General features: G+C 36.1%; 4 protein-coding genes across 6 annotated transcripts in view; 1 reads left to right on the top strand and 3 right to left on the bottom strand.

Annotated features, from left to right (window-relative positions):
- Positions 1-290: 290 nt before the first annotated feature.
- Positions 291-8,832, bottom strand: LOC127977706 (uncharacterized). The gene is made up of 2 exons (XM_052582719.1): positions 8,609-8,832; positions 291-2,048 (listed from the first exon to the last, which is right to left on the bottom strand). Exons 1-2 carry the CDS (start codon positions 8,640-8,642, stop codon positions 610-612), a joined length of 1,473 nt encoding a protein of 490 aa, XP_052438679.1. The 5' UTR covers positions 8,643-8,832; the 3' UTR covers positions 291-609.
- Positions 8,833-15,957: 7,125 nt separating this feature from the next.
- On the bottom strand, positions 15,958-18,592 carry LOC127977926 (mRNA decay activator protein ZFP36L1-like). Its single transcript, XM_052583157.1, has 2 exons — positions 18,437-18,592; positions 15,958-17,912 (listed from the first exon to the last, which is right to left on the bottom strand). The coding sequence occupies exons 1-2, from the start codon at positions 18,488-18,490 to the stop codon at positions 16,911-16,913; spliced, it is 1,056 nt and encodes a 351-aa protein (XP_052439117.1). The 5' UTR covers positions 18,491-18,592; the 3' UTR covers positions 15,958-16,910.
- A 3,029-nt stretch (positions 18,593-21,621) lies between these two features.
- On the top strand, positions 21,622-26,817 carry LOC127977891 (sterile alpha motif domain-containing protein 3-like). The gene is made up of 5 exons (XM_052583100.1): positions 21,622-21,763; positions 22,877-22,981; positions 23,815-23,908; positions 25,595-26,581; positions 26,678-26,817. The coding sequence occupies exons 3-4, from the start codon at positions 23,906-23,908 to the stop codon at positions 26,525-26,527; spliced, it is 936 nt and encodes a 311-aa protein (XP_052439060.1). The 5' UTR covers positions 21,622-21,763; positions 22,877-22,981; positions 23,815-23,905; the 3' UTR covers positions 26,528-26,581; positions 26,678-26,817.
- Positions 26,818-60,113: 33,296 nt separating this feature from the next.
- The window catches only part of LOC127977796 (leucine-rich repeat and fibronectin type III domain-containing protein 1-like protein), a 148,622-nt gene continuing 147,787 nt past the window's right edge, over positions 60,114-60,948 (bottom strand). For all 3 annotated transcript variants that reach the window (XM_052582930.1, XM_052582931.1, XM_052582932.1), the window contains exon 5: positions 60,114-60,948. This exon is cut by the window's right edge. The gene's annotated coding sequence lies outside the window, so the exon portion shown is untranslated.

The following is a 60,948-nucleotide window of genomic DNA, read 5'->3' as shown; positions in this document are numbered from 1 at the left end:
GTATTATAAATTCGGGCTTCATAGAAAGGGTTACCAAAATTGCCTTTCAGTAGAGAAATTATTTTGTTGGTAAACAAGCTACATTTTCCCAAGCATTTCTGAAGCTCAAATCGGAAAATAGTTGCTACGATCATTGATCCTGGATCAGTAAGTGATGCTTCCACCATACCCGGACCTGTGAAGCTGACAGAAGTACTTCCCTATGACAGTAGGGCTGCCAACTTCAGAAAATAAAGGGCATTCAAGTTTACATAGAAAAATAACAGATACGTCTTCTTCAGCTATGTTTTATTGCACGGCTTTATGTTGGACTAATGAAAAATAATCACATTGTTTGCATTGATCAAGGACAAAGACTAGACAAATATATAAAAATACAAAAGGGACTTTGTAAAAAATCTAATTGATTAATGATAGCAAAAAGCGAATCGCTTTTTAATGCATTTGAGATGTTGTGTTTTCCTCAATGCATGACTGACATGCAAACTGGTGTGTATTATTTATCATATCACTTTATTCTTTATTATAAACCCTTAATCCCTGAGACTAGTGACACACAGTCCTTTATCACAATCATTTGAGCATAGAAATGTTATGAGTCTTTACAGTCTAGGCCTCAATGAGTCCAGAGGCCTGTAGAACTTTAGAAACAGCTGGTATAAGATCTTTGGCATAGTCCCAGAGATGATCATCGCTTACAAGGTTTGTGTTGGGTGGGTATGTAAAGTGTTTATAGTGGTACATGCGAGCGATGGAGTTTTTCACCCGAACTGTAGGCCTCCCGTTCACACTGGTCAGCAAGCCATGGACAGTAGCCTTCAAAACCAGCCGAGGATTTACTATAATCTTGAAATTGTTGAAAGTGTTAGGGAGGTTGGGTACTCGATCGATATAGTTTAAAATATTCACTCCCTGTATGTTATTCCAGGAGTCTTGATCATAATCTGCATGAGACTTTGCTTCGAATGGGAAATGGTTATTCTCAAACTCAAAGCCCACATCAGAACTGTACTCGATCTCAAGCTCAGGTAACAGCTCCGTCCAGGTCTTCACTTTGAGAGGCAGAATGAGCTCATCCATGTCATGTAGAGCCACATAGTGACTTTGGTACATGTAAGGATAAACACAGTCATTAAGCGCAGGGATTTGCCCAAAGTAGTGCAGCTGACCTGGCGACTTATTCATCTCCCAGCCACGAGACACATTAATGTGTTTTTTAATCGTCCAAGGAATGATCTCCACAAAACCTTTTTTCTCATAATAGTCCAGAATCTTCTGAGTGTCTGAATCGCAGTTGGTTTTATAAATCACTACCTTCTGAGCACCAAGCAGTCTGAACATCTCCATGGACTGGACTAGATTCAGCACAGTCTTGTAGTCGTACATGGCCGAGATGCAGATTGTGAACTCATATGGGAAGGTTGTGGGAGTTTTTCTGTTTCTAATAGGTTGAAAGGATGTTACGTTCCCTGATACGCCCCTTGCTGTGATTGCAACATGCGTCGGTGTCAAACACGTGCTTTCGATTGGGCACATGATAGTAGCAGTGCCGTATTCAAAGTTAAAGTGGTCAGAATGAATTGAGTATTCAGCTGGTAACTTCACGGTCGTCCCATTGCAGCACATCACACAATTTAACGTCACTTGCTCACTTCGAAGAAAAATGGCAATCGTCTTTATTTGTTTTTCACCAAAACGATGCTCCATGTAAGAGCCGATCACGTATGTGTTAAGATGGCCGACTTTAATCACAGGCCCGTCCTTCACTTGAACACCACATGCCTTTGCAGACGGAGGACTGGTGGATGTGTTGGTGTGTGGTGTTTGGAGAATTGGTAAATCATGGAAGGAGGGATGAGTTTGAAGGTCAGGGTCTTCAGGTTTGTCATAATGTGCGTTAGAGGAGTCTTGCATATAAATGAAGATAATAATGAAAAATGCAAATAATAAGCAAAACAAATAAAAGATCTGCAGTGCACAGGTCCTCTTCTTAAAAGGCTTTGCTTCTGATTCACTCTCTAGTCGTTCATATTTCACATCGCATTTCCCTAAAGAAAATAAAGAAAACAAATGGTATAGTTGTTTCTATTAAAGCAACACAACTGAACATTTGATCACATTTATTTTCATTACATTCACACAGAACACCTGAGAAGAGATGATGCCAACCCCTCAGAGGACCTCAGATGATGCTAACCTTGAAACAACACACAGAACTAACAATATTGCTACTTACTATGCAATCACATTTTAGATGCTGTTAATGGTGTTAATCGTCTGGTTGACTATGTCTTGTATAAATTTTTCAGAAAATTTCTGTCATTTGCACATAAACTGATCACCAATTATAAGCTACTACCAAATATTGTACAAGCTTAGTTTTCTGTGAAGTAGCTTTGCAATGATTTGTATCGTAAAAAGCGATATACAAATACACTTGAATTTAATTGAATTCAATCCACTTTCACGTGTGAAGGTTTACTTAAAAATCATTCATACACTACCAACACAAAATAATCATTTAATTGCCAAAAAAAAAAAAAAAAAAAAAAAAAAAAAAAAAAAAAAAAACAATAGAAACCATCACAGACATTCTAATGGTTTCCACTACAAATACCATTACAAACATTAAAAACCATAATTTTTATCCATTAAAACCATTAAAAAAATTGTATTCTGTAGTGCGTTTTAGGACATATTCCAGTTGTATTTAGAGACTTTAACAAGCCTCCAATATAAGGTGACCAATTGCCAGAATAACACAAAAACATTTTAAAAGCACTAAAATGTATGCACCTTTCGCTCTCTCTCTGGCAACTAATAAAGTTATTATTATGTATCATGACTTGTTCTTGTGGCACTGAATTAAAAAAATAACTCAAACCACATATTTCTATTACTATTTAACTTACGTATTAGGGCTATATTTTTATATTTAATTTAAATAAACTATTTTATTATTTCCCCTTTCGTGTATCACTTTACCTAATTAATATTCTGTATAATTATGCTTATATTTGCTACCATATATTTTGAAAATACTGCAAATGCCTGACAATTATGCCAATACTTTATGATTGTAGGTTATTTATACTTGTGTGTGATGATAAATGTGCGTGTTGTGTTTTTCTTAAATTAACGAAAAATAAAGCCTCAACAAGTGTTGACATTTCCCAACATCACAGCAGTAATGACTTTATGAACTACTTTACTTCTAAAATCGATACTATTAGAGATAAAATTGCAACCATTCAGCCGTCAGCTACATTATCACATCAGACAGTGCACTATAGACCCCCTGAGGAACAGTTCCACTCATTCTCTACTATAGGAGAGCAAGAATTGTATAAACTTGTTAAATCATCTAAACCAACAACATGTATGTTAGACCATATACCATCTAAGTTCCTAAAAGTGGTGCTTCCAGAAGTCATAGGTCCTCTTCTGACTATTATTAATTCCTCATTGTCATTAGGATATTTCCCCAAAACCTTCAAACTGGCTGTTATTAAGCCTCTCATAAAAAAAACGCAACTTGGCCCCAAAGAACTAGTTAATTATAGACCGATCTCAAATCTCCCTTTTCTGTCCAAGATACTAGAAAAGGTGGTATCCTCACAATTATATTCTTTCTTAGAGAAAAATGTTATCTGTAAGGATTTCCAGTCAGGATTTAGACCGTATCATAGTACTGAGACTGCTCTCCTTAGAGTTACAAATGAACTGCTCTTATCATCTGATCGTTGGTGTATCTCTCTATTAGATTTATTGGATCTTAGTGCTGCGTTTGACACAATTGACCACAACATTCTTTTGCATAGACTTGAACACTTTGTTGGCATTAATGGAAGTGCATTAGCATGGTTTAAATCGTACTTATATGACCGTAATCAGTTTGTAGCAGTGAATGAAGAGGTATCATATCGATCACAAGTGCAGTATGGAGAACCTCAAGGCTCAGTACTAGGACCGCTACTCTTCACGCTTTATATGTTACCCTTGGGAGATATCATCAGGAAACATGGTGTCAGCTTTCACTGTTATGCTGATGATAGTCAGCTCTATATTTCATTGCGGCCCAGTGAAACACACCAATTTGAAAAACTAATGGAATGCATAGTCGATATCAAAATCTGGATGACGAGTAATTTCTTATTGCTAAATTCTGAAAAAAAAACAAAAAAACTGAGGTGTTAATTATAAGACCTAAAAACTTCACTGCATGTAATAACCTAGAACACTGTCTAAGACTTCATGGCTGCTCTGCCAATTCTTCGTCATCAGTTAGGATCCTAGGTGTGCTATTTGGCTATTTTAATTGCAGTCTTTCCTTAGAAAGCCAAGTTTCTAGCATTTGTAAAACTGCATTTTTCCATCTCAAAAATATATCTAAATTACAGCCTATGCTCTCAATGTCAAATGCAGAAATGTTAATCCATGCATTTATGACCTCAAGGTTAGATTATTGTAATGCTTTATTGGGTGGTTTTTCTGCACACTTAATAAACAAACTACAGCTGGTCCAAAATGCAGCAGCAAGAGTTCTTACTAGAACCAGGAAGTATGACCATATTAGCCCAGTCCTGTCATCGCTGCACTGGCTCCCTATCAAACATCGTATAGATTAAAAAAAAAATGCTTATTACTTATAAAGCCCTGAATGGTTTAGCACCTCAGTATTTGAATGAGCTCCTTTTACATTATAATCATCTACGTTCGCTACGTTCTCAAAACTTAGGCAATTTGATAATACCTAGAATATCAAAATCAACTGCGGGCGGCAGATCCTTTTCCTTTTTGGTGCCTAAACTCTGGAATAACCTACCTAACATTGTTCGGGAGGCAGACACACTCTTGCAGTTTAAATCTAGATTAAAGACCCCATCTCTTTAACCTGGCTTACACATAACATACTAATATGCTTTTAATATCCAAATCCGTTAAAGGATTTTTAGGCTGCATTAATTAGGTAAACCGGAACCGGGAACACTTCCCATAACACCCTATGTACTTTCTACATCATTAGAAGAATGGCATCTACGCTGTCTGTTTCTCTCTTGTTCCGAGGTCACCGTAGCCACCAGATCCAGTCTGTATCCAGATCAGAGGGTCACTGCAGTCACCCGGATCCAGTACGTATCCAGACCAGATGGTGGATCAGCACCTAGAAAGGACCTCTACATCCCTGAAAGACAGCGGAGACCAGGACAACTAGAGCCCAGATACAGATCCCCTGTAAAGACCTTGTCTCAGAGGAGCACCAGGACAAGACCACAGGAAACAGATGATTCTTCTGCACAATCTGACTTTGCTGCAGCCTGGAATTGAACTACTGGTTCCGTCTGGTCAGAGGAGAACTGGCCCCCCAACTGAGCCTGGTTTCTCCCAAGGTTTTTTTCTCCATTCTGTCACCGATGGAGTTTCGGTTCCTTGCCGCTGTCGCCTCTGGCTTGCTTAGTTGGGGTCACTTCATCTACAGTGATATCATTGACTTGATTGCAAATAAATGCACAGACACTATTTAAACTGAACAGAGATGACATCACTGAATTCAATGATGAACTGTCTTTAACTGTTTTCCTAATGAATGTTGTTCAGTTGCTTTGACGCAATGTATTTTGTTTAAAGCACTATATAAATAAAGGTGACTTGACTTAATCAGTCTGTATGAAATCCTGTGCTGACCAGCTAGCCCCCATCGTCACACAGATCTTCCTCAGATCACTGGAGCTATGCAAAGTACCTACATGCTTCAAACGCTCCTCCATCATCCTAATCCCAAATAAATAAAAAATTACAGGACTAACCTGAAGGACATTACTGGACCTCTGTTGTATCCTCTTCAGTTTGCCTACAGAGCAAACAGTTCTGTGGCACTGTGAGCAAATTGTGGCCAAGACAAAACTAAGAGAACAGAAGATGTCACCTTCAAGTCACCCTACATTACAAACACATTGGGGAAGTCATGGCCTAGTGGTTTGAATGTTTGACTCTTAACCCTTGGTCTTGGTCTAACAATACCACAACTGAGATGCCTTTGAGCGAGGCACTGAACCTGCAACTGCACATTGGTGTGTGATCACTGAATAAATGCACCAACTCAATTACTGTTGTTTTAATAGAGAAGTTGACTATTGCAATTAGTAGAATTTCACTGTTATAAAATTTGTATAAAAATGTAATAAAATTTTGTTTGTTTGAGCTGTTTTCATAATGTAGACAGAGAGATTGTATTATTCTTCGGGGTTGATTTATATAATAAAAAGCCTATAATACATCAGTACACTAGATGAGTTAAAAAACACCATGTGTCCACATTCTATTGACTTTTTTTTTCTTACTGGAGAAAGTGCAATATCTGAAATGCAAAAGTAAATTCCTCAAATGGAAACAATCATTACGATTATAATTTTGAGAGAGAAAAAATAAAAATAAAATAAAATAACAATTTATAGTAAAGCATATAGTATTGTGCAATAAATAAAGATTTCACTAAAATAAAACTTGACTAAAATGCTCATACATTTCAACACAAACAGGGCAAGTTTGTCTAAATATGATAAATTATCGACGATAACTAAAATCTACATTTGAGTAAGACTAAGACTAAATAAAAAATGGCTTCCAAAATTAATACTGCTGTAGAGTTAATTAATCGTATTGCTAAAATGTCAGGGCCCGTATTCATAAAGATTCTAAGAATCCTCTCAGAAAACTCTTAATTTAGCTTAAAAACTTTTACGTAGGAGTCTTAGCTTAAGAGCGATTCAGGACCGATCTGAGAGCAACTCTGAGTAAGAAAAGACAAAAACTTGCATCTTAGTGAGGAGGCGGGGTTGACCCTGTTGCTATGTATGACACAATCTTTTGAAGACTGTGATTGGTTGGTTGTCCAAGAAGGGAAAAAAAGAGTGATTTTAAGTATAGGGTCTATTCTAATTCTCACTTTGAATTTACATGCGCAATTTTTCCTATTTGACCGTTCTCTCTCTCTCTCACACACACACACACACACAAACACACATATATGTGTGTATCTAAATCCTTTTTTTTATTTACCATGCTTTAATTTCCTATAAGGTATTCGTTTGGCTTAGAATGATACAAATTGTTCCACTCTTTCCAGTCACAGTGATTGCTGTCCTATTTAAGTGCAGTTTGAATGTTGGTTTTAATGTATCAAACATGGAATCAAAACGAAGAAGGGTGAGAACGCCAAACTGGACAGAGGAACAGTGTTTACTGTTAGCCCAGTTAGTGGATGAACACAAGGCCATTCTTAAAGGAACATTCGGGTCCGGTGTCACAGCAAGGGACAAGAAGCAGACATGGGAGCATATAGCACAAACTATTAACGGTTCATTCCCTGCTTGTGTGCACCTATAAGCCTGCTATATTCATAAATGCAGTTTTTTGAGCCTGCAAGGTGGGAATATCCAGTGGAAACGAAATAAACTGCGACACAATAAGATGTTCTGAAAGTGCTGTAATTGTTTGTGTGATCACTCTGCTTATAGAACGTTGTGACAGACCCAAATCATCACTATTGCATTGTTGCATTTTCCCAGTTGCCAAATATCGTAATTTAGTGATTACTTTAATTCATATATTAAATTATACATTATTATATAATCTATACCGTCTTATTAACTCACTGTCATCCATTGTCTGCAACACATTTCTTCTGTCTCTTCGTTTCTCTGCCATTTTCTCCTCCGCTAAAGAAACTCTTAAGCCTCTTAAAAGTCCTCGTCTGTGCTCCTAACAAGTTTGACCCTAAGACCTCTTTTAAGGGTTAAGATGCTTTCTGAATTACTTTTTTCTTTACTAGGATTTTTTCTTTAATTTTAAGAGTAAACGCCCACATTTCAAATAATTTTTTTAGAATTTTGTCCCTAGGAGCTACTTTTTGCATTAAGATTCTTTATGAATACGGGCCCAGGTCTTCATTGACTAAAACTAGACTAAACTGTTAAAACTTTTAGTCAACTATAACCTGACTAAAACTGAATTAGATAAAGTAGACTAAATATGAAAAAAAAAGGACATTTTAACACGGAAACTAAGACTAAAATGAAAATAGCTGACAAAATAACACTAGTGTTCCTGTAATCTCATAATTTTACAGCCACCCTTCCTCCCCTTCCTCTTTGAACGGGGTCCCCCACCAAGCCTAAACATTGTTTTACATTTAAAAAACAAACACAGGATAACCAAAATGGCAAAGCTAAAAAAAAGTCCCACATTCAAACAAATGAAAATGTCTAGATAAAGAAACTGTTAATAAAACGTCACCAACTTTCACCCAATTCAATCAAAATCAACCCTAAAGTAAATCCTTACGAATTACATAAAAATAAATGTATGCGAGCAGTGCCTTTAAGCCAGCTGTAAGTTTCACATGAACGCATACACTTACATGTTCTGTAATGTATTATTAATGTAAGAATCGGTGTTAAAACAATAAGCAAATAAAATAAAAAAAGAATGAAATAAAAGTGAAAATAGGCTATAGTTGGCTATAGCTAATAATATCCTACAACAGGACATTTAGGATGAAAAGGAAATGCCAGACAAAAGATAACAAAGAAAAGTTTGCAGTACCGACCTCTCGAAAACATTCCGACAGAAGAGAGAAGCATGCATCAAAAAAAAAAACAAAAAAAACAATGCTCATAATCCGTGAAGCTGTTCAGCATGACTGTTTCGAGCTGATGCATCTCTCAAATTATCCTGCATAAGTTTATAAACAGTTTCATATGCCATAAGTTTCATTTTCAGTTTTGAGAGTTATTTAATGGTCTCGCCGGGTTGAGAAACGCTGCTTCAGTGTGTCTGCTATATGTGCTCATGTGTTGGCTGAGCTGGGCTGTGTTACACAGGTCAATGGCCACACAAATATTTTCAAAGATAGAAAATGTACAGAAGCCTAGTGGACAAAGGCTTCAGGGCTGTCATGCATGTCTTCACCAAACATACTGAGAGAGTTGCTGATTTGAGCTAGATTAAGTGTCTTAATAAAATTATTTATGCTTATTATGCAACCATAAATAGAGACCCCATGTCCCAATTAGCCTGAATTTACCCTATTACTTTTACAGAAAAAATAAAATAAAATATATGCATACAGTTTACTTTAGTGACTCTTCCTAAAAAGTTGTAAAAAACAATTTGTGTAAGCAATAATAAACAGCAACTTTAAATATTATTTTTTTCCTTGACCTTTTCATTTTTAAATATCTGTCTGCAGGTTAGGCTACAAACGAATGTCTTTATGAGTGAGCCATTGAATCACTCATTAAAACGATTTGTTTAATTAAGAACAAGTGAGTAAGTCATTAAACAAAACGCCACGGTTTAACTACATGGCGGGAACTATTTCATTGGCGCAACAAAAACAGACAAACTGGCAACAATGTGTCTAAAATGCAAGTTTAATATTAGATTCTTGTTCATTTAATTATATAAAATCAGTAACACGGCTAGCTACGTCACATTATATTCATACTGTTTTTCAATATTTGGTGCATGTCTGTTCTTGTCTGTGATCTAAGGTGACCAGACGTTCCTGATTTCCGGTACAGTTCTGGTTTTTGGTGTCCTGTCCCCGACTGGAGTTGTCCCCGGAAATGTCCCTGCTTTACAGCACGTTCAAAAAAACCCGACCAATTTAGCCAGCTGGCTATCATATGATTGGTATTATTTTGGTGAGCTGATTACCTGGTCACAAGCCGCTACTGTAGCCAAGAAAACTTGGATGAAAGCAGAGCGCTATTATCATCAATTATTAACAAACTAATAGTGTTTGTGAGCAGTGTATTACAAGACATGTAGGTTGTGTGATTGTTTTGCACATAATAAACATATGATATGAATAATAATAATGATAAAATAATATAATAATCAGTTACACTTGCACAATCACATTTGCAGAAAGCACTTACTTTGTAGTCAATGTGAGCCTAAAATGCTAAATATTAACCCTGATTAGGGATAGAAAAGATCAGTTTCCAGAAGCATATGTTTATAAACATAACATTTGAAAGGTTGTATGTATGAGCACACAGCTGTGAAAGTGTTAAATACAAATACAAAATAACATGTTTGTTGTTTTATTTTAATGTGTTTTGTAAAGCCATCATTTTGTTATAATATGAGCCTACTGTTTTGAGATGTTTGCAGGGGTGTAAAATACTAGTAATTTTACTTTTTTAGGGTATTTGTACTTTATTCATGTAAAATGTAAACAGATTATTTGTAATTTAACTTGATTACAATTCTGAAGAAAAAAACTGTACTTTTTAAACCATGGGGAACACCATTAGGTGCTTCAGATTTCTGACTGTCGCTTACTAAACACGGTGTAGCTCTCGTGGTTATAGGAAAAAATAAACTTTTTGTTATGAGTATGCAGGGTGTAGCTCACTTAAAGATATCATAACCACTCTGCATCCTCTAAATAAGTTCAGAACTGACCAGTTTGTGTCCGTGGGTGGATCCTTACAGTGGTAGGTTTTATAGTAATTTTAGGGGTTGATTTATATAATAAAAAGACACAAATGCTTTGTAATGTACTACAACTATTAGCCAAGGGTCTCCCTCATATAGGTCACACAATCACTATTCAATTCATACATTAATCTAAGTTCTTGTTAAAATTATAGAGTTAACTAAATGACAAAACAGAAAAAAACTCTTTTTTTTTAAAGAGAGATAGAGAGGGAGGCTTATATCCAGGGGTTCCAATGCAATGCACTTGTAAGTAATGATTAGGGATTTGGGATTATTTTCATAGTCGATTAATCTGTTGAATATTTTCTCAATTAATCGATTAGTTGTTTGGTCTTTAATATGTCAGAAAGATGTGGATCAGTGTTTCCCCAAAAGCCCAGGAATGGTCCTCAAATGGCTATTCAGTTGACTGTCACAGAGGAGAGAAGACACTAGAACATATGTTTTTAATGTAGGATATCATCACACTAACCACAACTAAAGTGTAGCTACAAGTGTGCTCATGCTTCATTTCATATCAGAGGATGATATCTCTAAAATTATGCATTTTATAATTGTAAGACCATATCATGGGAGGCTTTGGAGAAGTCTGATAAGATGCTTTCATATATTTTATCAATGACACAGACAGCGTCATTGCAGAAGGACAGTCTTTAGGTCACGTGGTTCAGATGATTGACAGCTTTACAAACTAATGATATCGCACTGATGTCATAGTATCAATCAGATCAAAAATCAATAAGAGGTGAGACATTGCTAGCTTTGTTAGCTGTTTGAGCTCTTCGGATCGCATAAATAAGTGCAAAATGTTTCTCCAAATGTGCGCACCATTGGACTATATGGCCCTGGCGGATCGTGGGAATTGTATGTATATGAACACAAATAAACCGGAGTATTGTGGTATAATATTATATTATAACACAATACTGACAAGCCAGCTGCACAGGATGGCAAATACTCTTTTTATAGACTAAGCCCTTCTCATTTTATACAAAATGAATGTGTTTTTAATGTTAGTTAATAGTGAAGAGAAGTTACTATATATATATATATATATATATATATATATATATATATATATATATATATATATATATATATATATATATATATATATATATGAAATAAATAAATACCATGGAAGTCAGTGGTCACCGTCTCCTGATTGATTAGCAAACCTTCTTTAGAATATTTTATTTTGTGTTCAACAGAAGAAAAACTCATACAGGTTTTGGACAACATGAGTGGGGAGTAAATGATGACAGAAATTTCATTTTTGGTTGAACTATCCCTTAAAGAAACGGACATTAATTACATATTACTTACAAATCCATCTCCCTTTCCTTTAATCCGACCATGCAAAGATGTGAAGGTAAGGTAGTCACAAAAACAAGCTTTTCAGCACTTGATGAATAACTGAAAACAGAGCATGTACTATATTAAAACACTTAAGAGTCAACTACGACCTGACTCTTAGTGGCATAGTTTTCACTTCTTGTTAGTCATATAATGGCCTTGATGTGACAGATAGTCATATCTTCACTTATACATGTGATTCCCATTAATGCTCACACATATTTACAGTATTGTTCAAAATAATAGCAGTACAATGTGACTAACCAGAATAATCAAGGTTTTTCGTATATTTTTTTATTGCTACGTGGCAAACAAGTTACCAGTAGGTTCAGTAGATTCTCAGAAAACAAATGAGACCCAGCATTCATGATATGCACGCTCTTAAGGCTGTGCAATTGGGCAATTAGTTGAATTAGTTGAAAGGGATGTGTTCAAAAAAATAGCAGTGTGGCATTCAATCACTGAGGTCATCAATTTTGTGAAGAAACAGGTGTGAATCAGGTGGCCCCTATTGAAGGATGAAGCCAACACTTGTTGAACATGCATTTGAAAGCTGAGGAAAATGGGTCGTTCAAGACATTGTTCAGAAGAACAGCGTACTTTGATTAAAAAGTTGATTAGAGAGGGGAAAACCTATAAAGAGGTGCAAAAAATGATAGGCTGTTCAGCTAAAATGATCTCCAATGCCTTAAAATGGAGAGCAAAACCAGAGAGACGTGGAAGAAAACGGAAGACAACCATCAAAATGGATAGAAGAATAACCAGAATGGCAAAGGCTCAGCCAATGATCACCTCCAGGATGATCAAAGAGAGTCTGGAGTTACCTGTAAGTACTGTGACAGTTAGAAGACGTCTGTGTGAAGCTAATCTATTTTCAAGAATCCCCCGCAAAGTCCCTCTGTTAAAAAAAAGGCATGTGCAGAAGAGGTTACAATTTGCCAAAGAACACATCAACTGGACTAAAGAGAAATGGAGGAACATTTTGTGGACTGATGAGAGTAAAATTGTTCTTTTTGGGTCCAAGGGCCACAGGCAGTTTGTGAGACGACCCCCAAACTCTGAATTCAAGCCACAGTACACAGTGAAGACAGTGAAGCATGGAGGTGCAAGCATCATGATATGGGCATGTTTCTCCTACTATGGTGTTGGGCCTATTTATCGCATACCAGGGATCATGGATCAGTTTGCATATGTTAAAATACTTGAAGAGGTCATGTTGCCCTATGCTGAAGAGGACATGCCCTTGAAATGGTTGTTTCAGCAAGACAATGACCCAAAACACACTAGTAAACGGGCAAAGTCTTGGTTCCAAACCAACAAAATTAATGTTATGGAGTGGCCAGCCCAATCTCCAGACCTTAATCCAATTGAGAACTTGTGGGGTGATATCAAAAATGCTGTTTCTGAAGCAAAACCAAGAAATGTGAATGAATTGTGGAATGTTGTTAAAGAATCATGGAGTGGAATAACAGCTGAGAGGTGCCACAAGTTGGTTGACTCCATGCCACACAGATGTCAAGCAGTTTTAAAAAACTGTGGTCGTACAACTAAATATTAGTTTAGTGATTCACAGGATTGCTAAATCCCAGAAAAAAAAAATGTTTGTACAAAATAGTTTTGAGTTTGTACAGTCAAAGGTAGACACTGCTATTTTTTTGAACACACCCCTTTCAACTAATTGCCCAATTGCACAGCCTTAAGAGCGTGCATATCATGAATGCTGGGTCTTGTTTGTTTTCTGAGAATCTACTGAACCTACTGGTAACTTGTTTGCCACGTAGCAATAAAAAATATACTAAAAACCTTGATTATTCTGGTTAGTCACATTGTACTGCTATTATTTTGAACAATACTGTATATCAAAAGAAATCAAATAAGTCATGTAAACATTATCAATAAGTCCTCATTTAACATCCTCTGATCGTCATACCTCTGCACGTCATTATCCAGCCGTAATCATTATCTTTATGGATTAAACATTGTCTTACTGCATCAAATAATGTAATATTTATTCAGTCATGCTTCCGGTGCCAGAGCTGGAAATGCTCCCCACGCGGTCAGTGGTTTTATTTTCCATTACAGCTGATTTTGGCAGGAACACTTTTGGATAAAGCTGCTTTGAAAACATTTTATGAAAAGCATTATGCTAATGAAATGCACAACACCCATACACCATATGCATTAACATACATATTTTACTTAATGCATGTTGAATTGAGAGTCCTTTAGTAGCTCCCAGTGGAATATCAGTGAAATTAACGAACTGCTCCGATTTAAATGGATATATTCCTTTTAAATTTTTAGTGAAATCACTGAAATCTTCTTAATGACTGAGCCCCAGAGGAAGACAGATCTAATCTGGCGGGAAACTGTCATCAGCCAGCAGCCAGCAGCTTGTTAAACCAGTGAAAATCTGCTGACCTCGTGTGGCCGGAAATGAGAACTGCATCATTTGAATGATGTAAGGTGTCCCAAGTACTGCGGAGACGTTATTATTATTATTATTATTATTATTATTATTATTATTATTATTATTATTATTATTATTATTATTATTATTATTATTTGTTTAATAGACCTTCTTTTGTAAAACAGTAATTTGTTAATTAAATTCAATTAAAACATTTAAATGACCAACCGGTGAATACGTATATTTTTTTACTCCAGCTGATCACAGTACATTAAGACAGTTGTTTTGTATTACACATTTTCTTTAAATATGCATTGTATAATTAAAATAAATATGCAAATATGCATTTATTCACAAACATTTCTAGATCAAAAGTCTTATTTAATTTTGTTGACATATATTAAATAATAATAATAATAATAATAATAATAATAATAATAATAATAATAATAATAAAGGTTTTTGCAGAGAGGATGTTGGATCTCAATTTTTTTTATAGAATTTTTATCACTCCAAAAAAAAAAAAAAAAAAAAAAAAAAATATAATAATAATAATAATAATAATAATAATAATAATAATAATAATAATAATAAAAAGAAAAACAAAGAAAAGATAACTTCTTCAGCAGCCAAATAAATAAATAAATAGATAAACCATGTTTTTGGGGGGAGAAATTAAATGTACATCTGAACAAACCTTTCCATTATATATATGAACTGATTTAGAAAAAAAAAATACCTTTAGATGTATGTATTGTGAGTGAAATCTACAGAGCGAAGACTTAAATGTGTATCTCGGATCTTTAATTTCCACTAGTCTGAAAGAAGACAAATTATGAAATCATATTATCCCTAAACTGACCAATGCATGGAGATAAAGAGTCTGTAATGTCTTGCCTTAACTGAGCTTAAAAAATAATTGTATTACTTTCCAACCTTTTGCATTTCCGAGCCTTTTTTTGTATATTGACCACAAGGTGGCAGTAGCTCCAAACTAAGTCTGTGGCATGAGTTGCAATGAGTGGATATTACACCTTAAAAAAAAACACACACAAGGACTAAAAGCAACCGCCAGAGTGTTTTTTTTTTTTTTTTTTTTGGTGTTGAAATGGAGGGATTTCAGCAGTGGTTGTCAGACTGTGGTGATCTGAACTAAGAGCATACACAGATTCAAGCGTCTTGACGAATATCCCCACCTTCCCAGGTTTCTCAGCCGTGTGTGTGTGGAGACAGCAGTGTCTGGGAAGCTGCTCGAAGACCTGACTTGCAAATCACTTCACCCTTCTGCCACTGCATTAGCATACAGATGTTGTTAAGAAAAGGAGAGTAGCCTCACAAAGGAGCCCTGATGTGAGAAATGCCCCTGCATTTCATTTACTGCCCAGCCTTGCTTTAATAAAAGGCAGCGAGGCCTTTGGCTATTGTCTATGACCGTGTGTGACACTGGGATGTTTCTTAGTTGCTGGAACAATGAGCAAAGCAACACACAAAAGCCTTCATCTGTTCACTTGTCCGTTGTGTGTGTTTTCAGCTTGAATAATTAAAAGAGCTGTCAAGTGTGCATTTTTCTTTCTTTCTAGAAGGCAGATGGAAAGAGTAGCATTCAACCGTGTTTGTGTGGTGTTTAAAATTAAATCACATGCAACTACTTGTGACATTCAGTAAGAGAAGCAAAGGAATGAGGCAAAGGATCTTTTTTTGTCCCCCTTCAAACTTTATTTTCACACAATATATTATAATGAAAATGGGCATTGCCATCCCATGGAATGTAAACAGTTCATTTAAATTAGATATAAACAAAGATGAAACGAAAGCACAACACAATACACTGGTTTCCCACTTCGAGAAACAAAATAAATACGTTTTAAGTTAACAAAAGGCAAAAGCGTGTCTTGTCACAAGGCAACCACCACAATAATACACAACCTACAGTTCATGTTGTTATTCGCAAATGACAAGTTTCGACTCTTCGAGTGCAAAAGACAAAGGCCGTGGCGTAACTTGACTTCTTTCTGGTACATTGTCACTTTCACATTCACGATGGCTTGCATATGAACATCTCTGACTCTTCCTCGTGGATATCTCTGACTGATATTACTTACAAAGAACGTGGAGTGTGTGTCGATAGCACTTTAAAAGGGTCCTGAGATGCCAACTTTGAGACTCTGTGCAGCTGGGCTTCAGTAATTAAAGCTGAGAGATATAGCTCGTGCAAAGCAGACAAACGGGCTCAAAGAAACAAACAAAAAAAGCCTTATCTACATTGTTCCTTCTTTGAAATGCGTATAAAATGAAAACAACCAATGCATATTAAAACAAAAGCAATAAATAGGGTTTTAAAGCAATAAACATGCCTTAACTAAAGGCTACAGTATGTTCATGGAGCGGGTTAGATGTTACACTAGATGTATATACTCTAAGTTGCTCAGCTTTGGTTAGACTACAGATGGACGGCTTGGGAAGGTTCATCCTACAGACAAATCACCGCAGAACAATTCCCCGAAACACGTAAACCTGAAGTGAAGTTCCCTCTGCAGCTGCAGACTGGTATACAACAGTATACATCACGTTCATCACATCTGCAGAGAAACGACTGTTTGGGTGAGCATGCAATATGCACAGGTAATGGTTTCTAGTCGTCTGAGACGGACAGGCGGCTGAAGATGGGCAGTCGCCGGCCCTCGATGCCAGGAGAGTCGCAGCCGCTCAGACTGCTGGAGCTGGTGTAGCCGTCCTGATCGGAGAGAGAGTCTGTGGACGCGCTCCGCTGCAGGCCCTGGAGCGCACACGCCAGGTTCGGCTCGCTCTCAGAGTCGCTGATGGTGTAGAAACTCCCTCTGCAACCCAGATCTGAGAAAGGATGGCTGTGCTTCAAGTTCCCCAGAGGGGACAGCAGGTCGGGACTCCCGGTGGACGGCGGCGGAGACACAGAAGAAGATCTGGAGAAGGCCAGCACGTCGTGGAAACCGCCGAGGGTTTGTGAGGAGAAGCCGCTGAAGCTGACGCTCTGGCGGAGCTGCGGTCGCGCTCGGATGCTCTTGGTGTTCTCTGGAAGCCCGTTCTGCTCGTCTGCGTTGTGTATGAAGTGACACCGAGCGCCGTAGGGGCAGAAGCCGATGGTGTGAAAGGTGCGGCACGGCTCGGTCTTGTACTTCGGGTGTCTGTTGAGGTCTCTCAGCTCCAACATCCCGTGAGCGAACTGGCACTTGGCGCCGTATTTGCAGGTGCCGCTTTCCTCGTAGGTGCGGCAGAGCTCGGTCTTGTAGCGGGTGGACATCGGCGCTGTAGAGGTCAGGCCGAGTGCCTTCGGGCAGGTTAAGGAGCTGTTGCTGATGCTGAGACCCGGCGGAGGAGGAAGAGGGCTGGATGTCAGGCTCTCGCTGGCCACATGACCCTCGATCATGCTCACAGACCGGTCGACTCTGAAGGGGATCTGGCTCAGGGAGGAGCGCGGCAGCTGCGGCTGCTTCTCGTGGCTCCAGAGCTGGGTGGGGGCCGGCAGAGGCCAGGGGCTGGTGTCATTACTGTTGAATTTAGAGTTGGGAAGCGTCACGGGGCACAGGGAGTGCCTGCGCTGGAAGCCCACCACACGCTGCTTCTGCGTGGCTTCGGTCAGATCAATACCTCGGAAACTCTGGGAACGGAGAAAGACAGAGACCTCAGTATAATGTGTGGTGTGCAAGTTTCAATGAAGCAAGAAAGCAACCATGCATGTGAAACACAAATACACTCTTAACAAATAAAGGTTTTTTATTGGCTTCGTTGAACCTCTGTGGAACCGTGGAAATGCAGAACATGTTCTTTAGGTTTTTTTTTTTTTTTTTTGCTTTTTTAAACGTTATTCAAATGGTTCTTTTAGGAACTGTTCATTGAGAACAAAGAACAAACTTCTGAAGCCTTTACTTTTAAGAGTGTAGTTCACACACAAGTGGGATCCAAAACTACAGTTTATTTGGACTCCATTGGCATACACTGCATGTACAAAAAAATAACATTTAAAGAAATTCACAGAAAGATCTGAACACTATTGCCTGATTATTGAATCAATATTGAAAATTTTTTCGAGTGAGCTGTTCCTTAACATTGATTTGATTCTTGTTTAAATGCAGGAGCAGGGTGCATGCACAAGTTTCAAAAAAACAAAACTCATATTCTTACCTTGCAGAATTCATCATCCAACTCCAGGAAGGGCGTGAGGAAATTTGAAGGCATTTTCACGATGCCTGGCTGTGATTCTTTATGTGCTGTGAAGGATGTGTTGACTGCTCAACAACTGATCAAGCTCTGCTTCTGTGACAACTGTTGCAATCTCACCCTATAAGCAGAAACTTCTAGCCCCGCCCACCTTAACACAGGAGGCGTGTCTAGTGCCTGTGTCACACCCCTTCAAGAGTGAGGAAAGTTTGCTCGTGTCCCGTCTAGGGTTTCACAGAGAACAAGCACAAACTTTAATACAACTTGGATCATCTCAGATGAACTCTAATAGCTAAATTAAGAAAGTCTATTTCTAAAATAGCTCTATTTAAAGGGCTAAGTCCAAGTCTGTGTGTGTATTTTTTAAAGGTTTACAGTAAAACAAACTTATTTTTGCTTAAATAAATGAAATAATGATCTGTATCAATATAAAAAGATGAATAAAGATGACCAAAGCACTACAAAATTACAAAAAAATATAAAAACTAAAACAAATAAAAAATATTAATAATAACTATACTGTGTTTTACTGATACAAAAGTAACATTAGCAAGTTATATTTATTTTTTCGACTTATATAACCATTCGTATCAGATATAGTTTAGAGAAGATCATGCTTTATCAGTCTTGAATGAACCCAGCCCTCACAAAACTTCAACATTTGTGCAAATAGTTTACCTCATACAATGGTAAATCTTGTAAATACGATGAATATTATTCAATGCAGTTATCTCTCCTCTGTTGGTGGTATTCATCTGTAAATTACTCCTAACCTGAGGCCATTTTCACTTCCCTAATTATGTCATTGTGAGAAACCTCAGCAGACTTGATGGAGCAATGAAGCCCAAATCACCCTCACAGGATCCCGAGTCCCTGGGAAACCCCCGAGAGGAACGGAAACGGGGCAGTATCGTAATCAATTACAGAGATTCAAGAGCGTTCAGATGCATTAAACAGATCTGTACATAACGGTCCATTATCACCGATTTTGAGTCAGTGGTTTACAGTAGCAAGGTTTAGTTGTAGATCATACTTGAATCCGTTGGATTTTTTTTGGTTTATTTGAAGCAGATTATAAATCTGATCCTGGCATCAGAAGATGATTTAGTTTTTATTTTGAAAGTCACTGGGGTCCATTGCTGCATCAGTCCCCAGTAACTTTCATTGCGAGGACAAAGGCAGTAAACATTTAGCTGTCCAGTCTAGTATTGTGTGCTTAGTTGGACATGTTCATGTGGCTTTACCTTCTTCATCATTCTTACATTTACACTGGAGCATGCAAAAAAACCAACAGCGGTTCTCACCACATCAGCTCAGCTGTGAAACAAGACACTTCAAAAATGAGCAAAACACCACTGTCCCTTTAACACACAATGAAGTCTTATCACAGAGTGGAGCGTCAACACCTCATACAATCCAGCTATGAGAATGATAGCGCAATGCAAACAGGCCGCTATCCCTGAGAGCACTTGTTCTTTTGTGTCTGATAAAGACTGGAGAAGTTAAATTTGGGCAGGGAGAAGCACAACTGTTTTATTTGTTTGCGACAGAGTGCAAGAGAGCCAGATTAAAGCAGGAGAGGCCTATTGTCTTTGTACGTAAAAGTAGTGTGACAATGATGGCATGGACTGTTATAGACACCAGACACTAATGCAACACAATCTCTTGTGTTTTTTATTTTAAATCAAACTGATTTAATTGCAGGTATTGTGCACAGCAGGCCTGAATAACTTCTTTTGAGACTCAAGTCAAAAGTAAAAAAAAAAAAAGAGAAGATGGAGGAGATTGCACAACGATGGGCTTGGTGTTGGGAAAAAAGACTTATAAAAGTACAATTACACAACATATAGGCCTCCTGGAGACCTGGGATGGGTGATGTGTTCTTTCTTGGGTCAGCATGGAGATCATGCATATATGAATACAGATAGATGTATAAACTGATAGACTACCATTCAAAAGTTTGGATTAAAAAAAATAAATAAATTTGAGAGAAGGTCTTGTGTTCATAATGCCTGCATTTATTTGATTAAAAATACAATAAATTCAGTAAAAATTCTAAATATTTTTACGATTTAAAATAAGTGTTCTCTATGGGAATATATAGTAAAATATAATTTGTTCCTGTGATCGAAGCGGTATTTTTCAGCATCATTATTCCAGTCTTCAGTGTCACATGATTCTTCAGAAATCAAGAAGGATGTAACATATTAAAATGCTTTCTCAATCATGTGGGTCCTGAAGTCTTATATTTACACATGGCAACAGCTCCTATTTTATTTCCTTTTAATTAGTTGTTATCTTATAGCTATTAACGAGGCTTAAGTGAATTAAAGACAGCGTCTGTGAAGTCCTGAACTCCTGCCAGACGCAAGGGTGAAATCTGCTCAGTTTTTTCTCCTTAGACAGGAAGTCACTGGGCTACTTATAGACGCCTTACATAAGGCAGAAAAACAAGTGTGTTATCGCCGCCACCCTCCAGCCGTTTGGGAGGTTAAACTGTAGCTGTGAGGTTTTGACCAGCTCTCTTTCACTGTTTGATATGGAAAGCTGCTTCTCTGAGCCCCATTGACGCTAAACGATTCTGAGAACAGACGCACAAAGTCATCGTGATAATTGTCTGTGGATGAGAACAGATAATGGCCCTCTCAGAAATAACATGTTTTAGCATCTCAGTCTTGTAAACATGTCCACTGAGCTCTTCAGAAACCATTAAATGATCATTTAGTAATTCAGAAACTATATGCTACAGGGAGACAGGGCTGTTTGTCACACATTCTCTCCAGTGAATATTTATCAAGGTGGAGCTGTTTTTTAGACACCTTAAAGTCTGAGAATTATTTTTTACAGTGGGGTAAGTTGTCACAGTGGAATAGTTTGAAACAAATATTGCATATCGTAAACACACACACATATATATATATATATATATATATATATATATATATATATATATATATATATATATATATATATATATATACACTGTAAAAAATTACTGATGCAAAAAGTTGTACAAATGAGGAAATACACGTTGGCTCAACATAATGGTTGTGTCAAAAAAGAAAAATATGTTTGGTCAATGAATGCATGATTTCCATGACTGTACTAAAAAATGTTCATCAAGAGAAAATAAATAATTGTGTTGGCAGAACTTTTAACGTTGCACAAAAAATATTATGTTGGCCGAGCAAGAGGGAGCGTCAATCGTCTGAGCATGCGCAAAGGAGTTCTACCAGGCGCCTCCTGGAATTTCCCCCACCACCACGAGTCACGACTCACGACATTGCAGCGGTGAGTGCTTTTTGCTGCGAGGTAATGAGCAAATTTAGGTTAAGAATACATCAATTGTCTATCAACAAAGTTTGAAATCGCTTTATTGTGAGTACCTACAGTGATTAGCAGTCCTGGAAAATCACGTTTAACTCATAAAGCTTAGCGTTCCTTTCCAACTGGCATGTGATTTTAACGTTGACCCTGACGGTTAAGCATGACATGTTCCCATTTAATATTTTTAATTGTCTATTTTCAAATTCCATTTGCATTTTTGGCTTATGATATGTATGATAATTGACTGTAACAGACAGTTAGTCCTGACAACTTGCGCTTTTGCTATTACAGAGTGACTGATAAGTTAGTTAGGCTGACGTTAGTTCTAACAGTTAGTCGGCATTCAAAGCACGTGTGCCTTCGTATTAGCAGGTAGTACTTTGCACAAAGCTTCCTTTTGCAAGAGTGAAATATTTCAGTCCTATAAAAATAAATACAAAGTTGTGCTAACACGAAAACGAATAGCTGCTAATGTTACCGGAGTTGTAAGCTGTTTAACGTTATCAGTTTGCCAACGGTTAACGTTAAGCATTAATTACATATTTCCGTTTAATATTTTTAATGGTCAGTATTTTCAAATTCCATTTGCATTTTGGCTTATGATATATATGATAATAGACTGTAACAGACAGCTAGTCTTGACAACTTGTGCATTTGCTATCACAGATAGCACAAATTAGGCTAGTTTTAACAGTTAGTTGGCATTCAAAGCACGTGTTCCCTTATGTTAGCAGCTAACGTGTTACTTTGCACAAAGCCTCCTTTTGCAAGAGTGAAATAACATTTTAGTCTGATAAAAAAAAAAAAAAAAACAGTTTACACTGTTAAACAGTGTTAACATGAAAAAAAAAAATAGTTGTTAACCTCACCAGAGTTGTAAGCTGTTAAACCTTATCAGTTTGCCTCACCAAACCCCGTTAGCCTGGTACTCAGCTATATTTAGCCTACATTTGCTATATATTTAGCTATATTTGCGCCATTGTTAGGTTTAAGAAAAGCCTAAAAAATACTTAAGTATGGTCGTTCTGTGTATAGAACTATGAGTTATTTATGCACTTGTCTTTGTTTGTATTTCAGGTATTTTTTTCAGGCTTAAAGCTATGCAGTGCCGCTATTGTAAATTTTCACATCTGCATCAAGACATTCTCCTTAAGCACTACAGGCTTCATCATTGGCAAGCAGGTAAAGGTTCTTTCCCCTGCATTCATCCAAACTGTGTTTGTATTTTTACAACAACAGGGGCCTTAAAAACCCATTTATGGAGAGCACACCCTAAAATAGACAGGCCCACTCAGACAGATACTGACCATGCCAGTTTTCGGTGTGAATTATGTGAATTCTCAGATATTTGCTCACTTACTCAATTTCTGAAACATTTAGGAAGACATTTGCAAAACCATGAGCGAGTTCACTGTCCATTCTCCAACTGTGATTTTAGCAGCAACAACGACACAACTTTCAGAGCTCACAAGTCCAAGAAACACAGAAAACAAACCTTGAATGACCTCTGCACATCTGTTTGTACAGTAGAGAGTGCAGGCAATGAGTTTGACACAGTCTCAGTTTCAAGTCCATCAGATCAAGCTGATGACATGCAGGCAGATTCTCATATTTCAGATTCAAACCTTGAGGAATGTCAGCCAGTACTTGAACACAAACTTGCTGCCTTATTCTTGTGTATGCAGTCACAGTTGCATGTGTCCCAAAGTGCCTCTCAACAGATTATTGATAATGTAAATGACATTCTGTCAATTGCTAATTCGAATACACTGTGTGCAATTCAGAATATTCTGCTGAAGCACAATTGCAATGTTAATGAGTCAGTTGTTGCTGACATTACTGACACATTACAAAAAACAAACCCGTTTCTGAGTGCCACCACTGACAAAGGTCCCCTTTCAACTAATCACAAGCGGAACATCTACTTCAAAAACAATTTTGGCATAATTGAACCTGTTGAATATGTGTTCAATAGGGTACAGAATCACTCATTTGTTTATGTTCCTCTTTTGAAGACTTTGAAGTCTTTGTTGGAGAGACCTGACGTACTTGAGAAGACATTTCCCATAAAGCAGGGTACACCAGGATTTTACACCTCACCTTTTGATGGTCAGTATTTCAAAATAAACAAGCTTGTTAATGATCAAGATTTCAGACTTTCACTTGGGTTTTATATTGATGATTTTGAAATTGCCAATCCATTGGGAACTTCTAGAAAGAAGCATAAAATTACAGCAGTCTATTGGGTCATTTTGAATTGGGAATCACAGTACAGATCGAGTCTCCACTCTATCCAATTGGCACTGCTTGGGAAAAGTTCTGAAGTGAGACTGTATGGTTTTGAATCATTTTTTGAACCACTTTTATGTGACTTAAGGAGCCTAGAACAGGAAGGCTTGTATGTTGAACAGATAGGTGAGAATGTCAGGGGAACTGTGCTTAATGTGTCTGCAGACAATCTTGGTGCGCATGGACTTGCAGGTTTTCAGGAAAGTTTTCGTGTGGAAAAATTCTGCAGATTTTGCTTGGCATCTTTGAAAGACATTCAGACCAGAGAAGTTAAGCAGGGACTCTTTCCACTCAGGAGCACGGAGCAACATGATCAATGCATTGCTGAGTTGAAGAGCAATGAGTTTGTAACAAATGTGCATGGTGTGAAAGCTGAATGTGTTCTTCAGAAACACCTATCCTTCTTTCATGTCATCACTGGTTTTCCTCCAGATGTTTTGCATGATCTGTTTGAAGGGGTTATACCTAGGGAATTGGCTCTGTGTCTGCAGAAACTGATTGGTGCCAAGTACTTTACATTTGATCAGCTCAATAACATTATCCAAACATTTCAATATTCATATTCAGATAAAGTGAATCGTCCTCAAAGAATTCCAAAGACCTTTCACTTGAAAAAAACAGTTGGAGGAAATGCACATGAAAATTGGGCCTTAATTAGACTGCTCCCTCTCATGGTAGGTGGTATGGTGTCTGAGGATGAAAAAGCATGGCAACTTTTAATGGACTTAAAAGACATTGTGGAATTAGTGGTTAGTCCAAAGCTATCAGAAGAAGCTCTCTGTTATCTAGAGAGTAAAATTTCTGATCATCGCCAGTTGTTCATTGATGTTTTTCCCAATGAAAGCTTGCTACCTAAACACCATTACCTTGAGCATTATCCAAAGCTGATCCGCTGTTTTGGCCCTTTGGCTGATTTGTGGACAATGCGGTATGAAGCGAAGCATAGCTTTTTCAAGAGGGTAGTACACGACACCCGCAATTTCAAAAATCCCCTCAAAATGTTGGCAAGTAGGCATCAATCAATGATTGCTTTTGCTTTGGACGCCCAAAATTTCTTCAAAGCACCATTACATGTTGAAAAATTGAAAGTGGTCAAATTGTCAGCTGTTGAACCGCGGCTGCGGATAGCTGTTGAAAACAAATATCCAAATCTGAGTTCCTTGTCCCTGGCAACAAATGCAACATTGCTTGGGACTTTGTATAGTAAAGGAATGATTCTTCCAGTTGGACTTAGTGATGGCTTTCCAGAGTTTGGTCGAATTCACAGCATTCTGGTTGTTGGCACAGAGGTCTCATTCATAGTGGAACAACTGTCTTCATGGTACTTCGAACATTTTAGAGCATATGAAATTGTTGGAAGTACTTACTGCAATGTAGCCATTGTCAACCCACAAGATCTCATTGATTTCTACCCTCTGGCATCATACAACGTAGGTGGAAAGACTATGGTGTCTGCTAAGAGATTTTTACTTTGCTAAAATTGAATCTCTTCATTTTCTTTCCCAGGAAACAATGTTACTTCGAGTCATTCTCTCACCTGACAACATCAGGAAGTTATCAATACCCACACCATCATCAATTGAAGAACTCTCTGCAGTTCTCTGTGAAAAAATGCAGATAATGGGACATTTTGTTATCCAGTATGAAGACCCTGACTTCAACAATGAACTTTGTACTTTACATGACATCACAGAGCTTCCAAAAGACAAGGCTACTTTGAGGATCCACTGGGAAGTAGTTGTAAGCCCAGTGGTGGACGATGTTCACATTTCAGATTTCACTGTGGATACAGCAAGCATGACATCCACTCAGTCATCAGCTTTATCACCCCAATCAGTTTCTCCTCTATCTACATCCAGATCTGAGCAGTGGCCAAGCATGTTTCCAGTGCCTTCATTTTCATATGATGTGGAGTTGAGGCTGAAAAAAGCTAATGAGGATCTTCAAGCAAATGGAACAGCCCTGATTGTTTCAAGAGACATGAAAATGCATATCTTGGAGAAATTGGCTGAAACTGTGTACTCTTACAAAGCCTACCCCAAAGACTCTGAAATAGAGAAAGTTGCATCTGCTCTGGTAGAAAAACACCCCAGTCTCAAAGACCCAGGATCTGGCACAAGTGGATGTGAAGCATGGAAAATTAGCCTGAAGTTTAAAATGGCTAATTATCGTCAGAAACTCCGCAATGCAGGATGCAGTGAGATGATTGTAAATACCCACTCTAGACAAGGTTCATCTCGAGGATCTCTCAAGAGACCCAGAAGATCTGAACTAAACTTTCTTCCCGACCATCCTGTTGGTTTGGATGAAGAAGAATTGGAGAAGGAAAGGTCATTGGTGGAGAAAGAAGTGAAAAAGAGAAATTTGAGCTTGACCGTTTTGAATGCAAAAATGGAGACAACATTTTCCTTGAGGAGAAAGGAAATTGTGCAGGATTAGCCGCTGGTGTCAACAATCAAGCAAAGATGGCCAGGACTGTTTTTTGAGGAGGAGGTTAGTAATTTTTTCCTGTCACCATTGGAATTGAATGTCTTGAAATCATTTGCTTTGCTTTTAATTGTTTGCTTCTGAATCTTTAATTACCCACAGGTTTGTGCTGAATTCTTCCGCATCAACCGTATTGACCTGAAGTCAACATTCCTGACATCGCTGGACAATCACACCCAGGGGTTGCTAAAGATGTACAGAGCCAAAGCAAGACAGGGAAGGTGGAACAACTTGGATGAACTTCTGGAACAATTGGATGCCCAGGTATGTTATTCATTTCTTTGTATAAAATATAACAGTGTTCAACAGTGTAACATAATTTACTGATACCTGTGTAAGAGAAGAAACTGCCTACAGCTCACTGCTCCACAAAAACCTAACTGCAAAACTCAACATTTTAATTTCAAGGTCTTTGTCAGTTGAGTTGATACTTTGTCTTATGACATTTATCCATTGCTCATAATGTGAGCAATAGAATTACATTTATATGATCAGAATTTGGCAAAAATGTTCCATGTATACTTGATGTTGATGATCTACAATACATGTAAAAATCCCGCAAATACATAATATAATCTATGCCATAAATGTTCAGAGATGATGGCTTATTTTTTGTATGTGGGATGTCACATGTATTGTTTGTTATCTTATTTACATAGGGTGTACATGGAACCTCAGTGAGATTTTGATTATGGTGCTATTTTGTTTCAATTGGTATGGATAACAAAATAGGCAAAGCAGCCAGCTTCCCTGATTTAGACCTTGAGATCAACATGGATGCATTAGAGAGAAATATTTTGGTGTAGTATTAAGCTGTTTTTCTTCTATCATATAGCTCCATTTGACCAGCACCTACATACTGTGCAAAATTGACCAATTTCACCATTGGTTAATCTTCACCAACCTCATGAAAGTCACCTGACATGCTTGTGGTCAATATGACTGAACAAAAAACAGCCAACGAGCGCACAGCATGTTTGAAATCTGTTTTAGGACTGTTAGAAAAACCACTCTCAGTATCTAACCAAAGTAGACTCTGTGAAAGTTATTCCAACAGTCTTAAAGGGATACCCCACCGAAAAATGAAAATTGTCATCATATACTCACCCTCATGTCGTTTCAAACCTGTATGAATTTATTTCTTCTGCTGAACAGAAGAAAGAAATTCATACAGGTTTGAAACGACATGAGGGTGAGTATATGACGACAATTTTCATTTTTCGGTGGAGTCTCTCTTTAAGGGATCTGTAGACTTGCTGCCCTTGTTAGCCGATTATCCCTCGCAGATTGTAATCTTAATGTATTTCAGGTAACTATTTCATGGAGTTGGTTGTAATGAAGCCCAATGGTGAAAAGAGTAGGTGATCCTAAACTGTTGGTAAAATAGATGTGTAACCTCTTTGTTAATTAAGTGACTTAATAATGTCTTATTAATGACCTGTCTTTTTGGCAGACAACAGATCTAACTACTCATAGAAGGTCTGCTGTTCTTCGTGGTCTTCCCCTGTACTTGAGAGAGCCAGCTTCAATTTCAAAGACTATTAAGGTAATTAATTTGAATATCTTTATTATGGTCTTACTGTTTGTGATGCAGTAGTGATTGCATAAGACCATTATGCTTTCAGTCTGACACTAAAAATCATTTATTTTGTTTCACAGGATACTGAGGCACTGGGGCCACACACAAAGGCCATGAAAATGGGGATCCTGGAAGTGACTGACAGTTCTACCAACTCAGGACCATATCCCACAGTAGTCAATGTGGCTGTAGTACTGGAGGAGGAAGTTGTCATGGACAATCTGGGAGACTTCACAAATGCCCTCATGATGCTCTTTGGTCTGCTGTATGCTGTAAATATGGAGTACCCTAAGGACTTAAGGTACACATTCGAGGCAGTCCAGAAGATTTTCTTAAATCTGGGAAAAGAGTGCACAGCAAGGATACAGTCCTTGAAAAACAAGTTATTACAGGGGTAATGGTCATGACCTGTCAGTCATTAAGGTATTTTGAGGTATCAAAAGTTTCATGCAAAAGTTTCTGTAAATGCCAGTGACTTTTTTTGTTGTTGAATTTTTGTAACTGCTCAGGAACTTGATTACTTTTCCCCCCCACAGTTTATTTGTGGGTAAATAGAATTTCAGTTCAAAAGTTTGTTTCAGCAATACCTGAGTGTATGCTGATATTTTATTTGTAAAGCAGTCATCCCTGAGAAATCGCAGAATATTTAATTTAAGCAGAGATTATTATTTTTTTTTGCCAATAGAATTGTTAAATAGTGACCATTGTAACCTGACAGTAGTGGGCAGTTCTGTGTATTTTATTTTTATTTATTTTTTTACATGTAATTGCACTTAGTCTTAGACTAACAGACAAAAAATTTCAAATGTTTACAGGCAAAGCCGTTGTCATGTTTTACATAGTTTCATTTTGTAAAGCAGATTTTTTTTTTTTTTTTTTTTTTCCAGTACAGCAATTGACTAAAAGTGATATGTCATGCTTTCTTGAACTCTCAGATCTTGTTTCGGCACTGGTTGAATATTGTGTAATATTTTACTTGAGCCTAACAGGCAATTTCATATGTATTTAAATAAATGCATAAAATGTTCTTTATCAAAGCAAAGTGTGTAATTTATTTGAAATAATGAAAAATAGACTATTTTGACCAACGTTAATTAAAAATAGACTTATTGGCCAACATTAAATATTTCATACAACATTTTATTTCAATTTGAGTCTGCTTGTTGGCCCAAAAAGCTATGTTTAGTCAACAGAAAATATTTAATTGACACAACATTCTATTTCAAGTTCCGTCTACATGCAGGGGTTGTCAGCCCAACACAAAAAAGTTGGTTTCCGCAACTTAAATTGGGCCAACTAAAAATTTTAGGTGCAACGGGTCACTAGAAATTTTTATGTTGGAGAGGCATATTTTTTTTTACAGTGTATATATATATATATATATATTTGTAACTTTATTTTAGTCTAATAAAATGTAACTAAAGAGATTTAAAGCTCGACACTTTCATGACTGTTTCTTAATACACTTAAGAAGACTTTTTCAGGGGTATTAGACGGTTAAAGTTTCACATTAAAGTACTTTTTGCATTATTATATTTAAAGGGGTCATAAAATGCATTTTTTTAAAGATGATTATTTTGTGTATTTGGTGTAACAGAATATGTTGACATGCTTTAATGTTTAAAAAACATATTATTTTTCAAATACTGTACATTATTGTAGGTCATCTGTGCCCCGTCTGCTCTGATTGGCCAACTGACTCGGTGCATTGTGATTGGCTGAACACCGCAAGCACTCGTCGGAAATGTAACACTCCTTTCCATAATCGTGAGCTTCATCTTTCAAAATAAATGTAGACAATTAATAATGTCCTTAGTTTTACCATCAGTTCAAGCCAGACACCGACAGACACAGTGATGAAGTAAAAAGGCCGTTTAAGTGACTTAATGAGAGACACATTCATGACCAAGTCACTTAGGTATGCTTTTAAAATATGCACTTTGTAATAGTGTTAAAATAAAAATAGTTATATTAAAAAGAATTTTTTTAATCATTAAAAAAAAAGTTTAAATATGTTGTCATGTTTAAAGTAGTACACTTATTTTGATGTGTTGAGTAACATACTAAAGCACATGTAAAGTATTTGATTATAATTTTAACTATGTAGGTAGGTATATTTAAATTTAATTGTAAATAGCATGGAATTACGTGTCACAGTTCAGTTCATACTTTAGCATATTATTTGAAAGTACTGATTTTCATAATAATAAGTGCAATTCTTTTTCACGAGGGATGTTGGGACTTTTCAGTGAAAATGTGCATCTTGTGACAACTTGCCCCGATCTCCACAATAACAAACTGCTATTTAAAATGCACATGCATGACTGCTACATATGCAAAACAGCTTGTTCCCAAACGTCTGCATCTCAGCAGTATCTCAAAGTTTCCCTCACGCATATCTGAACACGCATGAAAGCACATTTTTAAAACTTGCTTGCTCATCCACGCATGTGCAGCAGATCTCTTTGATTGATATTCTGATGTTCGGATAACTGGTGTCAGCACGTGTTCCCGTCAGAAGGGAAGTCTCCTTCCCCCTCAAACTATCATCTGGGCTCTGACTTCACCCCCTCTGGAAATGGACCGGTCTGCTTTGTGTTTTCTCCACAAGGGCCCTTTTGTTGCAGGGCTCCATATGCCAGACAAGGGACTCAAAGACGTGTAGCCCCGGCTCTGGCCGTAAACACGTCTGGCCTGGAGCGGGGGGAGGAAGACTGTGGAGGGAGTGGACGCTTTCTAGCCGAGCTGCAGTGGTGTGAATGGGGTGTGGGTCAGCTGTAGGTCCAAAGTTGCTGAATCAATACGAGGGTATATAGAAGAGCCCTGTGTACGTGTGTACGTCCTCTGTCCCGGACACGGTCCACAGAGCAGTTCCCACACACACACACACACACACACACTGACCACAGGGACATACAACACTCTTTGTGAAGTGGAAAGTTAGACAGACAGAGCAGGAGAGTATCGCTGCACACAGACTCAGATGAAATGATAGGTATCACATTTTTAGGGATGCATTGATATTACAATTCAGTCCAATAATAATAAGCCAAAAGTAATGTATTTTTGTGTGTATTTGTGTGTTTTCATGTACATTAGCTATGAGAAATATAATTACAGTACATTCTCATAACAAAATATCTAAAAATAATATTCAACACATTTTTCAAACACACACACACACACACACACACACACACACACACGCACACGCACACACACACACACACACTCGCATGCATGAGTAAGGTTTGTTGAATATAATTGATTCTTTATTAATTTATTTTGCAATACCAACACATTGCAAACTATTTTATGTTAATTTAATTAATTTAATACATTCAATAATACTAATAATTAGATACTAATATATCATAACATTGTATAATATATTATATCATTATAATTTCATTTTTATCCATTTTAAAAATGTTTATAAAATTAACTTTTTTAGTTGGTTCTTATTAAGTTGTTATTTGTCTTTCTCGTGTATCATTATATAATTATTTTGTGTAATTAATATATATCTTGTCACAGATTTTCTGAAACCTGGCGCTCAAACAGCAGAACCACACACACACATATGCAACTCTTGGAAACATCACTCTTGTATAATATTTCTCAGAGGTTCACTGTGTTTCATAATCAATTTGAGAAGTTCTCCAGCACACTCGGTATTCATCACCCGAATAACAAAGAGGGTTTCCTGCTCGTCCCATTAGTAAGTGACTGTAATCCCGCCGAATAAAAGGCATCTCAAGCCATCTGGGCTTTTGACTGGATCCACACATATGTAAATGTGTGTGTAATTGCAAACACTGATCCCGAGCTTCCTCTTACCTGCCCATTCACACCCTCTTTATTTCTAGTAGCGCAGGCATTTCCATGTGTGAAGTGACTTGAATAGCTGTGAATGCTTTATTGTTGTGCTGCTGATTTGGGACAGTGTTTCGGGAGGGGATCAGCATGTCCTCGCTAACTCGTCTAAACTGTAACTTTTAGCAGCATCGGTGAGGGATTTGAGCTAATGTTAATGTTAGAAACGAACAGTAGCTCGGCTCTAGATCTCTTGAGTTTATGATTAATGGTGTTATTTTTTAGGATGCAATCTTTGACATCTTATGAGGAGTTGGATCTATGGGAAAGCTGTTCCTGCCACTGAATTAAAAAAAAAAAAAATTATTGCATGTTTACATCTTGGAATTCTGTTATTTTCTCAGAATTTTGAATATAAATATGCAGTTCTAATAAATGTGCATGTTTATAGCTCACAATTCTGAGAGAAAATTGGATTTGCAAGATATAAAGTTGCATTTGCAAGAAAAAAGTTAAATAAAAACTCACAATTCTGACTATTTTTCTCAGAACAGCATGATATAAACTTGCAATTGTGAGTTATAAAGTCCGAATCATGAGATATAAACTTTAAATAGTATTTTTTCCTTTGTAACTCAGAATACATTTCACAATTTTAAATTTCGTCCAATTGCGTTCATGCAGTTTGAGTTTAAAACTAGCAGTTGTGAGTTTATATTGTGCAATTCTGAGGAAAAAAGTCAACTGTGAGATGTGAACTCACTATTGCAAGAAAACAAGTCAGAATTGCGTTTATGCATTTGAGTGTATCTCACAATTCTGACTTTATTTCTCATGATTTCATGTTTATGTCATGCAATAAAAAAAAAAAAGAAAAAAAAGAAAAGCCAATTATCTTCCATAGGAACCATACATAGTGTATTCATAAATTTATTCATTTACAGTCCCCAAGTTTTTTTTATTTTTATTTGAACCATTTAGTTTAGTGTGCAATGCAATTTGAACTCACTCGAACATGGTTTTATTGGCGTTAGGTCTGTCCCTGAGGAACACAGAAGACCTCGATGCAGTGGTTGCTGTGGGAGAAAGCCTCAGCTGGTCAGGATGGTCATGTTGACCAGTCAAAAGGTGGACTTATTACGCTGGACAGAGTCCAAACAAAAGCTCCAGCAAACCCCCTTCATCCTTCCTCTGCTCTCAGCGAATTATCCTCTCTTCTCTTTTGTTTTCAGCCTCCTGTAACCCACTGATGCCTCAAATCCCTGCATGGATGTTGAGCGAGATGCTGGGAAGCATGCAGGAATCTCGTGGGATTTCAGTGTTTCCAGGCTGACATAGATTAACAGAGTTTATGGAGCTGTGATCGAAAGTTCAGTGGTCTAAAACTCTACAAATACCAGCAGTGATCTCCAATTAATCCATGTAGTTTTCATCTAATTCCTTGAAATTGTCACTACTAAAATAATCATGCAGTTCTAATTAAACATTACTTAAGTGTCACATTAGAAAGGTTCCTTACAGATAAAATCCATACGTTTTAATAACTCGGAATGAACAATTAACCATGAAAGCTGTGTGGCATTCCCACAAGCTCTTGCATTTGAGTTTTTAATGATGCATGGTTTTCAAAGCATAGCAACTTATGGGGATTTGTATTAACCCTTTATCTTCATGCAAATGGAAACGCTAACCAAAAAAAGTGCACTTTACAAATGTGCATTAATGTTTGCTCTATTTTAAGGTTGTGACTGATGTGATGAAATGAGGGTGATGGTAATAGTACGTGACTTCCAGCATATGATCACCAGCGGGAGGATTTAGTGAAGCACCTCTCTGTTGCTGACACAAAGACGCACAGAAACATGATTAGCCATTTGGTGAGATGCACACACTGATCTCAAGTCCAAGACTAGACTCCCAGAAGCAAGATCTTGTTTTATGTCTCTACCATCTGCTGCACAAGAGGTGCGGTGTAGTGAGGTGTCGTCTGTAACACACACACACACACACACACACACACACACTCGCCGCATGTGTCTGTTGGCAGGTCTCTGGTGAGGTGTTTTGTTGTGCTGTTAAAGCCAGTCTTGACAGCTGGTACAGTGTTATTTTAAGGATAGAGGTGTGTGTGTGTGTGTGTGTGTGTGTGTGTTGGGTATTTCCACTTCCCTTTTGACTCCACACACAGGAGGAAGATGGAATGAACATCAAATGGTCACATCCTGTTTCTAAGATCAGGTGGAAAAAGACAATTTGTCCAGAAGGTCACATTCTGTCTGTCTGGCACAAAGATAATTCATACATTCATACATTCATTTATTCATTGCACATTACAGAAGATTCAAACGTTCACTGATTAAACTATATATATATATATATATATATATATATATATATATATATATATATATATATATATATATATATAGTTTATTCAGTGCACGTCTGAATCTTCTGTAATAGTTGCTTATGAGTCCCTCAGTTGTCCTCAGTGTGAATCATACATTCATTATTGGAAAGGGTTCAAATGTGTAAAACATGCTGGAAAATCAACTGATTTGTGGGACCTGAAGGATTTTTCTGAAGAACAGCAGACAGTTTAACTGTTCAGGACAAACTAAGTACTCATGAACAAATATAAAAATCATTTAGGTAACAACAAAGTATTAAGAATCAAGCTTATGCATACTTTTAAAGACTAACCATCTTTAATGTGAAATAGTTTGTTCAGGTCAGTACTAAATAAATCAATTAAAAAAAAATTGCATATTTTGCAAAAATAATTAACATTTTGCATATACTTCAAAATACACAGAACATTTTGATGACAATATAATATGTTCAAATTAATTGAGAAAAGCTGTGGAAGGATGTTGACACCCAACTGGAGTATTTGAGAGCCACGGCTCCGCCGTCTCAAAGGACACTTATAAATCTCCTTATGCTCGGTTCAGGGATCGATCGTAGAAGGTTCTTTAGTGGCCTGATCAGTCTTCAGATTTAAATCTTATTTAAAATATTAGATGGAATTTAAAGAAAGCTGTTTTTTTTGAAGATCATCAGTGATCTGGAAGCTTTTTCAAGCAAGGAAAGTGCTGCTTTTGTGGCTGATTACTTGAGATTAGTTTATCGGATACGTGTTGGAATGGAACGTTTTGACCTTTTTACTAGAATGAGTAATGCCTGCACATGAATGAGTGGAGATAAAACCAGTCAGCTGAGTACATAAAGTTATTGTGCCAATCTTGGCCTTCTCGTAACTGGGCTTAAGGAACGGGGGATGCTTGTTGACTGATCTGATAAAGGGAATAAACGTGATGCACAAAAGCTATATATCTCAGAAAGATAAGGCTCAATCAGTTCCTGTGTGACGGTGACGAATGAAAGCAGGGTAAGTAGATCTTTGTGTATTTGTGTGCACAACAGAAAAAGTGAAAGCAAGTGAGAGAGAGAGTTGTGAAAGAGCGTCAGACTTCCCAAACCCTATAAATGGCACGGGTTGAATCCTGTGCGTGCTGATAAGTGTCTGGTAAACTGGAGCACGCTCGCAGCGCATGACTTCCACCTCCAGCCCACTTCTCATGTTAAACTCTCCTGTATTCTGCACAGGCTTTTAGGAGACCGCATACATTCCCAGCCAGTGTTTCCTAATCACCCGTTTGCATTCATCTCCTGTTCAGACAGTACTCTTTTTACTCTCTCATGTTCAGATTTCCATCACCGCATGCACCACAAAATGTAAGCAAGGGAATGCCATCTTCAAAGCAGAGTAAGACGATAGATCTGTGTATTGCATGATCATCACAAACCAACACTCTGTCATTACGGCATTTACACTTCTCCATTTGCAGTGGTATTTAATGCTAAGCAGAATTCGGGAATTGTGAGATTAAAAAAAGGTCAAAATTCGGAAACACAGTCTAGCAATTCTGAAGAAAAAGTTAAAATTCTGAGAATATAAAAATAAAGTCAGAATTGCAAGAGATAAAATCAAATTGTGAGATATAAACGAGCAATTTTTGAGAAGGAAAAGTCAAAATCATGAGATATAAGCTTGCAGTTGCAAGGCAACCCTTATGAAACAAAAATATATTGCAGTATATTGGAAAATATCATGTAATATATTAGGCATATATTCTGATATATATTTATTTTTTCCAATATATTGCAATATATTGAAAGTGGCAATCATTTGTATATTTTGCAATATATTATATAATATATATATCAATAATATATTGTTAAATGTATTCAAATATATAATATATTAGAAAATAAAAAGGGAAGATAATATATTACAATATATGACAATATATTTTAAGAAATATATTGGTAAATATATTTCCCTTCCGTATGGGAATGTCATAACTGTGAGATATAAACTAAAACGTGGAGGATATAAACGTTTTTTTGCCATTCTGAGTTTAAGATGTATATTCACAATTGCATAACAAAGTCTGAATTGTGAAATACTTAATTCTGAGACAAAATAGAATTTGCAAGATAGAAACTAACAACTCTTTAACAAAGTCACTATTCTGAGAAAACAGTCAGAATGAGAATACATATATAGATATAAACTAGAAAGTGTGAAAGTAAGAATTGTTGGAAAGAGTCTTGTGTATATCAGTCCACCTGAATAACACATTCGTTTTATTTTGTTTGTACAAACAGTTAAAGTTTTCTTTATTGCCTCAGACTAAAGTTTGTGTACATTTGCATACTAGGGTATATTTCAGGTCTCAGTTGGAAGTAAAAGCAGGGGGAAAAGGTGTTATTCCAGCTGTGAAATATAATCGTATGTGCTGTGTTTGAACTTTCTTCCTGAAAGTTAAATGTATTGAGTTGTGTGCTTTTGAAAGTGCAATAGTCATGCCGCTGTGGTGTTTAATCACAGTAATGCACACACAGCGACTGTTCTCTCTGGTTTCAGCTGCAGTCTCCTACAGCGAGGTCTTGGGCTAATATCAACATCGACGGTAAATATTACATACCTTGAACAGCCACCTGAGACTGGCATGAGTAAGTATTGTATGTTCACCTGGGCTTACGTCTGTGAATCCATGCTGTAAAAACAAACAGCAGCGGGTCTGGAGTGACCTCATGTTTGTGTTTAAATATATCCTCTAATACGTATTTTCATTTTATTCCCTGGCTGCAGAGTTTACTGCGCAGCTCGTTTCCGCAGTCTGTAATATCCAAACACAGCTCAGATGAGAAATCTGCAGTCAGTCAGAGACTCATGGCTATTAAGGCCTTATTCAGATTCATTTTCTAAAGTCTGAACAGGAAAAACATTTCAAAGTGGTTTGGAATGTGATTAAAAATCTGTATATCTTAGCTTGAATAATCAGATTAGATTTCATGTTGATTTTTCATCATTCATTATGCAACAAATTATGTCTCATGCTGCATCTTCATTAAAACATTGCATTTGCAGTTTGCTATAAAATCTTTTGTTTTTGGACACTGTATTTAATTTTTTATTTTAATTTTGGTAATCAAAAAGCATGTATAATTATCTGAAATCATAAAAAATACACAATTTCACAATAACTAATTTGTTCATAAAAAGTTTAATGTAAAAATTAAAATTTTAGGGCCCCATGAAATGTTCTATTTTTTTCTAAAATTCATTTTATTTTGAAAAAAAATCTGTTTTCTATTTACATTTTTGTTAATAGTTCAATTAAATGTAATAAAAAAACGCTTAATCAACCTAATTTACAGAAATAGGTTTTATTAATGTATGTATGTATTTCCTTTTCCTTCCAAACATTTCTTGACAATCGAATAAGGCATACTGCATTAACGATTTAATTAATCTTTTAAACAAAATTAAATTAAACAAATGTTTCTCTTCAGCAAGAAAGCGTTGCACAACAGATTTATTACTGTAAAATGAAAAAAAAAGTTAATTGAATATTGAATATTAAGCGTTAATTAAGCATGCTAATAATAATAATAATAATAATAATAATAATAATAATAATAATAATAATAATAATAAATATTAGTAGTAATGGTACTTTTACATTCAATGTCAGTGTTACCTAATTTGTATGATTTGTGATATTAAAGACCTTCAATTTCACATTTATTCACACTTTGCTCTAAAAACATAACAGAATCCATCTTTCACTTTTCTTTTGAGGTGAAGCATTGGCAGCATTATCAAAATGCTGGTCTTAGTTTATACCCCTGTGAAAAACAAGTACACGTTAGCAAACTTTTAAGATAATAACTTTCAACTGTTATTATGAAATACATTTCAATTTCCTGTGTCAATGAGGATGTGCAGATGTGAGATGATTGATGGTCAAAAGCTGTCGATCACGATCAGACTCCTGAAGTGTGTCATCCAGTCTGACGTAAGTGAGGGCTGATGTCGCTCAGTCTGCATTGGGTTATTACCCAGGATCTCCCAAGGGTCGTATCTAACCATCAGTCAAGCTATAAGCAGATCATATCAGAACATAAAAGATTGTTCAAATTAATTTAAATTAGCCACATAAAATAAAGACAATGGTTTTAACAACATGCTAAAGCATGCACATTTCACCTAACATTAATATCCATTTTTTTATGGTCAGTTTTTTCTTTCAGGTCAAATTCTCCATTAAAAGATGTAAAGTTAAACATACTAAAAAAAAGTATAACAAGCATTTAGGTTAAACTAAAATGTACTTTCATTTAATTTCTATTGAAACTTGAATGAAAACACAAGTTAGATACTAACAATGTGCTAAATATGTTAGACATATACTAAACATACTGCAATCATGCTGTCATGATCCAGTCATTTAACTTCTGTTTATTCACCACCAGAGGTCATCATCCCCAACACAGACTAACGCTACACAGTACACCCTGGACTACATTTCCAATGATTCACTGCTCCAATCGCAAGTTCACCTGATAACAATCACACCATGCACCTGAGGACAATCACACACACACACACACACACACACACACACCGCACAATCATCAGACATGCTTTATAAGCACTGGACTTCTTCTCACACACTGCCGAGTATTGTTCTGCACATATCCCTCCCCTAGCTGCCATACGTAAGCCTTCCCGCGTTAGTTTCTAGTTTTCATAGTCTTGTCTCAGTTCCTTGTTTTCATAATCCTGTTTCAGTTTATGATTTTATAATCCTGTTTCAGTTTATGTTTTCATATTCCTGTTTCAGTTTATGATTTCATAATCCTGTTTCAGTTTATGTTTTCATAATTTAGTCTTTTTCTTGCCTTGCCCAATTACTTGTGTTCTGACCATAGATTGTAAAAAAATATGGACGTAGTGTCCGTGACGTCACCCATAGACTCCTCAATAGCGGTTTTGAAGCCTAAAGTGTGCAGAGCGGGCCATCGCCATCTTGGCATCGCGTCACCGCGCGACTCTCCCGGATAATCGAAAATGGGCAAAAAGGCGGGAGCTGACTGCTGAAGCCACGCCCACCTAGCGCGACGGCATTGTCAGCAGCGGCAATCCACCTGTCATTCAAGTGGCCACGCCCTTAATTATGCAGAACTTTAAGGCTTAATATAATTTAAACGGATGAGTTATAAAAAAATTCACCCCCCTCACAGTTGTCATGAAGGGCAAAATTAGCAATACAGACCAAAATCATTTTTTGAACCAGGCTGTAAACATGTTTTTTTCTGCTGTAAAGTTAGGCATTTTAACATGGGGAGTCTATGGGACTGACTCCCTTTTGCAGCCAGCCTCAAGCGGCCAGTCGATGAATTGCAGTTTTAGTCACTTCCTTATTGGCCTCACGAGAGAGAGCGAGAGGTTGCCGCTCGGTTCTGACCCTTTGCTCTTGATTACTCCTCTTGCTTAGTCCTTTGGATCTTGATCGTTCGTTGTAAACACACCTGTTAGCAAAAATTTTTTACATACTAAGCATACTGAAAATATGCTAACAGTGTACTACAACATGTTAGGATCGTGCTAACAATGTTTTTAACATGCTAGCAACATTTTTAGCATGCTAAACATACAAAAACATTCTACCAATGTGCTCAAACAGGCAAACAATATTTTTTATCATGCTAAGCATACTAAAACATGGAAAAAAAAAATTGCTTAAGTTAGAAAAACAAATACTTTGTGCTAAAGTGTGCTAGTAGCATGTTAGAAAACATGGTAGGATCATGCTAACAACATGTTAAATATGCTAACAACATTTGTTTTAGCATGCTAAGCATACTAAAACATGTGCAATGAGCTAAAACAGGTTTCTGGCTTTGTAGAAATTTGTTTGATGTTTAAATTTGGTCTTGGTTGTCCTAATTCTTAAATTAAATTAAAAATACATTTATGCATTTAGCAGGCACTTTTATCCAAAGCGATCGACTTACAGTGATTTCAGGCTATCAATTTTTACCTATGTGTTCCCGGGGAATCGAACCCCCAACTTTGCGCCTGGTAGCACAATGCTCTACTAATTGAGCTACAGGAACACTAAATTAAATACACTAATGTCAATTTATCCTTATTGCTATGACGAATGAATGGTATTTCTTTCAATGATACGACAGAATTAATCTGCACTGAGGTAACGTTCGCTTCTCAGTCTGACAGAAATTACCCAAAAAGTGGCAGTACTACACAAAACGCGACTCGACGCTGATTGGACTATTTAGAGGCAGCACAAACAATATAGAATAGCGAAAGCTAGCGTAACACTGTTACACTAGGGAAAAAAATCCTTCCCTTTCCTTTGGTGGTGCGTCGCCCAATCGCCCTAATGGAGAAACCACCACTGCTGTTAAACATAGCATGCTAACAACATTAATATGCATAAACATGCTAATAATGTGCTAATAAGCCATGCTTTCAAACCAACTTCAAAATTACTTCCTCAAATGTAAAGACTTCCAAAATACTTCAATTACTTCTAAAGCCATATTGTTTGTCTTGACCAACATTTTCTTTGGTTCAGTATCTAACTTAAGCTTAAGCTGCTTAACAGTTTGTTTTTCGTTTTAAAATGTGAAAGTTGCGTAACCATTTAGGCAACGGCACATTCACTTTAAAAATTCACTTTTTTTGGAGTACATTTAATTTTAATATTTCATGTTTAATTCAATGGGCTTATTATTATTATTATTATTATTATTTGCAATTAAGTGTGAAATTCACCAGCCAAATTGTTCCTACACCAGTGTAAAGTATAAAACCTGCAACGTGTTGAACTCTCGCTGGATGTTGCTGCTAGAAGAGCCAAGTTCAACAAATGTGCTCAGAGTCTGAGTTTGTCATGTGGGCATGAGTCCAACTTTAACACAACTTCATTCACCTTTAATATTATTGCTACCTCCATCTCATAAGTCAAGCTCTGAGCTTTAAAGAGCCGGGCACATCAGGATGGCTGTAGTTAATGGATCAGGAGGGGAGCTGGGAAATGTTGTGTCTGAGTTATATTGCCACACGTGTCGACTGTCAGCAGGTCTTTTTAAGAAGACTGGAGAAGCAGAGAGGGTTTGTGTGCTGTTTTCAGGACCGAACACTCACACACACAAATATAGTATGAACAAGACTGTTCTTAGTTTATACCCCTGTGAAAAACAAGTACACGTTAGCAAACTTTTAAGATAATAACTTTCAACTTTACATTAAGTATATGATTTTAAGGTTTTCAGCAGGGTTATATTAACTAAAACTGCAAAAATAAATAATTAATGAGATATAAATAACGAAAACTTGAAATAAAAATGACAAACATATTAAAACAAAAACTACTAAAAATAGCAAAAAGCAAAAAATTAAAATCAAATGAAACTGAAACTGAATATATAAAAGTAAAAATGTACCAAATGTGTTTATAAAAATATATATAATAGTATCTAAGTGATACTAAAATAACAATTTCAGTCACTTTTAACTGCATGCCGAAATATACATTAAATGCAATTATAGTTAATAATACTTAAGAGTGTATTTGACCAGCTTAAGAAAGACTTCAGTAATCTTTACGTTATTTCAAACTTATTTAATTTCATAATTAAATATGGTTAAAGTTACTGCCAAATGTATTGACAAGCATTTATGATAAAATAAAATATTTTGTTGAAACTTGTATCTGTAAATTTAAACTATATTAAAAGTACTTTGATGTGCTTTAGTCTGTCAGTCAACAGATTAAAATAAGTGTACTTTCTTAAAGCGTGACAAAACATTACTAAATTGACATTAAAAAAACGTGCACTTTTAAACATCTGCTTAAGTGAAACATAGTCAAGCAAGGGTCTCTCTTTAAGTGCACTTAAGTGGCCTTTTATTTCCTTACATTAACACTTTTAAGATGGGTAGCACACTAAGTGCACGGTCTTTTACTTCACTTTTCATTATTTGATGTGATATGTAATTTACCTCTAGAGGTTTGAAGTGTTTTGCGTGTTTTAAGCGTGCTTATCTAATGTCAGTGGCCAATGAAAACAGTGACCACACACTCACAGCAGCACACAATAACTCATAACAGCCATGAACAATGCTTACAGTTGGTAAACTCCTGCCAGACAGCGGCGGTTGGTTGGCACGGGGAGGTGAGAGTGGTTTACTGTTGCTCCTGGTTGTTGATAAGCCCAGCCCTGCAGTCACGGTCTTCCTCACCCACTTCCACCCTGAGCAGATCCATAACCACCACGCAAGATGTTGTGGTTAGTTTGAGCAGGGTTTGAACAGGCGAGCACATCAGAAGCTAACGACCTAAACCACTGTCAGTTAACTCGGTCGTGACTTCTGAAGTCGAGGTTTTGTAACTGCTGTTCAGGGACACAAGCACTTCAAAGCCCAGATGAACCGTGTTATGTAAGCTGAGTGAGACAGCCATCTACAGTTACACCACTGTGGTGTCGTAAAAATATACATCGACATAATTCACACAGCCAACCGTCGCTTTGTTGCTTCACTGACATTTGAGGAATGAAATACATGCAAAGAATATTTAGAAATATAGTTTTGGATAGAGATCATCCTTTTTTAATTTTATTTAATTTTATTTTATTATTAAAATGTTTAATTCAGTTGCATACACCTTGAGCGCTACACAGGTTTGTATGTATGTACACATATTAGTTATTTTTATTTTCGCATCATTGATGTACTCCTAGGTTATGTTTGCATTCATTTTTATTTTAATTGTATTTCTTTTTTAATTTAATGTTGTGTTGTTTCAGTTATATTTTAAATGTTTATTTTATGAATTTTTGTTTCCGTTTTAGTACAAAATATAATTAGTTTATTTTTATATTCATTTATCATTTATTTATTTTAATTCTAGTTGTTTGTTTCATTAAAATGTATATATATATATATATATATATATATATATATATATATATATATATATATATATATATATACACACAAATTTTTAGTTTTAGTACAAGTTAAACTAAATAAAAATGAGAATTTATTCTAAGTAACTATTTTTTTTATAGAATTTTATTATTATAATGTACTGTTATTATATGTGACTTTTGTTTTTTTATATAATAGTTCAATTAAAACCTATAATAACATTTATTGTTTGTGTGTGTGTGTGTGTTATACTGGTAATACATTTCAAAATGTAGAAAAAACTACTATTAATTTTCAAAAATGGTTCAAAAAACAACATAGATTAAATGACTGAAAGAGAAGCATCTCCCCATTATGACTGTGCTGGTTTAACAGTGTGTGGTTTCAGTTAGCGTACTGTTGGTTTGGGCAGAATTGATCCCTTGTCATATCAGTCGGCCTGAACTTCCTCTCCCGCAGGTGTTTTGATACTTTTATTTAAATAACTTCACCAGTCTGATCTGAGAATATTGTGCTTTTCTTTGTTGGCTGTTCTTCTTCAGAGTTTAGGGATGTTGTTTGGTTGATTTCAGTTGTTGATTAAGCCTCTAGTGACGAATGGTTTAACTTCAGCATTACTGTTCATACGAGGAAATGCCAGCGTTCTCACTTCTCCTTTTCAGATCAAATGGCCTTGAATGTTGCAATGGTGCGGTGAGCATTAAACGCTTTGTTCGGTTGCGTTTGTCTTTTTGCATAATTTAAGAACTATGAGATATCTCCTTTAAGCATTGTTGGTTGGATTACTTAAGTGCTCCAGAATGTCCTTCTTTTAAGGAAACTAGAAAGCTCAGCAGCAAGACTGCTCTGATATCTTAATCTAAAGGTGCAAGCTTGCAATGCTGATGATGGCCAAAGAATCAAGAAAAGGACAGCCGCAGAAGAAGGCTCCCATTCACACGTTCATTTCAATGAAGTTAATTATCTTTTGCCTAATTGCCCCAAGGGTCCTTTGGACATTACCATGTGTCCTGGGAAAAAAGAGGGCTTCACATAAATCATTTAAACCAATCATTCCCAAAACAAGTTAGCCTGTCCGCCATCGAGCGGTTGAATGCTGAAAAGCGGCATTTAGGCAGGTCCCTGTGGGATCCGCACACAATGATGCCTTTTGCATGCTCAGAGAGAATACAGCAGCCGAGTCAAAGCACAGTGTTTGTGGTAATCCTGAGCATTTCTCCTTTCTCAGCTCCAGACCCTGTGCATGACGAGGCGACAGCACTCTCCACCTGAACACATGCACACAGAGACACTGGCCGCTTGTTCGGTGAGGGCCCAGCGCACCTGCAGGGTTCAGGTTCTCCGTGCATGCTCTCCTGATGTTGCTTTAGCCTCTTCTGTTACAGCGCTCGGAGGTGTTTCCCACCGCGGTCAGGACTGCATACGGACTGATTTCACTGCTACAAATGACTGGTGTTTTTAAGCATCCTGTCATGAATTATTCTTCACTTTATGATGCGAATGCTAATGGTGCATTTATTACTTAATCATAAATTCAGGGTTTCCACACCTGTGCTGATGAATAAGGATTTATATAAATGTCTGGAGGCTATTGTTATAGCTTGTGTGTTAATCAAAGCTTGCTGTCGTGTTTTAATAGTTTTTTTTACAGGGAGCCTCGGGCCACAAGGAGGTGCAAGGAGGTCCATGTTATTGTTTAGATACATTAAAATAATAAAAATAAACACACACACACACACATAGTATAATTTGTAGAATATTGACAGTGGATATTTTTTTTTATTCATCTTCTAAAATTAAAATAATAATAATTGGTCCAAAGTCTCTTCTGCTCACCAAGATTTAATTTTTTTGATCAAAAATAAATGTATTGTAAAATATTTCTTATATATATATATATATATATATATATATATATATATATAGTTTTTACTATGTGAATGTATCTTTTAAAATGTAATTTATTTCTGTGATGCTCCGCTGTATTTTCAGCATCATTCCTCCAGTCTTCAGTGTCACATGATCTTCAGAAATCATGAAAAATGATGATTTACTGTTCAAGAAACATTTCTGATTATCATCAATGTTGAACACTGAATTTTGTGCTGTTTAAAATTTTGTAAAAATTCAACTTGTTTTCTTTTTTTTTTTTTTTACTAAATATTACACATCACATAATTCTCAAATTTTTAAAAGGAGGTCTCTTCCGATGGCATTGTCATACTTTAAAAAGTTTGAAAATCCTTGCCTTAAAGTAACAGCACATGTCTCCATGAAAAGCTGCACCGCTAAAGCTATCACTAACATCTGTAGCATAAATAGTGCAGGTCAAGTTATTTACCAAAGTTTACTACTAAGCAGTAATGGGCTGGTTCAGATCCCTAGTTCTAAGTATGAGCAATAATAAGACTGATCGTCTGTTTAGTTTCATCTGGTTCCTCCTCACGTCCGGCTTGGGATTCTCATTTATATTTCAGTGGCATTCTTTAGCTTTTCTGGAGAACATCTGGAGTCCACAACACAGGAGGTGACGTAGGCTACACACACTGTTTGTTGGTGTTTGTGTCTGTGTTTCATGCTCCAGTGACACACAGTGAGTCGGCGGCACTAAACCTGCGGCCCATGGTAACCCCGCAGCCGGAGCTGAGGAAGAGGTCATGACCTCTGACAGATGCCCCTCCGGATCCCCTCCTCTCTCTCAGTGTGAGACTGAGCTTCAGAGCTGATCCAAACCCTGCATTCATTCCCCCTGAGGTTCACACTCCTTTAAACACACGACTCGCTGAGAACTTTAACATTTTATTTCATGTTCAAGTGTGTGTGTGTGTGTGTCTGTGTGTGTGTGTTTGTGTGTGTGTGCTCACTTCCAAAAAACAAGAAGAAAAAAAAAAGGTTTTTAGACTAGTAAACTACATAAATATGAAATTTGCTCTCACTAAAAAAGAAAAAAATACATCTGACTCCATGCATTATTATGTGAAAAAGTCTTATATTATAATAAAGCACATTATTTTTTAAATTATTGTTTCAACCTGTTTTTTTTTTTTCAAGCTTGATCAAGTGTGGATCAGTGCTTGCCATTTCTTTGTAATTATATCTGAATTTTACTATCAATTTCTGATTACATTTTCAGTGCATAAAACAAACAAATAAATAAACAAACAAACAAACAAATAAATAAACATAACTAAATAAATAAATAAAGTTAAGTAAAACAAAGATTATTAGATTTTTATTTTTTTATTTTATTACAAGAAAATACAATGGCCCGGGTTCTTGGTCTTTCTGCTTAAAAATATAACTTTTAACTCATTGTTGTACTTTGCTGTTTCTTTGTAATAATTCTTGAAAACAAGTAAAAAAACAAATATTTCAAAGTAAATCTTACAATATATTCATATATATATATATTTATATAATATTTTTATTTATTTACTTATTTATTTATTTATTTATTTATGTTTTTTGAAATGTTAACCAATTCAGTTTTATAGCAGAGACTTACAGTAGATGGATTTATTAATATTCCATATAAACAATTTTGACACCAACTGTTGCAGTTATAACTATATATGCTGGCAGTGCATTAGTTCATGATGTGTGTGGCTTTAAATACGGCTCATCCAATCAGAAACTAGAATACAATCTCTCTGTTTAATCCCATCAGGCTGATAACAGCCCTATATCCACATTAACTGGTGAACAAAGCTCTGAAAGCAGCACAGCTCCCCAACCAGTTTCATGCACTTCTCTATAGTGTGTCTCTCTAATTCTCAGTTAATGAATTTCAGTTGTCTGTGTTGAAATGTGACTTTTCCTCGAGTCTGATTGAACAGCTAACGTGATGCATCTTCATGGCTAATTAGGGAGAGAAAGGAGCTGGTCATTAATATTGATCCTGTTCAGCCTCGCCCCTTTAGATCAGTTCACCTGCTTTCCCACGGCTTGGCCCATTAAGCATCCGGGGGGCGCCTGAAATAAGACCCTGGCAATCCAAGTATAGTGCATCTGGGTTAATCGCCAGCATTTAGAGCAGGACTGCACCAGGCACACAGCGAGAGAGAGAGAGATGGGAAAAGGGCTCAAAGTGTTTTAACAAGCTTGATTAATTGCCATTTCCGCTTCGTAAAAAGAGAGCAAAGGTAAATTGCACGGCCAAACAAAGGGAGCTCTTTAACTGGAGGACAGATCTAAGTTATTACGAGTGCCTGGCCGGGTTATATAATGGATTTCATCATTTCCTAAATGCAATTAATATGTTTCACAGTCTGAACGGGGAACGAGAGAGAAAGGCATTATATAACAACAACTGCAAAAAAAAAAAAAGAACTTCACGTGTCAATCATTCTGACAATAACACTGAGTTTATTTCCCCACAGTATTTCATAACAGTTTCTGAGGTCTCTCTCTCTCTCTCTCTCTCTTGCTCTGCATCCTTTCACTCTTTTGTCAGTATATCTCTATCACTTTAACTGTGTTTCTGTGCACTTCTGCTCCGGGTTCCTCCTCGCCGTCCCGTGGGAGAAGCACAATACCGAGTGGTGTTTGTCACAGAGTCGTGGGCTGAGCTCTCGTCCCCCTCATCATCTCATCTGCAGCACAAAGCAGGGTCACAGCATTCTCACGCTGCTCACACACACACACACACCCATAACCTCCTTCTGGCCCGGGTATGTCCAGAGCCAGTGTGACGAGTCTATATAGTAATTGCTTTAAGTTTTGTAACCAACAAAATAAGCATCTGTAGTTGCTCATCTTTAAATTTCAAAGATGTATTTTGTTGTGTGGACTCCAAAGTGTATATAAAATGTAAAGTTATAGTTTGATAGTCCACTCTAGATATTCTACTAACAATAAGTTACTTTGTAACTACATGTCAAATACATATCAACTAAATCTCATTATTTGCCACTTCATGTCTACTAACTCTCACTGATAGGGTAGGGTTAGGGTTAGTTGAATAGTTAGTTTATAGTGTGCACTTAAGATTACAGTGAGGCTATTATGAAAAAAAAAAAAAAAAAAAAAAAAAAAACTAAAAAACATGCAACTCCTACAACTCCCGTATATTCACTGTCGTGCATGATATTGAGCTGGATTTTGGTTTAATAGCATAAATGCATCATGATAAAATAAACCTATGTTGAATATAAAAGCACCATTAATAACGAGAATAAGCAGTTCTGGCAAGTAGTTCAAGTCTAAGCGTGTTTAGGTTGTTCATAGTTGACACGATTATTATCCCCAGGTTTACTGTGAAAGTCTGCCTGTGTGCTGACATTTGTGCAACATGATTTAGTTAAAAGTATGCTCAGTTTAATCCAAACAGACAAATGTGAATCTGGTGACGGTTCACTTTGCTTCTTCTTGCATGTATCCAGCACTTAAATGTTAATACTCTACTGCATTCGCAAGCAACAAACCTAAACCTAACCAAAAGATAAAAATACATTTGCTGAAGCAACCATGCCATTTAAGCCCTGCTTTTCACATAGTGATGTTAAAAGAATAAAAGATAAAAAACAGCAGTTTCTTCCGAGCTTGTGCTTTTCTGAGCTGAATCTAGTTTGTGGCACTTCACATGTTACTCCTTGTAAAACACAAGTACACTTTAGCTTACTTTTAAAAAGACAGATTGTATGTATTTTTAAAGAATATTTGTTACGCTTTATTACAGTGTCCGTGTTCCAGTATAATCTAAATATTGTGTAAAACTAATTAACAACATGCACTAACAATATGGTTAGGGTTTACATGTAATGTATGCATCATTTACTGTTATTACTACAATACTTATAATGTGTAACAATGAACTGTAAATTAAGGTTAAACTGAATGTATTGCTTTCAGATACTTAATTGCATGCTATTAAAATTGAATGAAAGTATATTATAGTTTAAATTTATATGAAATGCAGTTAGTTGAACTAGAAGTACATCTTTATGTGATTTCATTACTTCCATGGTCTTTGGAATATGATTGATGTTACTGTTGAATTATGATAATGTAAAATATACTTTAATGCCATTTTTGTTTAAACTTGTGTTATGTATTTACATATATTTCTAATTACACATTAGTAATGAAGTAGCAATTTAGTTATTTTAATAAAATCACCTTTCAATCTACACTGGATAATACACTTCAGTTAAAATTATAATTAAGTACTTAACATGTGCTTAAATACAATAGTCAACATATAAAAATAATTGTACTTCTTTAATGCACGACAAGATATTATTAAAACACGATTTAAAATGGGCTTTTATTTTGATATATTTTTTTAAAGTTTACTTTTAAAAGTCTACTTAAGTGTGTTAAGAAACAGTCATGAAATTGTCCCTCTTTAAAGTAACTTAAGTGGCCTTTTTTCAAGAATATTATATTATTTGCAAGTTTTTTTTTTTTTTTTCTCTTTTGTGTTTTAAGACACAACTAAGCACACACACACACACACACACGCACACACACACACATACACACACACACACACCCTGGTAAATGATTGCATGCAATGCATTTTCATTCACAGACCATTTCTCATCAATGTCATCTAAGTCTTGTACTTCCCGTGCTTTTCTGGATAGTTGTGTTTCCATTTTTCACATGTCACTGTGTCATCTTTATTCTAGATTATATTTCAGATTGCAGGTAAGTTTTTAATAACGAGTCAGTTCACGCTCTATGGGGTTTTGACAGATCACAAGCACACATAAGTTGACTCAGATGGGCTTTTGCACACACAAACACTTTCTTTGATTTCACGCAGGCCGTTTGATCAGCGTGGACAGCCTGGAGACACTCGGCCCGTAGAGGCAGCTGAATGCGTTCGCTTGATGAACTGAAGGCCAGACAGCGCCTGCTATTTCCCTTTGACTCATTAAAGGGCCTCAGGATCTGCACTTGTTAGCAGTCATTAGCCTGAGGAGTCCCTGGCAGCACATGCCCACTGAAAACACTGCTGGTGCTCTGTAGGGGAACAGTGAACCACTGCAACAGAGGACAGGACTGAGGATGTTACTATATATCCTGGCACACACAGACAATATTCACATGCATATCAGTAATCTAATTCAAATTTGGTAGTATTCCAGTTAATATCAAGCCAGTGGCCAACAGTATCCCCATAATCTGACTCCTAATCTTGGATTATGCCTGTTTTAACCTTACTCATAAAACCCTCAGATGTGTTTAGTTTTGTATTTTTTATTTAATTTTTTTGTACACAGTCCATAAAGAACTTTGCAAAGCATCTCAATCAGTAAAGCATGGTGATAGAAACACAAAAGTCTTAGTTTGATTCCCAGTCAAAGCTAGAATTGATTAAATGTGTTCCTTGAATGCAATATGAGTTACTTTTGATAAAGGTGTTTGCCGGATGCATCAACTGAAGCACTGAACTTAATTTGAAGGAATATTTCACCAAATACTGGTACATTACAATGCATGATTGCCCTAAATAATATAATATAATATAATATAATATAATATAATATAATATAATATAATATAATATAATATAATATAATATAATACAATACAATATAATATAATATAATATAATATAATAAAAATGAAATGAAATAAAGGCCACTCAAGTGTATTTTTTAAAAGTGCACTTTAAAATAATGTCAAAATAAAAGTTGTACTTTAAAGTACATTGTTTTAGAAATTCTAAATAATTTATTTAAGAATTCTAATAATAATTGTAATAATTTAGTCATTAAGTAATGCTTTATAGATGTGCAATTATTTAGATATTATCTAACATAATAAAAAGTGAAATACTTGATTAGAATTTTAGAAACTGTAGTGTTTTTTTATTTATTTTTTTATTATTTATTAAAAGTTTTAATAGAAGTTACACTGAAGTACATTTTGGTTTATCGTCAGTACTTTCAGCAGTAATTTCAGCCATATTTCAAAGATAATAGACATAATTATGAAATTACATATAAAGATGTACTGAAGTCCTAAAGTGGGTAACTAATAGCTTTTAGTATGAATTTAAACTTTATATTTTTCTATTTAATTGTAAACAACATGCAGTTAAATGTCAAAAACATTGTTCATGCTGTAGTATATTCTTTAAGTTTATAATTTTTATAAGCTTTTTTTCAAGTATGGTAAGGTGTAATTATTTCTCACAAGGGGTAACGCACACATACTGAGAACACGTCACCACAATTACCCACAATGCCCACAGTTATGAATCTCAACACGCAGCAATTAGTATCCGCCCCAGGACCTCTTTTGCTGTCGCTTCAGTTTTTCCCACGCAAACACACACAGTCGGCGTGAGAGTGTTTATAAAGAGCTCTGTGTGTCTGTGTGAGTATGTTTCACATTCAACAGATGAAAAGAAAACACTAAAAATCACAGCGCTTTTGATAAATACATCTGTATTAGGCTTCAAAGATGTGTTCGGAGGCAATACAGAGCTCTCCCGGTTCATTTCTAAACCTTTCTGACTTCTCTTGAGTGACTGTGCTGTATATACGGATGACAATTATTTCAGTCAGGTTTCTTTACTGAGAAATGCTGCTTTTACAGATAGCTTTAATTAGGGCTGGTTGTAATCTATGAATGCAAGGTTCTGATATCTGCACACTTAAGCCCTAAACACACTGCACCATTTTCAGCTGTCCCAGACGAAAGATTGGCATTGTGAATCAATCGTGGTGATTTCTGTGATCGTGGCTCCTAATCGGTGGTTCAATGATGGCGGTTGTCATCGAACATGGTGTGTTTTCTGCTACAATCCACATTTATCTGTGAGTCAGTTAGTATCATCATCGTGCAGTCTACACATGCGTCGAAGCCACGTTTATTAGATCCATATCGCACAGTGTGACAGGCAGCGATCTATATATTATAAATAAAATAAAATTAAATTAAATTAAAAAATAAAAATAAATAATCTGTCAAGAAACATTGTGATTTTATTCCTCATCTTATACCAGATAAAATGTTAAATTGTTAATTGAAGTAAATATTAGGTGATAGACTAAAAAACAAAAATATGTAAAACATTGAAAAAAAAAAAAAAAAAAAAAAAAAAATATATATATATATATATATATATATATATATATATATATATATATATATATATATATATATATATATATATATATATATATATATATTATTTTTTGTGCAAATAACGTAGAATTGTTTATATTACCTTTAATTTTTATTTTACACTTTTACAAATTAATATATTTTATATAACTTGCAACAAGTCAGTAAAAAAATAAAAATAAAAATAAATAAATACATTTGATATTGTATTGTAAAATTGGATAAAAGCGTCTGCTAAATGCATAATTTTAATTTTAATTTTAATTTTAATTTTAATTTTAATTTTAATTTTAATTTTAATTTTAATTTTAATTTATTCCTCTAAGCCAATATTTAGCTGCATTTAGTGCTTGGTAATCACCTTTACAATTTCCACCATAATCATAATTGTGACTTTACCTCACAAATCCACTATTAGTCTCATTGTGACCTTACACACCCCACAGTGTGCCTTCATGTCTTACTTTGAACTTTAATACACACGCATCTCTTTTTTATGAATGCAGAGGCCTATAGTCTGACCTCAAGGACTATATGGGTGTTCTGTAGATTGTAATGAAGTGTGAGTCAGTCTGTCAGTGTAAGACCGGTTTGCGTGCAGCGGTCAGTCAGTCTAAACCCAGCACGAGAGACCCTTTAGCCTTCAGAGCTACAGATCTCAGATCAAAGACGTCACCCGCACACACAGAAAAACACAACAGTGTTTCAAAGACAGCTCTAGATGTCTTATTCACACGCATACCAAATCAAGACTATGCACAGTGAATGAACTGAAACATGAGGCCTTCTCTGCTCACTGACAGTGACTGAGGAAAAGGAGAGCTTTTTGAGTTCAGTTCACTGTGTGAGTCAGTTGTGTTCAACAAGAACAGATGAAAACATAAATGTTATTCATTATTCAATTCTCAGGCTATCACTTAAAGATTTGAGATGAATCTTGAGTTGAAAATTGAAAATATAACTTACAAACAATTATATTGAAATTGCTTAAATTACTTTGAGTTAAAATAAAAAGTTTTACAGTTTATCTAGTTATTTATATATTTGTCCTTTATTTTATTTTGTGGTTCTTTGTCGACTTGTCATTCTTGTTTCTGTTTTGAGCAACTGTGTTGTGTGAATAATTCAATGACTCACTCATGAAAGTCAAAAAAGAGCCTCACTTGTCACCAGCTATTGGTGTTACTTACTGAATCATTCTGTGAATGAATCGATTCACTGGGAAAGATTCATTTCTCTGGGAACACTGAATCAGAATCACTAATGCCAATTCAGCATTGCATCTGCACATTTAACCTACAGTTAAATTACAGCTCTCCATAATACTACTCATGTTCACTTCCACATAACATGCATAACATAAGATATTATTACCATTTCTGAGAGCAGAACATTAATTTCAAGAACAGACAAATTGAACGGCCTAACATACGGCAGCAGAAATGATTTAATAAAGGCACGAGATGGGATTGCTCCAGGCTCTGCTCAATTAGACAACTCAGCACCGGACCTTTGGCATTTGTTGATTGTAAAATACCTTCAGATTGGCGGCTGTAAAAGAGCGCTGACTTTCAGAGTAACAGCTGAGCAGGCAGGGAACAATAGATGATGATGAGATGCAAAAAATGCTGCTCTTCCTTTTATCATTAGAGAAAAGATTCTGTTTGAGCATGATTTCCTTTTTTTTTAAGGTCCTTGCGTTATTAATGTTTAATGAAAGTGCTGTTGCTGTAGTTGCTAAATGTTGTTTTGGTCATATATTATCTGTAATCGGTGAGTTTGCTAAGACTTTGGGAACTTCAGATGGCAAAATCAATTCAAACTAAACTAATTAACAATCAAATGAATATTTAATGCACTGGCATTTATCTTCCTCTGGTTCTTGTACAGAGCATGCTCTTCAAGCTTTTAGATGGTATTTGTCTTCATAAGAGGGGTTTTAACATTTTAGACTTCAGATTTGTGAAATATAAGGGTTCAGTGATCAAAATATCAGTGAAGTCTCACTTTTATTATCCATGAAGAAAAAAAATGGGGACAATTCATTTTGGTATGATAGGGTTGGGTTTTTTATTTGTGTATTTTTATGGCTTTGGATTCCTATATTATTATTATTAGGGGCCAAGCACCGAAGGTTCATAGGCACCTATTGAAATCGATGGCATTATTATATATAGAAACCAAACTTGGTGTGTGTTCTAACAAGCATGACCTGAGACTACCTGCAGTGTTTAGACACAGCGACACCTAGTGGTCAGAAGATATGAAAAATGCATATTTGTGCTTATAACTTCAGAATGGTTTGGCCAAAAATCACAAAACACAAAAGTCTCTTTAGATTCGGTGTGTCACGTCGAGTCAAATGATATCCAATGTTTCCGAGTCAGCCATTTAAGTCGTCGGCCATTTTGAATTATGTTTTAAAATGCTGTATTTTTCTAACATATTAGCGTATTGATATGCATACAATTAAGTGAAAGTGAAGTGACATTCAGCCAAGTATGTGACCCATACTTAGAATTTGTGCTCTGCATTTAACCCATCCGAAGTACACACACACACACACTGTGAACACACACACACACACACTGTGAACACACACCCGGAGCAGTGTTCATCATTTATGCTGCGGCGCCCGGGGAGCAGTTGGGGATTCGATGCCTTGCTCAAGGGCACCTAAGTTGTGGTATTGAAGGTGGAGAGAGCACTGTATATGCACTCCCCCCACCCACAATTCCGTCCGGCCCGAGACTAGAACTCACAACCTTTCAATTGGAAGTCAAACTCTCTAACCATTAGGCCACGACTTCCCCACAATTACAAAATCTTCGGCTCCATGCCCTGAAGGTACTAAAAAAGTTTGGGGGCAGCACCACCTTGTGGTCAAAAGTTATAATGAAATATAAAAAAACATGCAAATAACTTTTGCTTATATTAGCCTATTGTAATATAAGTGATGTCGATAGATTCCATGGATCATAACGACAACATCGATACCAATTTTGCCTTCCTGTCCGCCATTTTGATTCATGTTAAAAACCTACTTTTTCAATCTATATGAAACATTTTTTTTGTTTAGAGCAACAATAAATTTAATGGAAAGATGCCAAAATGCATCTGAAGGCGGGCCTACAAGGTGCGATTTTTGCTGTCATATGAGTTCGCATGCAATTTTTTTCAATTGTGTGGAAATCGTGTATGGTCGCGGCTTGTATCATGTGTGAGGAATTACGAGCCGAGCAGAGTGGCTCACGAGCAGTTCCCGACCTCCCGATCATTTTGAAACATGTCTAAATTGTTTGTGAGCTATCGGTTTGAATTTGTGAAATTTGTGCGGTTGAATGAGCCGATTTGTTCATCTATCTGAAGTTGACCAATCACGAACTAGAAAAACCACAGAAGAAGAAAGACGAAGACGGCAGCGCCACGGCGAATGTGTACGACCAGGAGGATAAACTCGCTGAACTCTGGCAGGAACAGCGAGCGTTGTATGATGTTTCTAGCAACGTGTACCATGCTTTTTAATTCTCTCTCTCTCTCGCTCTGTCTCACACACACGCATATGCAGTTTACAGGGACTCTCCATAGACGTAACGGTTTTGTATATTCTATCCCCATACACTAGCCTACCTCTATCCATGTTTAAAATTTCAAGTAAACACTGTTTAGTATTTTTTTTAAGCCATTTGGTTTACGAGTGCACAGGAATTGTCCTCATAAACCATGTTTACACTGTAATACATATGTCAGATATTTATAAACCATATACAAGAACACACACACACACACACACACACACACACTAGGGTAGCCACACGTCCTGGTGTTTCCTGTTGCTGAAAAATAACCTGTATGTGTAAGAAACAGTCATGGCTCATATCAATATTTTATATGTATCAAGTCGAACACGTCTATCAACTTCGTGCGATTTCTTCGGACATTGGCAGGTCGTAAAATCGTGTCGTATATCATCTCGTCCATACGATTTTCAGATAAACTCACTCGTGATGTGTGCGTGGACATACAATATTCCGACCATCCAAATTTGCACCGTGTACACCCGCCTTGAGGCTGTATCCCTTTGACATATTTGCACCAAACTTTGTGTGTGCCATTGTCACCTCACACAGAACACACCAAAATGATTTGATTACAGCGCCACCTGTTGGTCAAAAACAGTAAACCATTTACTATTGGTTTTATTAATGATTTTTCAGCTATTTCAAATGCAATCATCCTAAAATCGCTGTGATTGCTCATTGTTGCATTTGGTGTGATGCTCCATCCTATATATATATTGCATATTTTCTTATTTTGAAATGTTCATTATCACAAACTGTGAATAAATTGTATACATTAATTATATTATTTATTTCATGTTATTTTATATTTTGTGCTTTTTTAAAATAGTGGATTTTTACTGTCTCCAATTAGGGTTATGTGTATTTTAGGCTATTTTGAGCTCAAATAATGCACTTTCTTTAACGCAATTCTTTATATATATTATATATATATATAAAATTTATTTTTTTTCTTTTTTCTTTCATTTAACAGCTTTTTAATGGAAAAGCTAGACCTACATCTGCATGTGCGTAGCTCTGGGTGCAGTGCATGATGGGTATCAGTCTAGATTTCTGTGCAGACAGTGAAGGGAAAGTCCCTGGCAGAAAGGGGGAACTCCACTCAATAGCCAACAGGCAAGAGACGATCACAAAAATGACTTTCCTGAGGACTTTATCTGAGCCTGTGGTGACCCCGGGAGCTCTCGCAATGATCATTACTGCATGAGAACCTCGGAACGAAAACCAGTTAGAGATAATGGGATATTTACGTAAAAAATAAAATAAAAAATAAACACTCAAAAAACACTATGTTTCTGGTATAAATATAAAGAGATTTTTGTGACTTTTAAATAACATTCTTATGAGGACAAGAAACCTGGATTTGATTTTTAACGTTCTTAAAATATTAAAAACAAACATTCCAATAAAGTTATATTTTTGGGGAGAAAATAAAGTTGGTAGAGGATTTAAGACATGTTTTAGTCACCTTTAAATAATGTTCTAATCATAATAAGAGAACTGGACTTTTTAGAGTTTTAGAAACATTGCGAAACATTTTCTCACAATAACCTCGAGTCATCTGTAACCTGGGAAGTTTCTAATGTCCATTGACACAGACAGGACAGGACAGGACAGGTTTCTGTATCAAAATCAGCTGAATAACTGAATTAAGAGGATTATAGTTATCTTGAGATATGTTTAAAATGCTACACAATTTTTACTTCACGAACAAAGCAACAATAAAATGAAACAAGAAATCGAAACCAGCCCCTTTGCAGCTGAAACTGAAGCCACTGCTTTTCCAATGCATCTCCAGCTTCCCATCAATCACATGTTAAACTGAGAACACACAACACGAGACATGTTTCTCTGAATATCTGTAGGCTCGTCTCGACAGCCCTTTAGAATTACAGTCTGGAGTTTAATTAACAGCAAGCGCAAACACTGCGCCAGCTGCTCGACGGGGCTTCACTAATCAGGGCTTCGTTTGAGACGTGACACACACATGTGTGTGAAACATCACGCTGTCATCATCAGATGCATGGGACCTGAAGACATGAATCTGTGACATGTTGATTTGTTTGGGACGTCCAGACATATTCATCCTCAGCTCCATCCTTCATTCAGGCTTTGTTTAGACTCTTCTCAGATTATGTACGCGGAGACAGCAATTTAAACACAGTATACAGCATTTAGCTCATGGAGGTTTATTAGAAGTGACTCTGGGGCTTGCTAACATATAAATATGGCTTGTTACAGGTTTTCCAGATTACAGTCACAAATCTGGGCCTGCTTGTGCTTGGTGTGCCAATGTGAAATATGAACGAGCACTAATAGCATTGTTTGTTTCAGTGTTCTTCCAGTGATCCTGCTCCTCCCGTACCAAAATGAAATGGACTTTTCCAGAGAGATCTATCAACAATGACTTTACTATACATTAGCATGGATGCTTAAATATAAAATGAAATATTTAATTATAATTTTTTTCTCCCTAAAATAAAATAAAAAAATAACAAAAATAAAAATAAAATAAAATAAAATAAAATAAAAATAACATTTTAATTTAAATTTGAATGTTATTTTTATTTTATTTTATTTTATTTTATTTTATTAAATTTAAATTAAATTAAAAGTATGATTTTACTGTACATTAGACTATGTGCTTCGGGCTTTGAACTTACCAACAGAAGACACAAAGTGTCCACACAAACTCTGACAGAAGTGACCGTGTCTCTGTGTTTGAAAGATTAATTGAGAAGCTGCTCTGCCCTGTACCGAAAATTGACCCTGTACGATATTTGTGTAATTTTAGCATTAGGTATCATTTGCATGTTTATCAGAAGCCATCATTTTCCTTTGTATGGCCTCTGGCATCTGCATCGCACATTGACTCTGATAAACTGCCCTATAACGACACACTGAGGCATTGTGGGTAATAAGCAGCCACGCTATGCTGATTTGAACCTCTCTGTTGTGTGTGTGTTAGTCTAAAGGAATGCACACACACTGATGTTTGTTGATACTGCTTTAGCTTCAGCAGGGGTTTCACATGATTGCTGGAACATCACAGAGACCAGAGCAGAATTATTAAATATATACACATCAATTATATATATATATATATATATATATATATATATATATATATATATATATATATATCATTAAACTTGTTAATCAAATAACCATGATCAGTGTATGCTTTACTAAAACAAAACTATATTTTACTCTTTTTACTTAACTTTCACATTTTATTTAATGTGTTACTTTTTTGTAATTGTGTGCAAAATTTACTAGAAATGTCTGAGTAAAACTTGTTAGTATGAATTAACACATATAATACACAAATATTTAAACTCATACACGGCAATGTTTTAATTATTACTTTAAGTAATTACTACATTTTAATTATTTTAATTAACTCATTTTAATTAGTTTTAAACAAGGATTATTGGGCAATGTTTTACAAGAAAATACCATCTAAGTCTGTTTACCTCAAAAGTTAATTTTTAATAATTAATTATGAAATGTACAATTCTAAGTAAAAAAAAAAAAGAAAAGTTTTTTATATAATTTTCAACAGTGTATTGTAATATGAATATATTCAGTTATTTAATAAATATTAATACAAGGAAGAGACTAATGTGTTTAATTTCAGTTCAAAAGCAAGAAAGTAAATAAATAAATAAATAAATAAATAAATAATTATGGAACGTAAGAAAATTTAATGGAATTAAATATTTTATTAGAAATATGTTATGGAATTTATCAATAGCCATTTCATCCATTTCAAGTTAGCGCTGATTCTAGAGCGCTTGTAAAGTCTCAGAGTTTAGCAGTGACATCACGTGGAGACACGAGTCATTACGGCTTGGTTAATTAGCATAAACGCCTCAGGCTACACATAATCAATGCATTTGTAAACATTTGACACTAGATAAACGTTCTCTCCAGAATATTGAGATTATGAGTAATGCACAATATGATTCGGAGTATGCTTGAGTTAACTTCCATTACACTCAGCCCCAAAGACCTGCGGGAGAAATCCTTCAATATATGACATTATGAAAATAATCTCAGCAGCGTGCGGCAAAGAGAAAAAAAAGAGTTGATAAAAAAATAAAAAAAAATTAAAAATAAAATTGGTTCTGGCTTAATAAAAAGTCATTTCCACAAGCCTTGAAGAAAAATACTTTATTTCTTTATAAATCCACATAGAGTACCTATGAAAGCATAAAATTCCATCCCATATTTTTTTTTTTTATTATTATTATTATTTTCTGCTTGGAATCAAATGATTAGAATCAGAGATGGCTGAAGGTGTACCTCACATACAAATACGTCCACAGTCATAATTAGAGGGGAACAAAAAGAGCAGTGTTTATTTGAGCTGCTTTCACACAGTCTTCTGTCAGACACCGAGTCCTCAAGAGCGTCTTCCCCTCAGTCCTCGCTCATACAGGAGACGGGGAAAGTTTGAGTGTGTTGTGATAATCAATGTCTCTGCTGTTTGACCTAATCTCCAGATCCCAAGAACACACTCGCCATGTTTGTTAATCAGCTGGAGATCGATCCGTGCCGTCGTTTCCCAATAAAGAGAGAGAGAGCGAGTCATTATCCGAGACCATACAGAGGAATCCATAATGAAGTGCTCCAGAAGACCCACGAATCTTAACTCCATACTGACTCGTCAATGTTTGATCGAGCTGTGATGAGTCTGTATCCACACGAGCCTTCGGGAGAGTGTTAAATCCACAGGGTTCAGTCATTTGGCACTGCTTCATCTGTTTAACACTGATATTTTGTCATAGTATTTCCCACAAAAAACATCCAGAGAGCGTTACCCTCTCTCTTCCCACTCAATGGATTAATGCACCTCGTCTCTCGAGGGAAATGACCTCTGGTTTCAAATAGAAAACATTGCTCATATGCACCAAAGAGGCACATGATATCCAGGGTCTGGGGAGAGTTTTGCATAAAGAATTGAACACAGAGAGTCTGTCGCGTTTGCCGT

The sequence above is a fragment of the Carassius gibelio genome, chromosome B18 (genome assembly GCF_023724105.1).
Source record: "Carassius gibelio isolate Cgi1373 ecotype wild population from Czech Republic chromosome B18, carGib1.2-hapl.c, whole genome shotgun sequence".
NCBI lineage: Eukaryota > Metazoa > Chordata > Actinopteri > Cypriniformes > Cyprinidae > Carassius > Carassius gibelio.
Note: the sequence above shows the minus strand (reverse complement) of the source record. Positions and strands in the feature narration are given on the sequence as shown.

What these genes read in the sequence shown, in the direction of transcription:
- LOC127977706 (XM_052582719.1), bottom strand. Translation starts at nt 8,642, where the DNA reads ATGCTTCTCTCTTCTGTCGGAATGTTTTCGAGAG. An exon ending in TGTCGGAATGTTTTCGAGAG is followed by an intron (nt 2,049 to 8,608) that starts GTCGGTACTGCA and finishes TATTTTCTTTAG; the next exon opens with GGAAATGCGATGTGAAATAT.
- LOC127977926 (XM_052583157.1), bottom strand. Translation starts at nt 18,490, where the DNA reads ATGCCTTCAAATTTCCTCACGCCCTTCCTGGAGTTGGATGATGAATTC. An exon ending in TGGATGATGAATTCTGCAAG is followed by an intron (nt 17,913 to 18,436) that starts GTAAGAATATGA and finishes CTCCGTTCCCAG; the next exon opens with AGTTTCCGAGGTATTGATCT.